Raw genomic sequence first — 70,468 nt, 5'->3', positions numbered from 1 at the left:
GTAGAAATCAAATTGATTTTCACATATGGTATTTCTAAACCGATATCACCATGTTGATCTCACTTTGATATTTATTTGCTTTCTCCATGCATTATATAGATTAACCTCTCTTGTGTAATAAATTGCTAACTATGCATATGCTTTGCTTTTTATCATATGTATGCATAAATTTAGGGGGAGCTTAGTCTATATAATGGGATAGTCAAGTTTTGTGACCTATTCCATGCTAATCAAATCCTTCATTCGGTTCACAAAGTTTGACCCTCCCTTGTGCTACTAATGTATTCCTTTTTGGGTATTTGATGTCAAAGGGAGAGAATTTGAAGGACCAAAGACAAGCATTTAGTTACAAGTAGTAATGGTCCAAGAAAGGGAGGAAAGTGAATTATGGATTAGTCTAAGTAATGGGAGAATTTCTTTAGAAAGCTAGGCTTTAATCCATAATATCACATGGGGTCATTTGCAAGGGCAAGACAAGCTTTTAAGTAAAGTTTTAATTGGTATCTGTCAATTAGTATTATATAACCTTGTCCTTTGCATTACATCTGTAACACCCCGGTGTTACGATCCTATTTAGCGCCACGATTTAGGCCTAAGTAAAAATTTTCGTAACGAGTTTCTCGGAAATTTTAATTTAAAACGTATTCGACGCGATAAGCAAATCCTGTGCGACTTAGTTTCGTGAACTCAAGTACACGCTCAAGTTAAATTGCGCCGTACGTATATAGAAGATATAGGTATATACCTGTTACGTAAAGCAAAAAGGCCAAGCACGCGAGGAGATGAGAAACCCCATAATACAACAGTCAAATAGTCTGTTGCTGAACCTTTATTTATCGGACAGCACAGGATCCCAACAACTGAAGTTTTGATTATATTCTCACAAGTAATCTATCAAATATCAACGGTAGAAAAATATACCTGGCACGTTTTCCTCAAAACTAAAATGAGCCCATACGGTTATACCTAACAAGGACCGTGTTGATTTTGGCACATACCCGTATTTTTGTAGATGCCATGGCTTTAAATGGCTGCCCTCCTGTCTGCTATAAATTACTTCTGATTTCTAAAGTTTGCTGGGTGATTGGACGCCAAGAGTTTATGTGATGTCCTTTCCGTCCTGGTTGTGGTCGTGTGAAATGAATGCGCGCACGTGGGTTTGTCTGTCCTGGCTACGCTGGCTGTCTCGTTGCGTCACCTCGCCGCACGTGGTTCTGTCCCACGTCTCGCATCTATGAAATCGACGATGAACCGCACGGCTCCTCGCTATCTCTCACGCGTCTGTTTTCTTGGCCTCCGTCCGCTCGTCTGCACCGCCTCGGCGCTGTCCCTCCGTCTTTGTTGTTTTTTTTTCCGAGCAGAGCACCCACCTAGGCGGCGTCCGCAGTCATAGCGCCTCCCACCGCACTCGGCTCTCCCTTCCGTGCGCGCGCACCTCGGCCTCGCGCTGGCCCGCGCCCTCGGCTCCACAGCTGTGCGCCACCCCACCGCGCGCCCCTCGGTCCCGGTCGCGCTGGAGCCGCGGTCCAGCTCTTGTTTCCGCCTCGGCGCTGCCTCGCGCTCTGCTGCCTCGCCGTCGCCTCCACTACGCACCGAGCCGCTCTACCCACTGGTGCTGGTCGCCCCGTGGGCGAGCGCGCCCGTGCCTCTTCGCCCTCGCTGGACCACGGCCGCCATGGATGCGCCCATCGCCGCCGTGCCGTGCCCGCTCGGTGTCTCGGCGTTCGCGCAGCCCCACCTCACCGCGCTGCCCCACTACGGCCGAGGCTGCTGGCATTTCCCCGCTCCGCCTCGTGTTCCCTCTGCTCTCCCATGCGCCTGTGCACAGCTGCCTTCTTCCGCGGTCCATGCTGGGCAAGCACCGCCCGCCATGGCCAAGCCCCTGCACGCCGAGCCACGTTTCTCCCGCTCGCCGAGCCACGCGGCTCTCCTGAGCGGTTGCCTCACCGTCGTCTGCTCCCATGCCATGTCAGCTGGTGCCAAGGAGCTGCCCTCGCCGGCCGTCGCGACCGCTACAGCGCCTCGCCAGCCATGGTCCGCGTCGCAGCAGCCGCGCTGTCCTTTCGCGCCACCCCCACCGTCGTCGGTGCCGGTCTGCCTGCTGCCTGGAGCCGACGAAACGCCCCCGTCCCGGAGCTGTCCCGTGCCGAGCCCCTGCACGCCTTGCCGGCTCGGCCGCGCGGTGCTCGATCATCGCTGCAGCCGCCCTGCCAGCACCGCCGCCAGCCAGTTCCCCTGCCTCTGCGATGCTCTGCTTTGAGAAATGGTGAGCAAGGGTATAAATCCAAGAAGATATTGTATACAGGGTCCTTTACGCAAAATACTAGACTCATGTGAATAGTATGTTAGTACCGCGGAGTAATTTAAGTAAAAGAAAGGGCCATTTCACAAAGTTGCCGTCGCTACTGTCGCCTGGGCCGCGCGCGCCTCTGCTGGGCCGCGTCCGCGCCCGCGCGCTTGGTGGGCCACTGGCCGTCCGCTGCGAGCTGGGCTGCCCGCGCCAGTGCGCGCCTGCGGGCCGAGCTAGGCCTTTCGGCCTGTTTTCTGTTTGTATGTTTTCGGTTATTTTGTTAAATCAGTGCTCTTCAAAAATTGAAAATAAAGTGTAGAAAAATCATAAAAATGTGAAACCAGTTTTGTTAGTTTCCTAAAATCATGATCTACTTGTTAGTATATTTTGTTCATATAGTTTGATAATATTTTTAGAAGCCATATAATTAATCTAAGATATTTAATATTGCAGAATATAAACTTATAGGAACTTTCGTGACAAATTGGTAATAGTATTAGATCTGAAATCTTTACAGTAGGTTTCTAGTAATATTAGCTGCTCTCCATAATTTTTGTAGCTCTGGAATAATTAATTTGCTAAATAGATAAAGATGTCCTATTCGAATAAAGATTACACTGATAGAACGGAATAAAGAGATAACTTGGATTTATATAACTAGAATAATTATTGGAAAATAACGCCTTATCCGACGTATATATGTAGCCCAAGTATGGTCGTCGTTAGCACTAGCCGTTAACTCGAGAGGAGTACGTCGTATTTTACGAGTCACGATTGTAGTTGATTAATTACATCTTGGCATTGCATCGCATGCATATCATATAGGTACGATGATGGATCAACGGGTCGATCGAAGGATGATTGAGAATCCGAAGATGGTGTAATGGAATTCTTTCCAGAAGATGATGCAATGAGCTTGTTATTCAGCTGATGGTGGATGATATGAAGATGCAGATACTAACTTTTTAATATATCTTACCCAGGCAAGCCCCGGTGCATAACCCATACTTTTCTGCAGTTTAAATTATATTTGCGCATTAAGTTTTAAGGAGTTGAATGAAACCCGCTTGCATATATATATCTTTATCCTATGAGTCTTACTAGTATGACAGGATCGTGTAGATTGCTATGCTACAGGACTTCAATAAAAGTCGAGTGATTGCCTGTCACTCGCGAGATATAGGAAATATGTTACTATATGATTATCACTTGGAATATATAAAATGGTGGAAAGGAAAATGGTGACCGGGCAGGGATATGGTTTGGGTATTGGTGGGTGTAAGAAGTTGTGTCGCCGCAGAGACGGGTCATAGCTTGGTTACACCGTTTTTCCCTGTCTGGTCGATTAAGGACCGATCGTGCATATGACTCTAGGCAGGTCACAGACTTATTATCCTGAGCACATACTTGTGTATGGGCGCTTGGAAAGCTTGTTGCTCTCTTGTCACGAATCCGGCTCTTTCCGGACCGACTGTCAGGGTTTTGTTTTGGTGGAGGAGGTCCTTGCGCCGCACTGAGTCCGGGACTCAGGGGCGGGGGCTTGGAGTCCCAGTTTGGACGGGGACCTGGATACCCGGGACAGGAGAGTGATGGGTTGGTCCTACTTGTGCCTAGGGTACAAGCGGGGTGTGTGTTTTCGGGGTACCCAGCTGGGGACATTGATTCGCGAATCGTCGGGCTATTCGGTACGGCTTGTCTATGGTTTAGCATCGTAGTAAGAACTGAAAGATGAAAGATGAAAGATGGACAAAGGAAGTCTGATTGCTTACCACCTGCTTGAAAGTAGCACAGGTGCTTACATAGAATGGTTAGTTAATGAACCAATGCGGCTATTAGTAAAAATCAAAGATAAGGACGCATGTTTAGTAATGCTTCCTGCAAATGCAATGAACCCACAAGCCAAATAGCTTTGCATATCCTTGGAGTCTTTTCTTTTCTCCTATCGGGTAAGTCTTGTTGAGTACAATTGAGTACTCAGGGTTTTATTTTCCCCTGTTGCAGGTGACAGGTGGATGCTAGAGCTGACCTTTGTGTGTGGATTCCTCCTGGTGGGCTCAGCGAGGATTTCCTTTACGCTGCGATCGTAGTTGTTAGTTATAACTCTCACCAAATACTTTTATAAATGAAAATTTCATAATCTGTTGCCGTAGTCTATATATATCAATACTTCATCATGGCATTAATAGATGTTTATTTCCGCTGTAACTCTGTTCACATGTTTCTATTCCGCTGTTCAATTAAATTGTTTATAACTCTGATAATACGATTTTATCCCGCTGTCATATTAATAAATATTATACTCTGATGTTGTATTAAAAGTGATGTAAGAAATGGTTACGAATGATGTAAGCTTTATTCTCTCATTTGTGATCCTGATGGCAAAAATGCGGAGTTTTGGGTTCTCCCCTGGGGTGTGCCCGATGGAATCGAGTAATTTAGTGTTCTCCCTCGAGTGCTTAGTGTCTAATGGAAGACAAGCACTCCTGTGAGACATTAAATTAGTCGGTTCTACCACAGGTGGTATCAGAGCATAAATGAGGAAATAAAGCTTCGAAAACCTTTTCTAAATACAAATTTGACCACCCATTGTTGCAAAAAGTTAGGGCGTTTATATGCGAAGTTATATAAGTAGCCCTATTACTATGGTTATGTATCTAGGATCGATGGCACTCTGCTGACTTAGGTAGACTTAATCAAGTTTCTGCAGGTACACTGACTCGAGCATAGTTCGATCGTATCGACTAGTTACAGGGAGAGAACGATGTGCCAAAATTCTGAGAACGATTGCCCTATATGTGGCAATAGTGAAAGGACGTATATGACGTGCATTCATGCATATCATGCCTATGCATTGTAGTACTCATATTACTTGCAGATACGCCACCCATAGGTGTCACGCGTGTCGTATTATGCACGACTGACTCGTCCTGTTCTAGAGTTAGGTCTAAACTGTGGCTTCGTGTTTCGTGTTCGCCCGTGGTTCACGCCGGTCGTGACCCACGTCTTCCCATACCTCTTTCTGCGCTCTTGTCGGACCCTTGCCCTGCAGTCGTACTAGTCAGTAATGGCATCGCACGTCGCTCGCCTCGAACTCGTGGAATTTGGTCGATCCGCCGTAGTGATATTGCGCGGGAACCCTAGTGAACCGCGCCAGGACCACTGAACGCTCCGCCTTTATAAGTAGAGCCTGGCTTAGCCATTGGTACCACCACTCGGCGCACTTTAGCTCGCTTAGCTTTTCCTTTGAGCCAGCTTTTCGCTCAGCCTTCCTTGTAACCACCGCCAAAGATGGCAGGAGCCTAGGTTAGTACCTACTGCCTGAACATTGAGGGTTTTCCCAGAATCCTGCATGCCACCCTGCAAAAGCTCGGAGTCAATGATCGCCCCGAGTATGAGGGCCGTGAGTATGAGGAGCATGGCACCGAGCGGTGTGAGGTTACTGTCTACATCGGGAAGAGTGAAGAGTTCCCCGACCTCACTGAAGCCTGGAGTGTGACCGCAACCGGGTTTCGCTTCGTCGACACCTACCAGGTTGTGGCCCGCAAAGCCTTGCGGTACCTCTGCCAGATCTATGAGGAGCCCATTGCCCGTACCCCCATGCGGTTCTTTCCTCCTTTGGACAAGAATCGGCGGGCATGGAGGGCCCACATGGAGGCTTTGCAAGGACGAGATGTGCAAGAGGACAGTCCCACCATGGTGCACTTGACCACGTACCTGCTCGCTCTAGATGAGCAGTACGACCATCAAGCCTTGGAGCTGAGGGCGTGCCTTCGGCGCGCCGAGGAAGCCGAGATCTTCAACCGGATGCTCCAGGTGCAGCTCGCCGAAGCGCATGCCAGCGCTGCAGCTGCTGAGAGCCGAGAGGCTGCCATGGAGGAAGTCCTAAAGGAGGCCGAAGACCGGCATGTTCATCAGCTACGGGTGGCCTATCTTGTCACCAGGGCCGAGCGGAGGACGCTGGCCGCTGAAAGGCAGGATGCCCCGATCTTGGAAGGGATCCCTATCCACCCGCCCGAGAGAAGAAGAACCGGTGTGGCAGTACCGCCTGCACCTCCACCTTCGGAAGTGTCAGAAGAAGAGTCCTTGGTTCCTCTCACTCAGCCGTTGCCCCGTGAGGATGTAGACTAGTTGCCTTGGGACGCTATACCCGTAGTAGTAGTGTTTTTCATTGCTGTCCCCCTGTATTGTACTCTTGCCGTTGTTGTCGTCTGTAGTTGTTGAGCTCGTTCGACCGTAGGTGAATGCTAGGCCGTGAACGTGAGCCTGAATGTCTGTACGTTGTACCGTATAAGATCGTTGGAACATGCATTTTAATTATTTCGTTGTGTTTATTGCATTCATTTACTTTAAAGTCTTGTTAGGCTTGCTCCAAGTTTTCAAGGGCGATGATAAGTGAGTTACAAGAGAAGTTGACATTCAGAGGCCAGCAGATCAGCCACGATTGGATGTTATTGGACACTGTATCGACTAATTGTGGATGTCCCAACAGAACACTTGAATCTTTTTAAAATAAATCCGTCGTTGGATTTGAATTCCTTGTCCCTTGTTGTGGAGGGAAACATTTGTTGTTGAATTTTTCCCTTGCGATACTCCCCTTACTCTGTGGTCTATGACTCCACTGCCTTCATGGCGTGTAAGTTGGTAATAGTTGCCTAGTTAAAAGCTTATGGTGCCGCGACGAAACCGAGGGCTCCCTATGGAACAGCTGCCACATGTGACGCTGCTCGGCACGCGCTGGTATCGAGGTTGTTAACCAAGTACCTTTACCAAGTTACACCGCCGTACCGTTTTGTTTTAAAAATTTTCTCCTTGGAAATGTTCAGGTGTTCAAACGGGAAATCCACAACGGGTTGATGCAGAGGTGTTCTCTCTAGTAACCAAGAGGAGATGGTTTGGAGAAAGAAAATATGACATGATCTGGGTCTACAGAAAAGACAGATGTGGTTAAGGAAGGAAAGCAAAAGAAGAGTAGTAACGGAAGGTTAGCCGTGGATAGTCGTAAAAGTTTGAGTGGACGTCTTGCCAAAGCCCTGTGCTTAGTTGACCGCTACGCATGTTGGGTCATTTCGCTGCGTGCCCTGCGAACGCCGTCGGTGTCGGGTCCATTATCGTCCCGTTTTCGCGTGGCCGCGGCACCATGCAGTGCTCGCCGTCTTTGTGCACTGTGCGTTGCTCCTTTTCCCCAGCATCCGGTCGGCTCTCGACTCTCACGCCTTGTCCCTCGTACCGGACCCCCCCTTCCTCTCCCTCTTTTCTTCTTTTGTGAACATGGTCACCCGCATGCCTATCTCGTCGAGCGGACCCCCTCTCCTCTCCTTTATTTCCCCATCCGCCGCTCGCGCAGGGAGCGCAACATGTCCAATCTTATCTCCACTCCAGTGTGTTGCTCCCCACCTCCATTCTCCACTATAAGTAACCCTTGGTCCTTGCTTTTCTCCTTCATCCCCATTTCCCCTCTCCTTTGGAGCAGAACTACGAAATCCAGTCGATGTTGTGAAGCTAGGTTCGTCTGTCTGAGGTAATGGTGTGATCGAAGAAGAAGAAAGGATCCGGTTTGTCGAAGAAATTCAAGTTCCCTTGGGTAGTTGGCCGTAGGATTCACGATGTTTTACTTCTCAGTCGACTGTTTCTAGATTTGTTGGTGCTACGCCATGTTTTGGATAATCATTATCTTGTTGTTTCTCCATTGTCCTCGTCTATCCCGACTTTGGGAGTAGGTCTTGGGTGTATCAAGTTGCTCTTAACCAGGTATCCCTAGCTCCCCGTGTGGTTTAGAATTCGAAGTCATGTAATCTTTCGTGTAATCCCCGATCTCCAAAATGTAATCGCGTGTTCCCCTTCGGGTTCTTGCTTCGAATCTCGGGGCGAGATTCTTTTTAAGGGGGGTTGGTTGTAACACCCCGGTGTTACGATCCTATTTAGCGCCACGATTTAGGCCTAAGTAAAAATTTTCGTAACGAGTTTCTCGGAAATTTTAATTTAAAACGTATTCGACGCGATAAGCAAATCCTGTGCGACTTAGTTTCGTGAACTCAAGTACACGCTCAAGTTAAATTGCGCTGTACGTATATAGAAGATATAGGTATATACCTGTTACGTAAAGCAAAAAGGCCAAGCACGCGAGGAGATGAGAAACCCCATAATACAACAGTCAAATAGTCTGTTGCTGAACCTTTATTTATCGGACAGCACAGGATCCCAACAACTGAAGTTTTGATTATATTCTCACAAGTAATCTATCAAATATCAACGGTAGAAAAATATACCTGGCACGTTTTCCTCAAAACTAAAATGAGCCCATACGGTTATACCTAACAAGGACCGTGTTGATTTTGGCACATACCCGTATTTTTGTAGATGCCATGGCTTTAAATGGCTGCCCTCCTGTCTGCTATAAATTACTTCTGATTTCTAAAGTTTGCTGGGTGATTGGACGCCAAGAGTTTATGTGATGTCCTTTCCGTCCTGGTTGTGGTCGTGTGAAATGAATGCGCGCGCGTGGGTTTGTCTGTCCTGGCTGCGCTGGCTGTCTCGTTGCGTCACCTCGCCGCACGTGGTTCTATCCCACGTCTCGCGTCTATGAAATCGATGATGAACCGCACGGCTCCTCGCTATCTCTCATGCGTCTGTTTTCCTGGCCTCCGTCCGCTCGTCTGCACCGCCTCGGCGCTGTCCCTCCGTCTTTGTTGTTTTTTTTTCGAGCAGAGCACCCACCTAGGCAGCGTCCGCAGTCACAGCACCTCCCACCGCACTCGACTCTCCCTTCCGTGCGCGCGCACCTCGGCCTCGCGCTGGCCCGCGCCCTCGGCTCCACAGCTGTGCGCCACCCCACCGCGCGCCCCTCGGTCCCGGTCACGCTGGAGCCGCGGTCCAGCTCTTGTTTCCGCCTCGGCGCTGCCTCGCGCTCTGCTGCCTCGCCGTCGCCTCCACTACGCGCCGAGCCGCTCTACCCGCTGGTGCTGGTCGCCCCGTGGGCGAGCGCGCTCGTGCCTCTTCGCCCTCGCTGGACCACGGCCGCCATGGATGCGCCCATCGCCGCCGTGCCGTGCCCGCTCGGTGTCTCGGCGTTCGCGTAGCCCCACCTCACCGCGCTGCCCCACTGCGGCCGAGGCCGCTGGCATTAACCCGCACCACCTCGTGTCCCCTCTGCTCTCCCATGTGCCTGTGCACAGCTGCCTTCTTCCGTAGTCCATGCTGGGCTAGCACCGCCCGCCATGGCCGAAGCCGGGCCGGCCGAGCCGCGACCGCCCGCGCCCGGGAGTGCTGCCGCGTTTCTCCCGCTCGCCGAGCCACGCAGCTCTCCCGAGTGGTTGCCTCACCGTCGTCTGCTCCCGCGCCATGTCAGCCGGTGCCAAGGAGCTGCCCTCGTCGGCCGTCGCGACCGCTACAGCGCCTCGCGAGCCATGGTCCGCGTCGCAGCAGCCACGCTGTCCTTTCGTGCCACCCCCGCCATCGTCGGTGCCGGTCTGCCTGCTGCCTGGAGCCGATGAAACGCCCTCATCCCAGAGCTAACCTGCGCCGAGCCCCTGCACGCCTTGCCGGCTCGGCCGCGCGGTGCTCGATCATCGCCGCAGCCGCCTTGCCAGCACCGCCGCCAGCCGGTTCCCCTGCCTCTGCGATGCTCTGCTTTGAGAAATGGTGAGCAAGGGTATAAATCCAAGAAGATATTGTATACAGGGTCCTTTACGCAAAATACTAGACTCATGTGAATAGTATGTTAGTACTGCGGAGTAATTTAAGTAAAAGAAAGGGCCATTTCACAAAGTTGTCGTCGCTACTGTCGCCTGGGCCGCGCGCGCCTCTGCTGGGCCGCGTCCGCGTCCGCGCCCGCGCGCTTGGTGGGCCACTGGCCGTCCGCTGCGAGCTGGGCCGCCCGCGCCAGTGCGCGCCTGCGGGCCGAGCTAGGCCTTTCGGCCTGTTTTCTATTTGTATGTTTTCGGTTATTTTGTTAAATCAGTGCTCTTCAAAAATTGAAAATAAAGTGTAGAAAAATCATAAAAATGTGAAACCAGTTTTGTTAGTTTCCTAAAATCACGATCTACTTGTTAGTATATTTTGTTCATATAGTTTGATAATATTTTTGGAAGCCATATAATTAATCTAAGATATTTAATATTGCAGAATATAAACTTATAGGAACTTTCGTGACAAATTGGTAATAGTATTAGATCTGAAATCTTTACAGTAGGTTCCTAGTAATATTAGCTGCTCACCATAATTTTTGTAGCTCTGGAATAATTAATTTGCTAAATAGATAAAGATGTCCTATTCGAATAAAGATTACACTGATAGAACGGAATAAAGAGATAACTTGGATTTATATAACTAGAATAATTATTGGAAAATAACGCCTTATCCGACAACGTATATATGTAGCCCAAGTATGGTCGTCGTTAGCACTAGCCGTTAACTCGAGAGGCGTACGTCGTATTTTATGAGTCACGATTGCAGTTGATTAATTGCATCTTGGCATTGCATCGCATGCATATCATATAGGTACGATGATGGATCAACGGGTCGATCGAAGGATGATTGAGAATCCGAAGATGGTGTAATGGAATTCTTTCCAGAAGATGATGCAATGAGCTTGTTATTCAGCTGATGGTGGATGATATGAAGATGCAGATACTAACTTTTTAATATATCTTATCCAGGCAAGCCCCAGTGCATAACCCCTACTTTTCTGCAGTTTAAATTATATTTGCGCATTAAGTTTTGAGGAGTTGAATGAAACCCACTTGCATATATATATCTTTATCCTATGAGTCTTACTAGTATGACAGGATCGTGTAGATTGCTATGCTACAGGACTCCGGTAAAAGTCGAGTGATTGCCTATCACTCGCGAGATATAGGAAATATGTTACTATATGATTATCACTTGGAATATATAAAATGGTGGAAAGGAAAATGGTGACCGGGCAGGTATATGGTTTGGGTATTGGTGGGTGTAAGAAGTTGTGTCACCGCGGAGACGGGTCATAGCTTGGTTACACCGTTTTTCCCTGTCTGGTCGATTAAGGACCGATCGTGCATATGACTCTAGGCAGGTCACAGACTTATTATCCCGAGCACATACTTGTGTATGGGCGCTTGGAAAGCTTGTTGCTCTCTTGTCATGGATCTGGCTCTTTCCGGACCAACTGTCAGGGTTTTGTTTTGGTGGAGGAGGTCCTTGCGCCGCACTGAGTCCGAGACTCAGGGGCGGGGGCTTGGAGTCCCAGTTTGGATGGGGACCTGGACACCCGGGACAGGAGAGTGATGGGTTGGTCCTGCTTGTGCCTGGGGTACAAGCGGGGCGTGTGTTTTTGGGGTACCCAGCTGGGGACATTGATTCGCGAATCGCCGGGCTATCCGGTATGGCTTGTCTACGGTTTAGCATCGTAGTAAGAACTAAAAGATGAAAGATGGAAGATGGACAAAGGATGTCTGATTGCTTACCACCTGCTTGAAAGTAGCACAGGTGCTTACATAGAATGGTTAGTTAATGAACCAATGCGGCTATTAGTAAAAATCAAAGATAAGGACGCATGTTTAGTAATGCTTCCTGCAAATGCAATGAACCCACAAGCCAAATAGCTTTGCATATCCTTGGAGTCTTTTCTTTTCTCCTATCGGATAAGTCTTGCTGAGTACAATTGAGTACTCAGGGTTTTATTTTCCCCTATTGCAGGTGATAGGTGGATGCTAGAGCTGACCTTTGTGTGTGGATTCCTCCTAGTAGGCTCAGCGAGGATTTCCTTTACGCTGCGATCATAGTTGTTAGTTATAACTCTCACCAAATACTTTTATAAATGAAAATTTCATAATCTGTTGCCGTAGTCTATATATATCAATACTTCACATGGCATTAATAGATGTTTATTTCCGCTGTAACTCTGTTCACATGTTTCTATTCCGCTGTTCAATTAAATTGTTTATAACTCTGATAATATAATTTTATCCCGCTGTCATATTAATAAATATTATACTCTGATGTTGTATTAAAAGTGATGTAAGAAATGGTTACGAATGATGTAAGCTTTATTCTCTCATTTGTGATCCTGATGGCAAAAATGTGGAGTTTCGGGTTCTCCCCTGGGGTGTGCCCGACGGAATCGAGTAATTTAGTGTTCTCCCTCGAGTGCTTAGTGTCTAATGGAAGACAAGCACTCCTGTGAGGCATTAAATTAGTCGGTTCTGCCACAACATCCTAGCAAGTAGGTAGTTTTTAATCTCCAAATTCTTATCATTTGCTTGCTTTGGTCGTGTTGTCATCAATCACCAAAAAGGGGGAGATTGTAAAGAAAATGGACCCTTGGCCCAGTTACTTTGGATTTTGGTGTTTGATGACCAACACAACCAAATTGGACTAATGAATTTGCAAGTGTTTATTTTGTAGTTCAATAGGGTGCAAGACGTGACTTGGATGAAGGCAACGTGGTGATCCGATGATCAACACGTTAAGAAAGACCTTAGAAGCACAAGAGAAGACCCAAGATATCAAGCAAAGTCCAAGCACGAAGATTGGAACCAAGCCGTACGCAAGATCGCGAAGAAACATGCTCACTGAGGTGACCGAACGCTCGACAAGCGACTGGACGCTAGGCAGAGGACTCGGTAGACAGGCGACCGGACACTAGACCAGACGTTGGCGGCAACCGACCGGACGCAGGACAGCAGCGTCCGATCGAGTACAGTAAGGTTCCAGAGCGGCAAATCTGCGACCGGACGTGTCCGGTGGTAGGCAACCGGACGCTGGCCAGCGTCCGATCAGTATATTGCCGGCTCAATGGTCGGGACGACCGGACGTGTCCGGTCAGGACGATTCAGCGTCCGGTCAGTAGCAGTTTCACGGGAATTTGACCCCAACGGCTACTTTCTCAGTGGGGCTTATAAATACAACCCCAACCAGCCATTTCAGTTAAGTGGAGCTGAGGAAACATATCAAGGGTGTTGATACACCATTTTAGTGATCTCCACTTGCATAGTGCTTAGTGATTCATCAGGTGATTAGCGTAGGTGCTTTGCGAAGTGCTTAGGTTGATTAGACCACCGCTTATGCGCTTGCTCTAGGTTTAGGCCTAGTGTTTAGTGAGGTTTGCATACCTCTTACCACTCGGTGCTTGTGAGCACCATTGTTGTACATTGGAGGGGATTGAAGTCTTGCGAGATCACACCAACCGCATTTGTGGTGTGGCCGCCATCGTGTACCGGAGGGAACAAGACACGCGACGTTTCGGCCGGAAGCTTGATAGTGAAGACGGCGGGGAGCATCCGAGAGAGGCTTGCCAGAAGGCACGTCGGAGACCCACTTGCGCGTGGGGAAGGCCCGAGGCTATGCACGGAGTTACCCGACCAGGAGCTTGGCCCTTGCGAGGGATTCCTTGCGAGGGGCTCCAACGAGGACTAGGGGGAAGCTTGCGTGCTTCTCGATACCTCGGTAAAAATACTAGAGTCATCGACGAGAGTTTGCATATCTCTACCTTGCTCTTTACCTTCCGCATTTACATTGATTGTATTACTTCTTTTGCGGTAGAGATAGCAACACACTAGCAAAACTGTAGTTGCACATTTAGATAGTTCATCTTTTGCATAGGTTTTGCTAGGGTTAGAAAAAGAGGCTATAGTTTAGAGTTAGAATTTTAAGTTGCCTAATTCACCCCCCTCCTATTAGGCGTCATGGTCACTTCATGCCTCAAGCAGTTGTCCAACGCTCTTCGCGACATCGGGCAGCCTGTGAGCGAGACTAGCCAGGTCCTCAACATGCTCCGCGGCCTCAGCTCCAAGTACTGCCATGTGATCTAGGCGATCACCGCAAAGCAGCCACCGCACACCATCCTCTCTACCCGCTCCTACCTCCTCCTCAAAGAACACAACGACAAGGAGCATGCGAAGGCAATTGCCCATCACGCCCTTGTGGCCTCTGGTGGATCTCGTCCTCCTGCTCCTTCCTCTGGTGATGGCGGTTCCAAATCTAGCTCGGGCGATCAACAAACCACCCCCAAGCCACCTGCCACGACCCACTGCGCCCCTCTCGTTCTGACAACCGCCACGGTCGTGGACATGGTCGCGGCAGCGGTGCTCCTCTAGGTGGCAACAACTACTTCGGCTCCACCTCCACTCGTACTCCCTCGGCCTGGATGTTGGGCCTGAACCCATGGACCGGCATGGTGCAGGCCTGGCCCATGTCGTTCCACATTCCATGAGTTGGTGTCCTCGGCTCTCGCCCCAGGCCGCCACCACATCAGGCGTACTTCGCTGGCCAGCTACCACTTCCTCCCGCCATCGCACAGCTGCCTCCTTCGATGGACCCCTAGAATCATCAGGCACTGCTCGTCGCGTTGAACGCAGCCAACGCCACGGCGACTGCTCCCTAGACGGCCGAGTGGTTCCTCGACACCACACGTCCTTGCATATGGTCTCCAATGCCGGTAACCTCTCTCATTCTACCCCCATTCCACATTTTTTCCCTATCACCGTCGGCAACGGCGCCATGTTGCCAGTTACCCATCGGGCCTCATCTACTATTCACACCACCACCTCCCCACTGCTCCTCAACAATGTTCTTGTGTCCCCCTCTTTGGTCAAGAATCTAATTTTAGTTCGCTCCTTAACTCGCAATAACAATGTCTCGGTGGACTTTGACCCTTTCGGTTTTTCTATCAAGGATCTTCCAACGCGTTCGGTGATCCTCCGTTGTAACAGCTCTGGCGAGCTCTACCCTCTGGCACCCTCGCCGCCGGAGGCCCTCGCCGCCAGCGCTCCCAGTGTCGACCTATGGCATCAACGTTTGGGGCATGCCGGTTGACGTGTGTAACACCCTCGGTGTTACATCCTAAATCATTTACTAAAACATGCCATGATCATCATGTTTATGTGTTAATGCTAAACGAAAGTTAATTCAATAGTTCATGTATATCAAGTAGGGTTTAAAACTAATTTTTATTGAATAAAAATGCTATAGAACATATATGTGGTGCTTAAATATAGTTTGAATTACAAACTTTGTAGATGACAGTGAAATATTTGCTGTCAAAAAATGATATTACTAGCTAATATTTCTACTAGCCTAGAAATTGCAAATGGAAATCAAGTTCAGCTCAAAAACTTAGAAAATTTCCAAGTTTGTCAACAGCTAGACATTGCTACGTTTAGTAAATTATTTTGAGAGATTGGGTTAAAGGGTGGTGTGGTGTTATAGCTCGATTTGGAAGTCTCATATGCCATATTGAGCATGGTGAAGATGATTTAGGTCCAGAAGCAACCGTTTAGTTTTTATAGGCGCTTTAAAATTTGTGCACGACACGGTTTTGGGTTGGTTGGCCGCGTGGCGTGGTCAACACGCTCGGGCGTTCGGTGTCGCCATGCTGCCTGTCCCACGCGCACACGTGCTGCCACGCGTGGCCGGCCACAGCTACTCAGGCCTGGCTGTGGCCTATCTGTCGATGGCTCCTGGCACGCGGAGCCGCTGCTGCTGCTTACGCAGCCGGGCGGTGCTACCGTTGGCCCCGCCGCACTGCGACTCGCCCTGCACCGTGCCGCAGACGCTGCCGGCGCCATTGCCTCACCGTCATGTCCGTGCCTCCCTCTACATCTATGTGCCACTACCGGCCCAGTGCGTTGCCGCCTCTGCCGCGCGCACATGGTCGGGCTCGCCGTTGCCTTGCCATTAATGGCACTGCGGTGCGTGGGCAACGCTGGTTGCAAAATGCGCGCACCTAGCTACTAGCGCCTGTGCATGGGCCTCCATGATTATGTCGACCGCGTCTCGCCAAGGCGAGGACGAGTCGAGCCCACCTGTCGTGCCCTGTCTCTCTCTCTCTTTCTCCCTCTGCTGCCGTCGTCGAGCCACGCCATCAATTACCCTACGAACGATCACCTCCATTCAATTCATCGTATCCACGGCTTCACCATCATGTCCTCTCACTGCCTGACCCTACCCAGCCCTAAAGCACGTACGGCCAAGCTCTAATTTTAGAGTTTCCCCATCGTCGTGCTGATAAGGTCACGTCCAGCCGTGGATGTGGGCAACTCACCTACCGTCCCTTCCGAACCAATTCACTTGCACCATTAGCTTCGTCTTGCCTCCATCTCCACCTTGCGCACGTTTGCCGAACCGCTACCGCCTCCCCATCATTGCTAACGTGACCGTGCTGCCGCGGTACGCCGCCGCACGGCTCAGCCACATGTGGCTAGCCCTCCTCTGCCATCCTCCACCCCAACCATCACCTTGACCTAGTCCAGGGTAGCCTTTTGATGCTCACGAGCTAACCAATTAGACCTGTAGCTACCCTAGCCCACTAGAACAGTGGCGTCGCCATCGCGGATGGCTGCGCACCGCTATAGCCTTCCCTAGCCGGTCGTGTCACCCCACATCGTCGCTTAGCATAGCCACTCGGGTTAGAGATAGTGATTGACCCATTAGGTGGGCCCACGTAGGTCCCAGGTGGCCGACGTAGGCGCTCAGTGCCGTCGCTCGCCGCGCCGCCGTGCACTGGGTCACGGAGGATGCGTGCGGGTGAATTAGGGAAAGGCCAGGGGGTTAAGTGAGAAGTTCTGAGAGAGGAGAAAATAGCGTTAGGACTTAGTTGTAATTCGAGAGAATTTCGAGGCCTCTTTTGCAAAGTCGTCGCGCGCGGGATGCCCCGGTGCGGGCAATCTCTGCGTGGGCCGACCTCGCGTGGGCCGCGCCTGCAGGCCGCTACGCGCGCGCTATGTCTCGTGGGCCGTGCGGGATAATTTGTTTTTCTTTTTCATAAGGAATTAGAAATAGTTTTCTAATTTAATTTTTGAGTTGATCGTTGGTAAATCATATAAAATCATGTATGTGTCCAAAAATTATAAAACAAATTTTGTTAGGTTCCTAAAATTGTGCTCTATCTGTTAGTGTATTTAGTTCATATATGTACATATTGATACCAGGAGCTATTAAATTATTTGAGAGTGCTCAATATTATTAAGTTAATTATTGTAGGATTTTTTGTGATAAATTGGTGATAGCTTTAGTCCTAAAAATTTTATAGCAGCTTCATGGTATTATTATGTGCTCACTATAATTTTTGTAGCTTTAAAATAGACTAAACATTAGGATAGTTAAATGCTCTTTGTTTCGATATACATTAAATTTTTAGTAGAAATAAAGATATATCCTTCATTGGTAAAGCTAGATGTTTGTTAGTTGAACCCAACATTTTGCTTGGTAAAGATGATAGTTCGCTTAGTATCTTAGTCATTAGAGCTAGCTTAATAGCTTAGTATGTGTATTCTTAGTTTAGGAGTTGCTATTGCTTAAATGTTAAGTGTTGCATCATCATCACATGTATGTAGAGAATGAGTTGGTGGAGATCGTGACCACCAGCGATCATGAGTTCGAGGAGATCGTTGAGGAGTACGGGGAGGAGATTCTCATGCAGGAGGAGGTCCCGGAGCCGCCACTGACTGACTCAGTTGACACCGCGTCTGTCCAAAGCAAGCCCCGGTGCATAACCCCTTATTTTTTATAATCATTGTTTATATATGTTATGTGCATTTACGTTACAGAAATTTTATGGAAACCACCTGCATAAATATATCTGTCCTAGAAATCCTACTAGTACAGATTCGAGTAGCTATTATGTTTAGGTTTTCGGTAGCATGAGTAACCCACCGTTACTCACAATAGGTGATTATTATAAATACTCTCATGATAAAAAGAGTGAAAGGAAAATGGAGACAGAGCAGTGATATGGTATGGGTATTGGTGGGTGTAATAGATTGTGTCCCGCGGTCAACGGGGCTTAGCTTGGTTACACTGTTTTCTCTGTTCATGCCGATTAAGGACCATCCGTTGCTGTGGATGGTAGTCAGGTCACAGACTTATTATCCTGAGCACTTACTTGCTTATGGGAGCGGGAAGGCTAGTTACGCTCTTGTCGTGGGTTTCGGCTCTTTCCGGACAGACTGATTGGAGGCGGAAAAAAGGTGATGGTCTAAGCACCATACTGAGACTGGGTCTCAAGTGTGGGGGCTTGAAGTCTAAGTTTGGATGGGGACCTAGACCCCTTGACAGGAGTGAAATGGGTTGGTCTTGTTTGTGCCTGGGGTACAAACGGGACGTGTGTTTTGGGGTACCCAACTGGGATACATTGGTTCAGGAATGGCCGTTTCCGTGAGATGGTACAATTTGGCTATGGTCTAGCACGGTAGTAAGAACTAAAAGATGAAAGATGGTGAAATGGTTCTGATTGCTCGACCCTTGCTTGAAAGTAGAACAGGTGTTTACTTAGAATGGTTAGCTAATGAAGTAATCATGACTGCTAATAAAACTTGACTGTAAGGAAGAACTATTAGTAATGTTTTTCGCAAATCCTCGCTATGTTCTTAAACCCAATGCGCCGCACCCCATGATCACTCGAGCCCAAGCTGGTGTCTATAAACCCAACCCTCGCTATGTTCTTAACACTACTGCTCCCGCGATATCACCCATACCGACCTCTGCTCACGCCGCACTGAACGACCCAAATTGGTGCGACGTCATGGCGCCCGAATTCGACACACTGCAGCGCAATCGAACTTGGCGTCTCGTCGATCGACCGTCGGGCACCAACGTCGTTTTGGGTAAATGGGTGTTCAAGCATAAGCTCAATCCCGATGGCACATTGGAGCGATACAAGGCTCGATGGGTGGTGCGCGGTTTCACCCAGCATGTCGGGGTGGACTTCGACGAGACCTTCACTCCGGTCGTGAAGCCAACGACCGTACGCATGGTGCTCACCATTGCAGCTTCTCGGCGCTGGGCGACCAAACAGTTGGATGTCTCCAACGCCTTCCTCCACGGCAACCTCAAGGAACGCGTCATGTGCCAACAGCCCACAGGATTCGTCAACGCAGATCACCCCGACGCCGTCTGCCTCCTCGACAAGTCCTTGTACGGACTGCGGCAAGCACCTCGCGTGTGGTTCACCCGCTTCGCCGACTACGTCATCAAGCTTGGCTTCCGGGCCACACGCTCCGACTCGTCGCTCTTCGTTCTCCGTCGCGGCCACGACATCGCCTACCTACTGCTGTACGTGGACGACATCGTGCTCACCGGCTCCAGCCCCGGTCTATTGCAGCACGTCATCGATCGTCTGCGCACCGAGTTCGCCATCAAGGACATGGGCGAGCTGCGCTTCTTCCTCGGCATTGATGTCAAGCACACCGCCGATGGCTTCTTCCTCTCCCAAGAGTGCTATGCCGAGGACATTCTGGACCGTGCTGGAATGACGTCGTGCAAGCCCAGTCTCCAGTCCGATCGACTCCAAAGGCAAGTTGTCCACCGACGGCGCCTGCCATCAACGACGCATCGACCTACCGAAGCTTGGCGGGTGTGCTCATGTACCTCACCAGTGACACGCCCGGATCTTGCATTCGCTGTGCAATAGGCGTGCCTTGCACATGCATGATCTGCATGCGCCTCACATGGCCATGCTCAAGCGCATACTCCGCTACGTTCGCGGCACGACGTCGCACGGCCTGCATCTCCGCGCCTCCCCCGAGCTCGACGTCACGGCGTACTCCGACGCCGATTGGGCCAGGATGCCCGGATACGCAGCGCTCCGACATCAGGCTTCTGCGTCTTCCTCGGCGCGTCCCTGGTCTCCTGGTTCGTCGAAACGATAGCCCACCAGTCTCCCGTTCCAGCGCAGAGGCAGAGTACAGGGCTGTGGCGAACACGGCGGCCGAGTGCATTTGGTCTGCGCCAAGCTCCTCGGCGAACTCCGCTGCCACCTCTCGAAGGCTACAGTCGCGTACTACGTGACAACGTCTCGGCAGGTGTACATGTCCTCCAACCCCGTCCACCACAAGCGAACCAAACATATTGAGCTCGACATACACTTCGTTCGTGAACGCGTCCAGCTCGGCGACCTCCACGTCCTCCACGTTCCGACCTGGCGAACAGTACTCGGACATCATGACGAAGGGATTGCCGACGACGACGTTTGAAGCTTTTCGGTCCGGTCTTTGTGTTGCTCCTACCACACGTCAGACTGCGGGGGGTGTTGAGGATAGATAGTATACGGTGTAGAGTTTGACCATGACTGTAAACTGCCAGAGGCAGTGAGCGTGGTCACCACGCGCACGACATGCGCCGGCTGTAGAACGGGACGGTTTGCACAAGTCGCAACCTCCCTGATGTACTATATATACACACTGAGATCAATACAACAAGATGTTGGCTCCTATTCTTACTTTCTACACAATGGTTGGATCACGTCAGGTGTTACTGATTTCTACACCACATTACTGTAGAACAGACGATCACTTGCATGGCGTCTTCTTTTTCCTCCTCTCTTTCCACCACGGCTGCCTGAGGTCCGGCTTTCTGAGCAGGACTCTCGTTTTTCATACGGCGGCCTCTGCCCCTTCCAGATGGCTTTGCCCCAGGGGTTGCCTTTTTGGCTCCCCTGCCTCTCCCACTACTAGAGGGTTTGCGGCCACGCCTACCATTTGACTCTTCTATATCACCACTTTCATCCTCCTCCTCCTCCTCCTCCTCCTCCTCCTGAGATTCAGATTCAGAAACATCCTTAGTTTTCTTGCGCTTGTTGTCACGTGAATTGGTGCTGGCAGACGGCTTCTTGGTTACTTGCACCTCCACCTTCTCTACTGCAGTGGTGAATTCAAAACCATCAATAAGATATTTGAATCAGCAAAATGTAAAGTCAAATTATAGCTGTGAAGCAAATTTGAATGGCAAGCCAACTCAATTTTGGTTGTCTACTCAGAAAAGATGCTTTAGAAGATAGTACAACATAAACCAACGCATTTTCATTGTTTTCTACAATTGGTGGTTCAGATCCCTAGTGTTTATTCTGCATCCAAAATCTGAGAACGCACAACACAGTTCAACAAAAGTAAATAACCAGCAAGACTGCATGTTCGTTTTTGTAGTAATTTTGGATCATGTGTTAGGTCTTCAACTCTTCATGATGAAAGGATTGACCCAGCACAGTACAAATATACTTATGATAGATGCAGGGTGAATGTTCAGAATTATGACGACTCGGACGACAGCGGTGAGAATACAACCGTACTATATGCAGATGCTACATAATCTGTGCTATGTATCTGTTGATGTGAATTGGACGGGAAAATGGCTTGACCTCCGTTATCCTTAAGAAGGAATGAACAACATGTTTTGCCATGCCAACTTGAAAGAAAAACGAGTACAATGTTTTGCCATGCCAACTTGAAAAAAGAGAAAATTCTCAATTTGACACTGAACTTCCTTTCTTGATCCTTAAATTTTAATATTAATCTATTTAATAGTAAGTTTACCTTTTGTGCCTTTTTCGACACTTTCGTTAATTAGTTGGCTTTGCAAACGCCGTTCAGTGGATTATAAAATGACTGTTTTGCCTTTATTTAATGTTTTTTTTTCTCAATTCTTTCTTTTCCTCCGTTGTACCTGCCAGGTACATTGGTACTTTGTTTTCTGGCACGCTCGGCAGGACTGCGGTCATTGGCGGGCAAGCGTCTCAGTGTGTTCGACAACACCGTCATCCGAGGCCGAGACGCCAAGGACACTCAGCCCCAGCGCGCGCCCCATGGGCATCAACGGCCAGACAGACCAGTAGCCATCGCCGTCACCAGCATCGGCGTAGCACAACAAGGCCAGCACTGGCAGAAGGACGTCCACTGCCAGTGCCGCCGCCACCATGAACAAGGAGAACAACTGCTGCTCCACGCCAGCGTCCAAGGCGAAGAAGAAGCGCGCCATCGTCCAACTGAGTCCTGCAGCTCCCACTCCCGCTCCCGTCATGGAGGACAAGCTGCTTGTCCTGGTTCAAACTGCGGTGGCAATGCAAAGCACGCAACATGCATCCTCCTCCAGACCTCCACCATCTCACGCCCCGGGGTGGCCCTTTCATCGTCGATTTCGTTCGTCAGCCACGCCCTCCGGCATCATCCGCATCGAGGTGCCCCATCAAGCACAGGCAGTGGGTGGACGCGAGTGGCTGCACGCACAGACCGCGCTGTCCTGCTGCTTCTTCTCGTCCCGGTCGCCGTTGCCCGACACGCCGCCTGCTCTTGCTGGCACCAGGTGCGGCAATCAACGTTTGTAAATCGGCAAGGACAGCAGGTTCCTTTTGTACTGTGGCAGTGACTACTGACTACGTTTCTGTTTCCAGATGATGCAGCAAACTTTGTTGTTACTTCTTACGATAATGCTCCCACGCGGCGCGCCACAATGCGCCTTGCCGTTTCCGCCTATGCTGCTCGCTCCCGCTTGCGACGCATGTTTCCCCGTGACAGTTGCTCCATCCCGTCGCTCGCCCTGCTCGTCGCGTGCCCGATCTTTGCGGATTCGACCCCCGGGTCGCGTAGCCTGCCCGTCGCGGCCATCCCGCGCGCTGCCTCTGCTCTCCCCATCTCTCGCTCTCTATCTCGTGTCCGTTGATAGCAGAGCGCCTCCTCGGCCTCTTTCCCAACCCCCAACGCCACTAGGATGCCTCGTCGCCGCCGCCCCTGCTGATGGCCGCTAGGCACACGTACCGGGGCGCCTCGGGTCGTCCCCGGCCGATCCTAGGGCACCCACAAGCGCGGCCAGATGCTGGTGGTGGTCGCTCGCCGCTGGCTCCCACCCCGATGGCTGGAATCGACCGGCCCAGGCCTCCCCTTCCTTATGTTGCAAAAGCATGTTTCAAACGTTTCAGAGATATGTTGCAATTGTTTGATGTGGATGTTGCAAAAGTAGATCGGGGATGTTTGCACATATTCCATATGTTGCAAAGTGTTTTAGAGGCATGTTGCAAGTATTTGTTCAAAATGTTTCATCTGTTCCAGGCGTATGTTGCAAGCGTTATGATCTGAATGTTGCATATGTTTCACACATATGTTGCAAGTATGTTCCAAATGTTTCAGTTGTTTCAGTCTTATATTAGAGTAAATGTTTAGTTGCAAGTGCTTAATCTGGATGTTGCATATATTTCACACATAAGTTACATGTGTATGTTTCAAATGTTTCGTCTCCTTCAGACGTATGTTGCATTTAAGTGTTTTCATGTCGCAAGTGTTTCATGTTTCGGAGATACGTTCAGAGAGATATGGGGGCATGGCCAGGGCGCCAAGGGATGGGATGCGATGAGCCGGAGGAGGAGGGTTGCAGAAGGGGCACGCTGGGGGCGGGAGATGGGGCGCGTGGCGCACCAGGGGTTGCGGAGGGGGCGGGCTAGGGGCCGGCACGCACTGCGCTTGTGGACGGGCATGTTGTGTGAAGGCTGGGGCGAGTCGCTCGTATCGAACGGGCTCTTGTGGATCGTATCGTACGGGTGGGGAGCTGCGTCCAGACGCGTTGCTAGGGCCGGACGTCCTCACGCTAGTGCCTCCCTACTTCTTTTTTTTTAACAACAAAAAATGGTATCTTATTTTATGAATTTGATCTGACATGTTTGGTATGGTCGATACTGAACCTGGCTTGTTGTGTTTGCAAACGAAGTTTGCTCCACGGTGGGGTTGGTGCTTTGTATCTATGTTTTTAAAGCTAGAGCTCTCTTAGACAGACTTATAAGTAGACTCAAAGAGTAAACGAACATTTATTTGAACAAGGCTATTCGTTCTAAGATTCAGATCGCCACCCAGCTGCGAAATGAATCGGAAATGAACAGCAGCACAGCAGAGTACACTGGTACACAAGCGAACCGAATTAGGGAACCCTGACCTTACTGTCCTGCAATAGAAAATGATTTCGTCTTAAGCGAATAAAGTAGGTGCAGAACAACCACGTCAAATAGGCCCATTTAGCCCCAGGGGCTACCACAAAAGCTAGGGCCATTAGAGCAGAATATAAAGCCTGCCTTATTTTTGAAAAAAAAAAGAATATAAAGCCTGCCTCGTCATATCCATAGTAACGAGATAGTTGTAAATGATGGCTACATGATTCAAACAGGATAAATTACTAACCCAGCCGAAGGGTTCATAATAACCTAAAACCGAAGCAGGGATAGATAAATAGAGGCACTAGTACCAAAATAGAATCGTCCATGGCTGGATGACATCAGGTGTTAGAGGGCCCCTTCAACTGATTACACCAACAAGCAGAACGGCAGAACACAGTCAGGGACTACCAATTTGTGGTCTTACTCTTTTTCCTCCACTCTCTGCACGGCACCAGGGCCACCTGAGCTTCCATCTTCCTGAGGAATCTCACTATTCTTAGGAGGGCACAAGGCCGTTCCAGATGACATTGGTTCAGGAGTGGTTTCCTTGCGCTTGATGCCATGTGATTTGGCGCTGGCAAACGCCTTCTCAGTTACTGGCACCTTCACCTTCTCCTTTACTGCTGTGGTGAAATCAAAATCATCCATAAGAAATGGGAAACGACAAAAGTGTAAAGTCAATGATAGCTGTGAACCAAGTTTAAAATGGAACCCAGCTCAGTTTTGGTTGTATACTCAGAAAAGATGCACTAGAAGATAAAAATAAAAGATAAAACCAACGTACTATTCTTATTGCATAATTCGTTCTTAGAAACATAGACTTACTAGTATTATGTTCAACTTGAACTTGAAATCAAATATACATGAAATCTAGAAATAACAAAAAATTCAGATCAAAATTTCAATCATTGGTTAGTAGTAGGGCCTACAAAAATCATGTGTTATGTATGACACTCTTTGAAAGGGCACATGCACATATATAATGAACCCTTTTTTTATCTAGACGAAGGCCACAGAGGTTGGGAGTGGAGTCAATTAAGGTGCTCCGCTTCAATGTTGATGTGCTTTGTCAAATCTCTATAGCTTACTTGCCTTAAAAAGCACTATTCTTCTTAGCCTCAGAGAGCACCCTTTGTACAAGGTTGTCTTCAATTCTTTCGTGTGAAGGAACAAAACTCACTCGACGAAGCATAACCACGATAACCTGATGCCTTTACCCCCCCCCCCCCCCCCCCCCCCCACCCCCCCCCCCCCCCCCCCCGACCCCACCCACCCCAACACACACAATCAAGTATATTTTTATCAACTATTGAACTACGCTTTTGTAAAAGTTTACTTATGTGAGATTTAATCAAAGGAAATAAGAGATACATATTAGCTTTCACCTCAACTTCCTTACCTGTTGGAAGGCACGAAAATCCCAGAGGCAGGTTTATAGTACTCTCCCGGCGATTGAGGGGTTCATAAACCTTTAACTACAAGAAGCATCATATGGCAATTGTTAACATTTTTTGTATTTAAAAAAATAAGCGCTAAAATTTACATTTTAATACTGCACATAACTTAAAATAAACCTTCAGAACAATCTTAGACGATCCAATTTTCCTCTCCAGAAATTTCCAGCCAAGAGAAAGCAAATAATCCTCCAACTGGGAGCAAATTTTGAACACATAAGAATAGACATATTTTTCACGTATCTAATAAAACTAGATGCATTCTCAGTTTTTCACCTTTGGCATAGTCTGAGAGCATATCCCGTTAAATGAAACAATCACATCCCCATGCCTAATCCCAATAATTTTTGCGGTGGAGTTGAATTCTACCTAAAAGTGTCAAATGAGTTACAATACCAACAATGCATATAAACTAAACAAAATGACATTTGCGACGGATAAAAATTCCTCATAAGCAATTAAATTATAGAAGAAGCATGAAACTTGCATGGTATATTTTCTCGTGTCGACAGATCAGAGACACGCACCTGGTCAGAGGCGCTCTGATGTAATGCTCTTGATCAAAGGCTCAATTGTGTTGTTCCTGAATATACATTATTTACTAAAACTAAGCATATTTGGTACTGGGAAGTACGTAGCAAACTAGCAATCCCATGGCCCTCCCAAACCATCAGCCACCTGCTCTGCAACGCCAGCATAAATTAGCTCTCAGTTGCATTCACTTATTTGCCATCCCGTTTCAGTAGCAAGAACCACACTTCATCAGGCCTTATATATTCAAAGTACCTTATTACCGCATATGGAGATAAAAAAAAAAACAATACAAGTCAGGACACCTATATTTGCACGTGGCCAAGCCGAAACAGGAACTGAGCATACAAATATTCAATCTAAAATGCAGCAAAAGCAACGCATATTCACACAGGCCTTGCATCAATAGAATAATAACAGTGGGGATTTGCAGAATGGCTCCTGGCTTTGAACTGCCTTTGAAATCAAATTGATCGTTGTTGTTGTGGTAGCCCCTTCTGTGCTGGCAACTACCAGATCGTAGGCATTGGCGGTGGCGAAAAATAGTATGTTCCTAGAAGCCACAAATTTGTGTATATACAAACTCATCTTGACCCAAAGAATGGTAAACGAGAACATGTGTCTCCATGAGCACATTCGCCAAGCTCCGAATGACCACACCCTATCCCTACCTATTGTATACAAGTACAGGGCACCGGCATCCATCGTTGTCGCCGGCATCGGCGCAGCACAAGAAGCCTGGCACCGGCAAGAGGACGTCCACTGCCGGTGCTACTGCCACCGTGAACAAGGAGAACCACTGCTGCTCCACGCCGGCGTCCAAGGAGAAGAAGCACGCCATCATCCAAGCGAGTCCTGCAGGTCCCTCTCCCACTCCCGTCATGGAGGACAAGCTACTTGTCCGTCCTGGTTCAAACTGGCAAATCGACGATGGCAATGCAAAGCACCGATCATCCTGCTCCACCACCATCTCATGCCTGCCCTGGGGTTGGCACCTCTGCCATCATATCCCTTTCCACGTCGATTTCCATCGGCCACGCCTATCACCGACTAGGTCCCATGCATCCAACGTGTGCGAAGACGAGTCGAGAACTAGGCATGCGCGCTAGGAAACCCAACTCGAGTATTACTGTTACTGGACCGGAGTCAGTCAATTAGTTCTTTTATCAGGCTCGTGCGGCCCAGCATGTACTTTTATTTGCTCTTCAAACCAAGTGGCTTATATGCTTGTAACACAGAACAGGAAACCTACCTTGGAATTGAACCTATGACCGAACCGACAGCTCGGCGGCAGCTGTGGCGAGCTCGACTTCTCACCTGTCCCAAAATAGAATCACCTACCTTATCGTGGGATCATTGGAGTGGGAGTGTCACACCTAGTGCCCAATGGTGGATCCAGGACAAAAAAAAAAATGATCTATGACCAGTGGTGGATCTAGAAAAATAGATTAGGAGGGGCTTATCCCTTATCTTTCAGTGCTACCCCTTTCTTCCAAGCTTCAATAGGTGCAAATTCGTAGGAGGGGCTCCATGGTCCGAGCAGGCGGTAGCGGGGCTCGAGCCCATCCCGCCGCGGTGCTGGATCTGCCCCTGTCCATGGTGAACTTTGGACTGCTAGTTTTTTCATGAAGCTATTGTATAGAATATAAAAGATAATAAATAGCATGAAAAAATAACGATATACTTATATATATATATACTTATATATATATATATATATATATATATATATATATATATATATATATATATATATATATATCACAATCTCTAGCTGCAACTTCTATTGTTTCTTCAGGTGCAGCAGCAGTACCTGTGCCTGTAGCTGCAACTTCAATTGTTTCTTCAGGTGCTGCAGTATTTGTACCCGTACTTGGACCAGAAACGTTGCTAAAGTATCTCTTTAATCCTACAACTATCAATTAAAGAATTCAGTAAATCAATTGCTCAACTATAAGCCAATCAAATTCGCAATAGATTGAATCAATTTAACTTTGCCTTTTCTTTTTTGAGTCTTTTACTTGTATGTCATTAAAAAAGATGGTCTAATTGTCTATGTCCCTAAAAAGTTCGATCTATCGTCAGTGTCCAAGCTCGAAAAACTTTTCTCTCTCACGCCATTCTGTCTATTTGCAGCACTAACGGTGTGAAATGTGGGTGGCAAAGGACTTGAATGCCCCTGGAACTTTTGTTTCTCATGTGCCACTGCCTGCTGGGTGGCAACCTGATGGCTTTTGGCGCTAACAAGGTTGGCCTTGGCGCCAACTTGCCCTGCTCTATATATAGCCACCCCCTCCCTTCCATTCCCACTCACCTCTCTGTCCACTCAATCCCTGGACCTCCATCCTATCCTAGCTGCAAAGCCTCACCATTTCCAGCAATAGCAATAACCGCGCGGAGAGAGAATTCCATTCCATCCCAAACAAGTTTTCACCAATGCAATGCATGTTAAGTAGTGATGAGCCCCCCAAGCCAAGTTTGGAACAATCCGGCCGTCATCTATCTTATATTTTTTTATATACAGTATGATATATCGATGATATATATACATCTATATTGCTATCTAGCTCTCTCATCTCATCTCACCATCCATCGGCGTTCCAGAGCTAGCTGATCGATCCGATCCAGCATACAGACGACACAAGCAAAGCAGTTAGCCATCTGCTATCACACTAGCTAGCCTGATCCTTCCTTCTTGCAGCTGATCGATAACAATAAGAGAATCCATGGCCACCGCCGGCAGCAAGCATGCAGCAGCAGCTGATCAGGAGTTCGACCCGAGGTACGAGTGGCAGGAGAACGCCACCAGCTTCATCCTCCGCATCCACCTCTCAGGTACTGCACGCTAATGCTAATGGCCGCCCTGCCCCTCCTGGATGCACAGTTCCTTAGCTGCATGCACACCCATTGCATGACTCCTGTGTTTAATTTCTTGCCTGTAAAAAGGCTTCAGGAAACAAGATTTCAGGGTGCAAGTCGACGGCGCCGGCCGCCTCACCGTCCGCGGCCAGCGCTCCGACGCCGCCGCCAACCCCAGGCACTCCCGCTTCAGCAAGGTCTTCCAGCTGCCCTCGACCTCCAACCTCGACGACATTGCCGGACGCTTCGAAGCCGGAGTCCTCACGCTCACCGTGCCCAAGCGCCTGCCTGCGTCGCAGCAGCAGCAGGTCCAAGATCTGGCAGCGGCCAAGCAGCAGGCAAAGGCGCCACCGGCCGGGGACGCCAAGCTGACGCCGACGCAGGACCAGCGCAAGGGAAAGGAAGACGAGGACGCCAAGAAGCCCAAGGACGACGCCATTCCCAAGCCCAAGGCCAAGGACGAGGATGCTACCACCAAGAAGCCCGCTGCCGAGCAGCAGGTGGTGGACGCCAAGAGCGGCAAACCGGAGCCAGAGCAGCAGCACAAGGCGGCGGCGCCACCACCACCGGCCGTGAGGAAGGAGGAAGGCAAGCCCAAACCCGGCGCCGCTGCAGCTGCACCGGCACCGGCAGCGGCAACCGACACAGCGTCAACACGGCCTCCACCTCTAATTCCAACGGCGAAGGGGCAACTGAGGTCATTTGCCACAGCAGACTCCACTCGTCAGGACAGCCAAACGGCGCAAATCAAACAGAAGGTGGACAGAATGGCGTGAGAGAGAAAAGTTTTTCAAGCTTGGACACTGACGATAGATCGAACTTTTTAGAGACATATACGATTAGACCATCTTTTTTAATGAGATACAAGTAAAAGACTCTTCTTTTTTCCCCTTTGTGTTGCTGCCGCACCAGAATTTTGCATCGCTGAACCTGAACGCCTGAACTTGACAGCAGCAGCAGCAGAGCAACGCAGCAGCGACCGTCGGCCAGCAGTGCGGTACGGGCGTGCGGCGATGCCCACGGATGGAGTAGGCGTACCATCGGATGGAGATTAGAGAAACTGAAACGACACGGCGACGCCCACGGGCGGAACTAGACGCACGCAGAGCCTTTTCGCATTCTACATGGGCTTCATGCGGATGGACCGATGGAGCATACAGCCCAATGAACAGGCCCAAGCACAGTATGCTCTTCGGTCGCCGCCGGCCATGGCTGAGGACCGAGGGAGTGGGGTGGGTGGTGTTCTCGCCGGCGGGGAGGTCTGGCGGCCGCCAGTCCTCGCCAGATTGGTGGATCCGCCCCTGCTAGTACCAGAGCCTCGATCCTGGTGTTCCATTCATACTAAAGCTCAGTTCGGCCAAATCCTCACCCTTCTGAGTGAGAGTACCAAGGCGATCTTCGACCTAAAGGATTTCATGCGGGGCATGAGGGCGTCGAAGGAGGAGTTCGGCTCCTGGAAGCGTTGCGTCGATGGCAAGGTCTCCAATCTCGAGCATGTGGTGTTGCATCTCGGCCATCAAGTTGAACAACTCGTCGCCGAGTTCCCTAAGCGTCGTGTTCCTACGAGTTCTGACGGCCTCAAGCACCCTGAGCCAGATTCGGATGGACCAATAACGATTCCAGTAAACCGCCATACCGGCCACCCTCTCTGAAAACAGGAGCCATACCGGCACTCTTTCTTGGGTCGGAGGGAATAATGGAGTATAAACCAACATGCTGCGTCAGTCTCACGAACAAAATCACTAATCAAGATAACTAGCCTACCTCAGGGACACCGAATAAAGAGACGATCTGGAGGACGAATATGCATGTATTGGGAAAAATGATCAGAACAAAACAAACATTGATCAACGGTTAACATTTCAGTCAAGGTCAGTCTTTTAACAAGTTGGCATTCACAGCGCACACGGATGCATTCACTGTTGCATGACGAGGCAGGCAACCAAAAAAAAAATTCCAAGTGGCCCTGGTCCGTCTATATTTTCTTTTGGACTATTCTTTTGTCTAAGTGTTTTTTAGGAACGGAGGGTGGTGTGCGGCGACTGTGCGAGTAGCTGTTGTAGTCGGCCCAAAGCCTTGGCTGAGGATGTGCAAATCACTCCGCCGACCGAAAACAACTTTCGTATCTCGTGGGCCTAGCTCGCGCCGACCGAAACAGCTTGAGGTTGGTGGCCTTGCCAACTTGACTCACTGGACCACGCCAGGCAACCCCAGGCCACCAAAAATAGACGCCTGGGATTGGCTGCCAGGGCAGATAGCTTCCGAGGGTCCAACCCAAACAGGCATAGTTGCATACAGCAGTCAGTGTCCTCATCAAGGGCCATGTGATTGAACAGGAGAAATCACTCCATCAAGGGTTCATTAATAGCCTAAAACCGAAGAGAATATCATCAATGAGGAACACAGATGTACAGGTTAGGCATTTCTAGACTTACAATGAGATGGCACACTCCACTCGGAAACAAGGGGAAAAAACTACTGTCTTTGAATAGCCAAAATGAATCCTCAATGGTTGGATCACATCAGGTGTTAGAGATCACTTGAACTGATTTCAACACCACATTACTGTAGAACAGACGATCACTTGCGTGGTCCTCCTCTTTTTCCTCCTCTCTTTCCACCACGGCTGCCTGAGGTTCCGGCTTTCTGAGCAGGACTCTCAGTTTTCTTAGGGCGGCCTCTGCCCCTTCCAGATGGCTTTGCCTCAGGGGTTGCCTTTTTGGCTCCCCTGCCTCTCCCTCTAGAGGGTTTGCGGCCACGCCTACCCTTTGGCTCTTCTATATCACCATTTTCATCATCTCCACTTTCATCATCATCATCATCCTCATCCTCTTCAGATTCAGAAACATCCTTAGTTTTCTTGCGCTTGTTGGCACGTGAATTGGTGCTGGCAGACGCCTTCTTGGTTACTTGCACCTCCACCTTCTCTACTGCAGTGGTGAATTCAAAACCATCAATAAGATATGAGAATCAGCAAAATGTAAAGTCAATTATAGTTGTGAAGCAAATTTGAATGGCAAGCCAACTCAATTTTGGTTGTCAACTCAAAAGATGCTTTAGAAGATAGTATAACATAAACCAACGTATTTTCATTGTTTTCTACAAATGATGGTTCAAATCCCTAGTGTTTATTCTGCAGAACGCACAACACAGTTCAACAAAAATAAATAACCAGCAAGACTGCATGTTCATTTTTGTAGTAATTTAGGATCATGGGGCCTCATGATGAATGGGTTGACCCAGCCCAGCACAAATGTACTCAGAATAGATGCAGGGTGAATGTTCAGCTAAGGCCTAATAAAGTGATTTCATTTGCATGCAGGAAAAAGCATGGAAGATTTAAGTGTCTGCTTCCAGAATCAAATCGTGCCATTCCGAAACAAAAACATAAGGGAATACAAACCTTCAGCTGAGGTATCGCCATCATAAATTTCCAGCTGAGCAACAAAAGAAAAATGTATTAAAATATGATGATTAAAACATGTCCACCAAACAACGGAAGAATGAAAAGGCTAACAGCACATTGATATTTCAAGGCAATAAAACAGGTGGTAGATGTTAAACATGTAAATATAAATCCAAGTCATTGAGAGAGCGTTTGGATAAGTTCTTTGTTCAATTGCGACCTAGTTATATCCCCTTAATCCCTTATTTATCATTCCATCAGTTGCCTTTGTCTGCATGTATCACTAAACATTATTATTCAATTGCAGAGCAGAAAATAAATCTACAAGATTAGATTTATCCAATGGAAGACCCGTTCCTTTTGCTTATCTCATATGATATAAAGCATTCGACTGAATGTTTAACCTAATATTAATTAATTAATCGAAGCATCCATGCACCAAAGTGTCATTAAATTACCTGATCAAGTCGATCACCAACATTTGCTCTGTCCACAACAATCAGAGACAGTCCAAATCCACAGCCGACACTGGAGTGTTCTCAAGTTAATAGACCAACCTTAAAAGGGATGGAATGCAAACAGACATGTATTGGTTTAATGTAATTACCTTGTAACATGCATGCCCTCAAGAATGTCAACCTTTTTGGGATTTGCTGATGATCTATATTACAAATATATGGTACAGCAATGGCCAGTGAGACAGTCTATTAAGTACTGTATAATGAACATATTCTAATATTTTTATATATACATACTTCTGACCGTTAGGCCCATAACCAAGCTCTCCATTCTGGGCAAGACCCCAGCTTATGCATGAATCATCAGCACCAACAACGTGGTGCATGTTACCAGAAGCCATGCAGCGAATATTCCAACCACTGAAGTAAATAAATTGACAGTATAAGCAGAAAACCAAGCATAATAATGCTACATCATGAAGTTAACTATGACAAATAACTAAAAAACAAAAGCATATTACAAGAACAATAACAATAAAGTATGGTAGATTATGGTATTCTGCATTATTGTGACAAGTGTGTGGGGAACCTTAAATCCATCACAGGTTTCGGGTACATCCAATCATCGCCTGTATTCTTCATCTTTCCCCACATATACAACTGTCCACCACCTAGAAATCAAACCGACCAGAAATTAATACAATGATGTCAATTATGGGTTTTGCAATACAATCAGGAGGTTCTTAGCAGCTCAAAACTATAATAATTCTTTTCAGTCAATGAATTGCAGCAGTATGTGAAATAAAAATTATTTAATTATAGACCAGGTTACTTCAAGGGTAATGCCAGATGCCTCATGGTGAAATTGACGCCTAAAAACCAGACCAAAGCAAAAACATCGTAACTGAACAAACAAATATATATGCCTCATTGCCTTGCATAGTTCGAAGGGCTATTCACCCTATGTAGTGATAAAGCATAAAGTCATTTGACTAGTATTTTGTCACCAGATTCAATAGGTTGGCAATAAATAGCTTAGCTGGCAAACAATCTGATAAGAATTCACTTCTAAAGAAATACAAGAGGGTTAACTTGCAGCTGCTGTAATGTGTATGTTTTGAAGCTGCTTAAGAAGAGCAAGCATAAAACAATGGTAAGATACTTTTTAGTAAGGCTCTATCTCCCTATTTTCTCAATTAGTTTTTTTTATTTAATACAACATCAATAACAACAAAGCTTTTTAGTCTAAAGCAGGTTCAGGTAGATTAGAACTGAAGCCCAACATGAGACAGCACCAAAAAGGGAAAGGAAAGAAAAACCAGCTACATATATACATACATTTGGGAATCTAAAGACTATTTGCCATCCAGGTACGTGGATAGCTGGCTAAAACGCCTTTTTTTGTTATCTAGAAAGCAACAACATCTAAATGGGCTGCAACACGGTTTAGAAGCAGCAGAGCAAACAAAACCTAACTCTTCAACCACATCTAGATCTCTTCGTCTGTAGCATCCAGTGTCAATTATCAAAGTAACTGTACAAGAAGAGGCTTACAGGTAATATGCAAAAAAAATGCTTGCATGCTTTGCCTTAATGAAGTAATGTGACGTCTAATGTGGGAGCAGCAGCATCAAGATGAGCACTTACATGAATGTTGGGTAAAAATTCGGGTTTAAGCAAATGCATGCACGGTCTAAAGTACAGGGAAGATACCAACAGATGATACAAGGAAAATGTTAAGTTTACTAGCACTTATCCTTTATGATAGTTCATCCATGCAAACAAGCAAGATACCACAGAAACCTATTACCCCCAGTCTAAATAGCATAAGCTTAAATTAAATGACTATAAGAATGGTCTGTGCACCAGAGATAGTTGTAACATACCAGCAGTGCATGCAGAACTCGCAGAACCAGCTGAGACAATAGCATTAGGAGGCAGAACATTATGCTTCTGGAAGACTTCTACAATGCGAGGTTGCCATTCATCCTTCTGTTCTCTATGCCCCAACCTAAGTAACAAGCAAGTCATTATATGAACCTCCTTGGGTTTGGATTATCACATGGTTACAGTTGGATGCATGCCAATAATATCATACCTTCCATATCCACCAAAACCCCAGCTGTCAAAAAAAAAAAAAAAAAAACACCAGTAAGGGAAAATAGAAGACATTAAATCTGAAAAAAAAAACAAGTCCTGCACATATGCGGTCTTCATACAGCAAACATAGAGCGCACTCACACCTATTATTAACTATTAGTTTTGAAATTGTGTAAAACAAATGGTGAATTAAACACATACGTGTAAACAAAGCCACTGGAATCAACTGCAACTGCAACATACAAGTAAAGAAACAGGGTTGACATCAGTGTTAATCATGATGGCTAAAAAGAAGGTAGGGATGAAGAAAAACCTGTATGGTTAGTTCCACATGCAACTTTGACAACAGTTTTCCCAGAAAATGCAGCTATTGCTCTTGGGCGGGGCTGGGGATCATAGGTCAGCTTGACAGACGATTCTTTAGCATTGTACTGAAATAGCATAAATCAAATCATATTGAATTGATAGAAAATAAGAGAAAAGCCAGCATGTGTTTTAAGAGTAGCAACCAACCTCATTATCAGTTCCATGCCCAAGTTGACCATATTGGGGAAGGCCTGCTGTACTGAATAGCAAAGAAGAATAAAATACTGCATCAAAAAAACTGACAAGCAACACCCACTAACACAGCCAAAGAAGATATTAATCAAAAGAGGTTGAAGATTTCTATTTTTTAATCTCCAGCAAAGACATACAGTATAGAAGAGCCTTCCACAGATGACAACCAGACGGTAAAATCAGCCCCACAGACAGCGTTGGTTGCTTCCACAACAATACAGGGCACTGGCGATGACTCAATCTCTGCATCAATTGAAGAACCACGGTAAAATAGCAACATGTAAGATCAAAGAGGGGGGGAAATGTCCACAAGATTCTCAAGACTAATTATCAATCCTGGACAATGATAATACCATTATGCTGAAGAATATAACAAAGTTAAGTTTATCAATTGTCCCACAGATCCTGTTTGTGCTTTTGCTTGCCCCCTTCTCTGTTTAACTGTAATCTGTACACTTTATTTTAATCTATCTGCAGTAGGAGACCCTGGCTCCTCCTGATTCCTCAAAAAAAAAAACAGACCCTGGGGGCAAAAGGAACGTATGAAATGCCATTTCCAACAAGTACTCAAAGATAACTTCAAGTTCACATGAGATGCTACATCGAAGTACTAATGGTTTCATCAAGCAGAATAGGAAAAAAAGAAATTTGAATAAAATATCTACATGTTTGCAGAGTGTATCATGATTGTTTAAACTTGAAAAACATAACGATATGTTAGCAACAAAATGGTGTGTGTTGGCACCTCTGTGACTATTCACAGGCAATAAGAAGTGAAAGATACCAACCATTCCTTAAGGAACCCGTCCCTAACTGTCCATGCTTGTTATGGCCGAAAGAGAATGATTTCCCATCATCAGTTACAACCACTGTATGGTTTCTTCCAACACTTGCTTTGATGATTTTGTATCTGGAGGATTAACAAGTGTCTGTTAATATCTTTGAACACATAAAGAATGTTTAACGGCTTCATAACACTCATATTAGTCATACTACCTAATTAGCTCACGAGTTTACCAATGCTATAGACAGTTATTAACAATAAAGCTGCAGGTAAAGAGCTTGCTGTTGTAGGCAAATAGACTATCTTACTTTGATAGTTGAGAAACAACAGTCGGCAGGTTACGCAAAAGAGTATCCCCATGTCCTAGCTGTCCCTTCTGCTAGAAGGTATTAGTGTTAAGCAATAAATAGAACAAGTGCAACTGACTATTCAGATTTATACCTCATTGCGACCCCATGTATAACATTTGCCTTCAGCATCTAAAGCAACACAGTGGCAAGCAGCTGGGAAAAATGTTAAAACAAGTCACTAGCAAAGACTGAAAAGTATATTGAACAACTGTTGAGTTGAAATTCGGATAACTGAAACCAAATATACAACATGGTAAAGCATATAACCTTCAATATACGATTAAGATAGTACCTCAATTTATTCACCAATCAAATTAAGCAAGAGGTGACTTTCAGACAAAGGAACAGTAAATTGGTGGGCTTCCATCTCAAGCAATCTCCATACCACGCCGTTACAATTACAACCCCCAGCCCCCTCACTCACATGCCGCAATAAGTGAGGACTTTGTCCGAGTGTGCAAGCCATATCAGCCTCTCACGTCGGCACGTCACTGCCGAGCTCTCATCTGCATGCCGCCAACGAGCACTCCTGACCTCCTGCCGCCTCTGCTCCACCCTTCCACGTGCACAGAGGGAGAATAGTAAAGAGTGGCAGGTTGGCTGCAGAGGAGGCAAAACGACAAGAGGTAACGGCACTGGGCTCCAACATTTAGGGCTCCCATCACTTCCCTTCGTTTCTTCTTGTCCAAGTCGACCGACACATTTGTATTTGTTCACTCACCCCTCCCCCTCACCCCGCAGGCGCCTTTTTTGGGGGACCAAGTAACCCAGCCCAGCTCAGTCCATTTGTATCTATTTAACGCCACCGCTCCACAAAAAACATGCAGCTATTTCGATTACAGCTTTTGATGAAATTACATGATAAAAGGTAGAGGTAAGGGAGAAGTTTCAATACTGTAGTCCCTCTGCATATTTTTTCAAACTAATCTTCTCAACATTGGTGCGACTAACAGACCAAGGCTGTACTGGAAAGTTATACCAATAATGGTACTGCAGTAACCTATTTTGCCCCCATTTTCTATACTGACTTGCTAAAATCAGACAGGCCAACATTTCAGCGTGAACTCATCGAATGACCCACTCCCTGAACGAATCTAAACTCCAGAGAAGGACCACAGTCCACAGACCAACTCGACCTGCTTTCGTGTGATTGCATCTATGATCGTAAACTAATCTAAACATTTATAATCGTCAACTAGTTCCAGCACCTCCCGTCCCGCCAAAAAATTGGCGCGCACATCATCTCAAACGCAGGCAAGGACGACGGGACTCACTGCATCCAGGGGCGACGAAGCGGATATCAACGCCCACGAGCGGCCGCAACCGCGTCGGCGACACCAGGTTGCCCTGCGCCCCGCCCACCACCTTCCTGCCCATGGCGTCGAAGCTCGTCCCGCCGCAGTACAGCAGCTCCCAGCCGGAGCCGGCGCCCTTCGCCTCCGTCTTCTCGTCGCCCTCGGCGGCGGCCGCGGCCGCGGCGTCCTTCTCGGGCTCGGCGCTGGCCGACATTATCGCCGGCGGCGGCGGTGGCGGAGGATTTCGATCGGGAACCCTAGATTTGGTAAGAGGAAGCGGGGAGAGGAAGCAAAGCGAGGGATTTGAAACAAGCGACACTCCAGATTGAACTTTTTTCGCGAGCAGGTGGGCGCAGCGTGGATATATAGTACTGCACTGGGTTCGGCTAGTGGAGCCGGCTATTAAAAGTGGACCCGAGAGATATTTCAACGGTGCCAATCTACCAGAATGACTTGTGGGGCTGTCCTAGTAGGTGGCCCAGTTGTCAACGATTGGTTCTGTTCTCCTGCGGGCTGCCGCTACCGTTAATTCTTTCACATGGCCATGAGCCATGGTGGTACTACTTTTTTGCCTTTCTCGGGGTCTATCCCAGTTTGTTCCCTTGTGTAGACCGGCTATGGATCACATCTTCTCGAGAGCCGGCTGCCTGGTCAGCCTGATTTTTCGGTTTGTTTTTTAAGCAGTATTTTTTTATCATAATATTTTTATATGAACAGTATTTTTCAGCATGGACAGTAAATAATTCAATTAATTTTTAGAGCGTGAATGGTTGCTTTGGTGATGGGGAGCTGGGCTGATGAGATATATGCTCAAATCATGCATCATGTTGTGTTTGGTTGTCTTTGTTGTTGATTCGGTATAAAACGAGGTTATGTTTGGTTGTTTGCATGCATCAAAGTTTTGAAATTGGGATTTTGAAGTTAGGTTGGGATGGGAATAGTTTGACTTAGATTTGACCTAGCGACTATATGCTACACATATTGCAGAAAAAATTTAAAAAGTTCGTATTTTTTTTTTGGGTTACAGAAAAATCCGGAATGTTACGGGGACTCCGAGTCTCCGTCTCATGGGTCACGTTGATGAGTCGAGAGGACGGGATATTGCTATGCAGCGACAGGTGCCAAGCCGCGCAACATTCAATATCATCGCAGTGACACGGTAAAACGGGGCCTCAGTCCTCAGAAGGTGATTGATGCATGTCCGCGTGATAGGCACGCCCTGTTTAAGAAAAAAGAACCTCTCCAAATATATAGCATGAATAATGAAAATGATAGGCTAAATTCGTACATATTCCCCATGGTTTCTCTTAGCAACAAGTTTCCAGCATCTTAAAGCTGTGTTTGTTTGGCAAGGAATGGTGACCAAGAACCATTCCTACCAGAAATGTTTTTTTTAATTACACAGTACAACGCAGACGTTCACAACATATACGTACATTCATCCCTATGAACACACGTACGTAAAACTCTACCTCTATGAGCACCTTTGATGGACTAAGCCGACAGATCTTGAAAATCACGAAGTCACCACATGTGCCTCGCTGTCGATGGGGATCTCGCCTACCACTGAATGCATAGCGCCATTAAATTCTAGAATAATGCTAGTGTAATTTGTATAGCCAATGCAATCCTTACCAAGAACTATTCCTGGGCTGGAATGGCCATAAACGAATGAGCCCTAAAGAGACATCAAGCCCTGATATGACGCATTGTTCATGCAAAATCAAGAGTTAATTTACTTAAATACTCAGGCTTTGTTTAGTTCCTTCCGCAAAAGTTTACACCATATTTTGTAGGTGGAAATTTTTTTAAAAACCTGGGAACGGTAACATCTCCAAAAGATTGGTGGAAGGTGCTCGATCTGGCCAGCCATAAATCACGGGTTATTTCCGTGCACACCACATGCTTACATGGGTGCGGTCCGTTGCCCAAATTAGTTCAGGAGGGTGGGGGTTACTCCGTGCTACCTCAACGACACGATCCTAGCTTATATAGTGGCGTCTATATATCTTCGCTCTGGCTGGTGGGCAAGACTGGTGTTAGTCGGCCTAGTTTGCGGTGGCAGTGTTCATCGTTTGACGGTGATACGTCGACGATGTTCATGTGGGGGAAAATTTATACATATAGCCGCGGTCTCGGATATGACCACGTACATGTGTGCAGGGTTCAGCTCACTAGCTTCTTTTGTGCTTTGCTTTTCTCCCCCTGCAGCTAAGGTACGGCTTCAGGCCGATTAGACGAGGGGCGTGCGGTGGTTGCCTCGTTGACTAGACTGAGAGACTGAGGGTGCTGTGAGGGATGATGAGTGATGACTTGCGATGATGATGAGTGGATGCGAGAATGAGATTGTGGTTTGGGACTAGAGAAGATTTATTATTACTTTTGATGCTACTTTTGCATGCGCTAAGGATGCAAACCACAATCAAACTATTAGGATCACCAGATCCCTTTATTTTCTACTTTCCACTAAAGCTCATCGGTGCTGACCATGGCCTGCACACATCTGGCAGTGTGCAGATTTCTTGACTTACAGTGATGTTAAGATTGGTAGTTGATTTCGTTCTATACTCAAGGATGCCTTTGGATGGGAGATCGCCAAGATTCGCTTCCACGACAAAATAACGGTGTTTTGTTTGTTGTTAGTTGTAACCAAAATATTGTAATATATTTATTTGTGCACTCTGATGTTGTATAACTCTATAATCATCTGTAATATGGACGCCCGTGATAACTGAGGTATACTGGGATTATCACAGAGGGGCAAAAGGATCAGGATTTCTATTTTGGAAATCTCGGTCTGCTACAGCCCCCCCCCCCCCCCCCCCCCACTCTCGTTGCCGTTGGACCCACGCATCTACACGCGGCACTATCGTATTTGAGCATAAAATTTTGGCTTGCCTAACAAACTCCATTTTCATTTTTATTACCATTATGTAGCTACCTAAAACAACTCATTTTATCGTTTAACCATGAATAAAATTTTACCTCGAACTGCTTCTTCAAACTATTTTAATCGGTCCATATTATCATATTTTTTTCAAAATAATGCTTAGCACGTGTTTCATTAAAAAAAAGCGAGGTCCAGTTTACCACCATTTGTAACTCATATATGCTACTCCGTGTATTATTTTTATATGTGGCATTTATAAATATCATAACAATACTGGTCAATTTGTAGTTTAGAATCTGCATGGTTGATAGCAAAACTTTATGGCATCAAATCTTAGATATGTCACTATTTCTTATATGCATGTTTAGTACATCTAAACATACGAGTCTATGAAAGAACTTCTATTATGCAATTTTTGATAATCCAAACGCTAACAATTTATACCAATGTCTAACTCCAACAAACATAGGCCCTGGCCCTGTTTGGAAAAGCTAATAATTAACTTCTTTGGATCTAAATGGATTAAGCTAATATCAAGCTAATTGTTAGCTAATACCTAGCTAAAACTATCTCACTAGTTGGATAAAATCAGCTAATAGTTAGCTAGCTAATGTCATCTGTTTTTAGAAGCTAGCTAATATTAGTTATGAGCTATTAACTAGCTAACTATTACCTCCCATGTTTCTCTTATAACAGCATCTTCAAGAGATTAGCCAAATCATTTTTGTAAAGCTAAATATAGTTAGTATTAGGGGAAAAAATCTTCTCCAAGAAACTAAGTAAATGACTTTCCAAGTAGCCATGTATTCCATACCTTTCGCTCTCTATTGTTAGATAGCCTCTATCACACGCCATCCATCCTGTTCCCGTGTGCTACATTTACTATCATTAAGCCGACGAGCTTTGGCTGCCAACCAGGGTGGCCACGTCGCCCGAAACTCCCCTGTCCGTCCGATTCTCCGATCGATGGCCCGTGTTGGCTCCGTCGCTCGCTACAGCCCGCGCCCGCCCGCTACGAAGCCCTCGACGGCTCTCACCGGCCCCGACGCCCTCCTCCTCCCCGCTCTCTATCGCTCTCTCTCTCCCTCCCTCGCTCCCCGCTCGCAACGCGGCTCAGGCGACGGCATAGGATGGCCTCGGCGGTGGCCCGCCCTCCGTACGGCGGTGGTCTCCCTCCTCCTTCTCCTCCTCCTCCTCCTCCTCCACCACCACCGCCACCACGCCACTTTCTCCTCGCGATGCAATGCGGCGGCTCACGCGGCCTAGGGTTTCGCCCCTCTGTCGCCAGTCGTCTCCACGTCCGTGTCACTAGCCAGCGGACACCCTGACGCGTCGGAGGCCTCTAGCGGTGGAGGAACCTCCGTGCTGGCCATGCATGATGATGAGAAGGTCACGTCAGCAACCTCGGCAGTGGATCTAGAGCGGCCCCTCGCGGGGCCCCTCCCGGTGGCCGATCTGAGGCTAGACCACGGCGTCGACCTCGCGCAGCCAAAGGAAGCGGTGGATCTGCACTGAGCAGCTAGATCCAACATGAGCCCTCCCCGTCTCCACCGCGCGCTTGCTGCGATCGGTCCACGCCGGCGGCGCCAATCCTCCTCCTCCTCCTCCTCCTTTGCCCTCCCTCCCCTTACTCTCCCTCTCTCCCCTTCCCTCCCGAGGCGGCGGTGAGCATGAGGGAACGCCCCCCTGGCCGCCGCGTCGATGTGGGTGGGGCCCGGTCGCGTCCTTCCTCTCCCCCATCCTCCGCACGACCTCCTCAATGCCTCCTCTAGTCGGGGAGCGTGAGCTCCTTTGCTCGGCGAAACCCTAAGTACGGCCCAAACCCTAAACTGTAGTGTGCGCTCTCTCCCCTCCTCCCTCCCCTTCCCTAAACTCCCTCTCCTCTATGTGACTCTCGGTGTAAGCTACTAGAACTACAATTCAGATTTTCTTGTATAGCAAATGAGACCTCATATTTATTTGCATGACTTTTTTTTGCCCTCAAGTCCTACAAGAAAACCACAGCATACCCACCAAAGTTGTACAAAGCATGAACCTTCTTGTCAAACATAAAAGAAAAGAGCAATCTATATACGTGTCAGAATCGAACAATAATTCGATTAGTTCACTGATATGCATATTCTTTGTTTATGCCTTTTAGGTCATATAAATAATCAGTACAATACCTGCTTCTGGATGTTGGTGAAGTCTACAAAAAGTGAACAAGAGCTTCAGCTAGCTTTGAAGGTAGTACAAATTTTCTTGAGTTGGTGACCTTTCTATCACAATGGTATAAATGTTTTAGTTCAAGTTTTGTTTTTCTACGGAACATTTGCAAAGGACAAGAATGAGCTGCTTGCTCAACAATTCCAAATAAACTATGATGATGAACCGGCTATGTTCCGCAAAGGATGTAGTGTTTACCGAGAAAAGGTGATGCTGCAAATGTTATCAGTCATGCAAGACAACATCTTTCTTATAATGTATTGCGTATAGCTGTAGGTAGAAACACTTGTGAAGATTGATGACTATGGGGAACCCATAAAAAGACCAAGATTGCAAGTTGCAGCTACGCATGTTGATATCATAGGGCCTGAGTTTTGGGAAAACCATCAACACATTCTTCGAGAAGGTCGGTGTCGGTGTTTCACACAAGCACCGGCAAGTAAATTTATAGTGATGCGTATTAGGCCCAGATAGTGTGCTAAAGGACACAAGATTTATACTGGTTCGGGCCGAATGTCCCTACGTCCAGTCTGTTGCTGCTCGTGTTATTAGCACCGAAAAACGGTTCGTAGTAGGGGGTACAAACGGTCGAGAGAGGGACTAGTCCTAAGTCTCTGATGGAAGGGTCGAAAGGATGCCAAGAGCTTGGTAGTAGCTTGACTGTGTGTGATGTATGTTGTGTTGTCAAGAGTCGGTCCCTTTGTTGGAGGAAGCACATCCCCTTTTATAGATGAAGGGGATAGCTTTACAAGTGAGAGGGCAAGGGTGCGTACGCTACCTAGCCGTGTTGTTCACGTCTACCAAGCCTTGTTGTCTATTCCGGCGGGTGTGAGAGGATGATAAGCGCCAACAATACTATCGATGTCACTGTCGAATGTCAGGATGGCTACAGAGTTCTACCCCGCGCAGGGTATGGACTCTGGTATAGTGGTTTTGACTTATGAGCCTTGCCTAGCCTTGCTCCGCACGCCTTCTGGTTCCTATGAGTCCTTGTCGGAGGGACGCGGGGTCGGCGTCCGAGGTAGTGCTGTGGGCAAGGCCTTTTGATCGGAGAGGGCGTCCGAAGGCTGAAGCGAGTGCTCTGATCTGGTGGACCCAAGGGGTCGCGAAGCGGGCGCCGCGCCCTTGGGACCATAACATGGTGACAGCACATCCATCACCTATGGAGGTCACGAGTCCTTTCCTGGAGCGTAGTGGTTGTCGTATGTCTACGTTGGGTTCCATGTCCGAGGGCCGAAAGGAGGTGCCTATAACTCTGTAGTGCGAAGAACATGCACCTGCAACACTATTCAGGCTCTGCTATGCCTAGAAGGGTCTAAAGCACCCATCCCATTGTTCCCTGGCAGTACTTTTCCTACCAGGGTGCAAGGTATGGTCCTTGAAGCCACGGTTGACCCGAACGTCTTTGTCGAGCTCTGTACCTATCATCATGAGGGGGTGGAAAGAGGTTGACAGGCGAGATGAAGCTGGTCCTTAGATATCGGACGAGGCGAAGTATATCCCTAAGCCCTCGAGCGAGGATGAAACTGGCCCTTATCCCTCGAGAGAGACCGAGCCTAGCCCTCGGGGGTCGGGCGAGGCGGAATCTATCCCTAAGCCCTCGGGCGAGGCGGAGCTGGCCCTTTTCCCTCGGGAGAGACCGAGCCTAGCCCTCAGGGTTCGGGCGAGGCAGAGTTGGCCTAAGAGCATCGGACGAGGCGGAGCCTAGCCCTTAGCCCTCGGGCGAGGCGGAGCTGGCCCGAGGGTGTCGGGCGAGGTGGAACCAAACTCCCATCATTTGGGCAAGGAAAGCAGCGGCGTCCATGTCTGTCTAGGAGTTTTTTAATGTTCGATGGTTATTGGTTCCACCTCCTAGAGTACCCCGGTGTTAGGTCCTCGACAGTAGCCCCTGAACCCCTAGGTGATTCGGACAGAATCATTCGGGGGTGTCTTTGATTTCGTTGGAGTTAATTTGCCAGAGGGTGCGCGTAAGCGCACCCGATGGGTGTAGCCCCCGAGCCCCTAGGTGTTTTGAGTAGAGTCGCCTGGGGGGTAGTATCGGACCCTTCGTGGGTAAGGCTAAAAGACTTGGTTTTTCATCGATGGGATATTTCAGTCAGTGCCGGCCTGGCTGGGACCTGACTGTGGATCGCGGCCCTGGTGACGCTTGCGTCCTTGAGTCTTAGTAGTTTGTGGGCCTATCCCTCGTTGGGATGGGCCTTTGGCTTCGGGACCCTAAGTGGGCCAGAGGAAAAAAGCTCTACGACTCATGTCCCCTTGATGGAGAAAGAGTCCCGGTCCGCCGGGGGAAGGCAAACCATTCGGTGTGATTTTTCGGGAAGGTATAGGGATCGTGTGCGCGTATCCCATGAGGGTGACACGGCGGTGCGCATGGTAGGCTCAGAGATCGAGGTGGATGGTTGCCCTTCTCGCATCCGTCGCCCCTATAAGACCATGGGGTTCACCCCTAGGGTTCCGCATTTTGCCTCCTCGCCTTCATGTCCTTAGCCTCCACCGTCAATCGCCTGTGTCTCTCGCACCCCATACTGCCTCCGCTGTCAAACTCGCTGCTGCCTTCTTCCCTGTGCTGCTCCTACCGTCGCAATGGACCCGGGGTACAAATCCAATATCTCCCGTCAGCGCTTAGAGGGCCTCATCCGCCGAGGCCTCCTTCGCTCATTGATCGCCGCCATGGAGTGGTGGCTTCCCGGTGAAGAGGGGGAACTAGAGCCACCCGAAGGGTATGTCATTTCTTTCACCCACTTCCATGAGCGAGGATTTGCCACGCCCGCCCACCAGTTCCTTCGGGGACTGATGGACTACTATTAGGTGGAGCTTCAACACCTTTCCCTCAACAAGATTTAGCACATTGCGGCGTTTGTCACCTTATGCAAGGGGTTCTTGGGGATAGATCCCACTTTGACCTATGGCGATACCTCTTTGACGTTAATCTCATGAAGAGGCGGGTCGGGAAGCAAGATCTGCACGCGCGGTGGGGTGTGCCAGCATCCACCTCCACAGCACCCGGGCGGGGGCGTATCTGTTGATGCGTCTGACCACCTCCAATAAGGGGTGGCATTCACAATGGTTCTACGTTAAGAACGCCGCCGTCGCTCCCTTGCCAGCCTTTACTGGGTGCTACATCTTGGAGGCCCCGGAGTCATGGGGATGGGGCGTTAAGGCCAAGGAAAAGAAGAATCTCAATGGCCTTCTTGCTGCCCTCCGAACCCTAAAGGAGAGGGGTGTGAAGGGGCCGGGGATTATTGGTGCCTACCACATGAGGAGGGTTGTGCCGTTGATGGTGCGCGCGCTTCCCCTGTATCAGATGGTGCCTAAAGCGTCATTTGAAGGGACAACGCTTGGCAATAACGCGCTCCCTCCTTCCGAGGTGGCACAGCATATTAAGGAGGCGATGGATCCCATGAAGGACTCTGTTGGCGCCGTCCTCGACTTTGTGTACCCGGTGCCAGGACATCCCCCAATGCGGCCGGAGCCAGGATTTGTTGATTTTGTAAGTTTTCTTTTCCCTTCCTCCTCCTTTCACTTGAAGTTTTCGATCCTCTGACGCTAACCGTGGGATTAGGGTGACTTGGTGAATGAGGACTCGCCGTCCCTGTAGGGACCCCTTCCATTCCACGTGGAGGGAAGTGAGCCCGCGAGGACAGTAGAGCCGGGCCTACCTCTGGGTCCGACGGGAGCCGGAGGATCCACCGTCACCCGTAGGGTGCCGGCGGTGGATCGGTGGATGGGAGGGGATGGATCCAAGGCCGTTCCTAAGGTACTGTCGGAGGGGGTGGCTCCGATGCCGTGGCCCATGAGCTAATGGAGGGGGACGGCTCTGGCGCTGTGCCCCATGAGCCGATGGAGAGGAGTGGCTCTGGTGTCGTGCCCCCGGAGGTAAGAGAGATGAGCCCCCCTACGTCGGAGCAGGGGGCAGGCTTGAAACGGTCCTGCCCACATGAATTGGAGCAGGGGTCCGAGGGTTCATCCCCGAAACGTACCCATCGACTGAAAGCTTCAGAGTACGTCGCCGATTCCCCTCGTTCTCCTCCTTTATTTTTTCGTTCCAACCTTATGCTCTTTTTTCGTTTTGCAGATTCTTGCGACGAGGCCGCCCTTTGGGACCAGCGCCTAGAAAGAGCCTTGCCCTTTAGGAGAGACAGATCATGCTGCCCGGTGTCACCCCTGTTCTGGGCAGGAGTGACGCTGCTGTTGCGGCCTCGTTGGCTGGTCCAGTGGCGTCCGCGATGGCGCCCATGCCCTTGGTGGTCGTCGAGCAGGCAGCCACGACCGTGACAAGCCGGGAGTAGCCGGATGCGGCCACGGTGGCGTCCGAGGGGGTGGCACATTCCGTGCCCTCGGCGGCCCATGTTACGGTCCTAGACGTGGGCTAGGCGGAGTCGGATGCCGCCGTGGTGGTGTCTGATGGAGTGGCGCAGTTCGCGCCGCCAGGGGCCCAGCCGAAGGTGGCCGTGACTACGACAAGCCTAGTGGGGTCAGATATTGTCGTGGTGGCATCCGAGGGGGTGGTGCAATCCGCGCCACCAGCAGTCCAGGCCGTGGCGCCCGGGGCAGGCCGGATGGAGGAGGACATGGTCGGAGGGTCTTCGGTCGTCATGACGGTGGTGGGGAGGACCCGAAGGGAGCCACCTTTGGCCCTTTTGTTGGGAGGCAACCGCTCTCCCACAAGGGGAGAGCTGCCGCTCTAGTGGATGGCCATCGAGGACCCATCATTGGCTCTGTTCTCGCTTGATGATGCTGCGGAGAGCCTAGAGCGGGAGAACCTAGACATCGGGTTCTCGGCTGCGCTGAATGCCTTGAATGAGGCCACTGGTGCCTTGTGCGAAATCCTCGCTCCTTCTAGCCGGGTATCCGCTTGATCTTCTTGCTTGTTTTCTTCTTTCTTCACATATTTTTTCGTGTCTTCTGATTCTAGTCTTTTTTTTCAGAACATTGTTGCTCGTAGCCGAGACAAGTCCTGGTTCCTTCGTGAGCAAAAGGGAGTGGAGTGGGACCATCTTACCGAGGAGGCCAGGCTTGCGAGGAGATGTAGGCAGCAGCAACTCGCTGCCGCACTAGCAGTAGGAGGACGAGGCGCGTCGAGATGCAGAGGAGGCTCATGGAATGTTTGAGGATCTATCGGCGAGGGTGAAGCTAGACGAGGAGGAAACCGCCAGGCTTCAAAAGGAGCGGGACGAGCTACTACCAGAAGGACGCCGCAGCTAGTGAGTGGTGCCGACGAGCTCCTGGCGGAGCTGGAGACGGAGCGAGATCTCTAAGCTTAAGGCTGAGGAGAGGTCCGTGGCGTTGTAGCAGAGGGCAGACCGGGCCATCCGAGAGCACGAATGAGGTGCGTGGGGTGGCCAACTCCCTCCGGGTGGATCTTGGGGATGCGGTGGTCGAACGTCCTGAAGGTTGGATGTTGAGAATGTTGTTACCAAGGTTGGAGAGAAGGAGCTTGCCGAGGTCGTGTGAGGGATCTCCGGGTCGAAAGCAACGAGCACGACCTTCTACAAACTGTCATCGGGTGTGGTTTACCGATGCCCTAGAGGTGGCACAGCCAGAAGGATCCAGCTCGCTTGCAGCTCATGCTACAGGAATCACGGCGTGGTAGGCCAACTTGAGGAGGACGCCTTCCATGCCGGGATCACCCAAGCCTTTTGCTGTCGCCCATTCCCATTACAATCAAGAGATCAACCTGAAGGTAATGAGTCATGGTTTTGCGCCCTATTTATGATGGACGATGAGCTGGACAAGATGGAAAAGGCAGTGGCTCCCTCGCGCGGAACCTGGCGGGACTAGCTAAAACAAGAGGTTCTCCCTTCACGGAAGTAGTTAGCTTGATAAACACTTATTGTAATATGTGAACAAGTGTCAGTATTTTTGTGTCCTGGAAACGGGTTTTATAATTTTCGTTTTGTTTGTTTAATCTTACCTTCTTCTCTTTTTGTGATGAAAAGATTTCGACAATCGACCCTTTCATTTGTTAAGACCATAGGGCCCAAAGTTTTGTGGAGGAAAATTTTTAGTGTGCTGGTGAGCAAAATTACCGTAGCTATCAGGGCGTGGGCTCACGCGGGTGACCCGGGTTCGATCCCCGGCAACGATGCCATCTTACCAGTCTGTTCCCCCGAATCTTGCCGCCAGTCTTGATGCAAGGAGGAGATCTAATGTAATGTTTTTCGAAAAAAGAAAGGAGGTACCCATACCTTTATCAGCCCCCGAGTGAGATTCGTCCCCTTGCGGTGCTGGGGTCGGATGTTTTGGAGACCGGAGCGAGGAGGCGATCTTATGTTTGTATTTACTCGTCCTCTTACCTAGGACTTTGATTGATCGCTGCATGACCATGTGCTATGAGCTTGTTAATAGGGATGTTCGGATGGAATCTGATCCTGTTTGCTTCATGGCGGGGTCGACGAAGCCTCAGGGGCGTTCTGTTACTCCTTTGCCCGCCTTCCAACAGATTCCCCCTCATGGGGTTTTTTATGGGCGTCGGCTAGAGGCTGGATTGAACAAGAAGGTAGAGATGACCCTATTCGCCTTAATGTGGGTCAGCAAAGGCTGTTGAGGCTCATCTGTGTTTTCTCCCCTGGCTCTTGTTGACGCGAGGCGGCCCCGGACCCTTTGCTGGTCAGCCTTGAACCTCGGTCTCTCGATCTTGGATCGAGCGGCTCGAACCCCTGAGCCCTTTAGGGTCTTGTTAGGGGTTGGCGTGTTTTCGTGTGCTACCCCATCCTTGGTTTCTGTGACCAGAGGGGCCGAGTCGACGACACTTGCCTTGATGGCTCAAGTGTCACGCTCAATGAGCTCGCTAACGGGTATGTTCGTGTGGAATCCGGATCCATCATTCGCTGACAGGGTCGGCAGAGCCCTCATGTGGCATTCCATTACTTCTTAACCTGCCTCCTGGCAGATGCCGAGCCGTTTGCTGGGCTCAGGTGGCCCGTTGGCCTCTGCTGTCGAAGATTCTGTGGGTCTGGCTCGAGGTTAGAATTGAACGAGAAAGGTCGAAATGTCCCTATCCGTTTTTAAACGGGGTCGGGCAGGCCAGGGGCTCATTTCGGTTTTCCTCCCCTGGCTCTATTTGACACGAGGCGGCCTGAGCCTTCGTGGGCCGACCTTCGAACCTCGGTCAGGCGTCACTCATATTGAAGAAGCGGCTACCGCTTCGTGACGCGACCGAAGCGTTGGGATGCAACAATTTGCATATGCAATGTTTGGACGTATGAATTTAACATATAGTTTAATCGAAATGAAAGCGGGGGTCGATAACGTTACCTTGGTGGTATAAGCCATGGGAAGTTCCTACCAGACATGTCTGAGCCAGGTTCGGGTCCGACGTTTTCGACGAGCCCGGTGTAACCTGCATAAGTATCGCTACTTTTGTTTTTGTGATTGATTTTAAGCGATCTGCCAGCTTTCCCCTGAAGGGGGCTCTACGGTGGACCCCTCCAAACTCCTTCAGGAAGAAGGAGGGAGCTAAGGCTAGTATATGAGGAACTATGAACATGTGATTATGCTGGTGAACAAAAACACTGTAGTCGTAGGGTCTGTTGGTTTGCCCAGTTGTTTTCATGTTTTGTTCCCATACGTCATGCTTCTGGGTTTTTTAACAAAGGAGGGGTCAGGCTAAGAGGGTGTTTTAACAAACAGGCACCCTTGGTAGCCCCGAGCGATGTTCGTGCCTCTACCATTGTGGGGTCGGAAGCTCGTAAAGAATTCAACACTCAAAGTAAGTAAACAGGGTGCTTATCTTTCAATTGGTCGTTTATTGGTGGTTTTGCCTAGGCCGCCCATCAACTCAGGAGGCCTGCTGGCTCCCCTTGGAGGGAGGTTCGTCATTGGGTCGTTCCATGGTCCTGCCTGGGGAAGCGGAGAGTCGCCTACAGGTGAGCGTGCCCGTTCTCACTTCTGGGCATTAGTGGTGGGCCATGCCCGAGTGATGTTCTAGCTTACCAGGCGGCGGCCCATCGACCAGAGCGCGTCTCGTCATTTTCCGGCGCATTCCCTCGGATTTCTATCAGCATTGATTTCGCATTTGCATTGAATAGGGGAATGCAGAATGTTTTTTGTCCGAACCTTTCACCTTTCCTTAGCTGCTAAGCCCCCTCTTTAAATAGGGGGGGGAAGTTCTCACCCCACCTCCCCGCCAGCCTCTGAGCCACCACCTCTTTTTCTTTCTTCTCACCGATGCCCTGGGGTTGGCACCTCTGCCATCATATCCCTTTCCACGTCGATTTCCATCGGCCACGCCTATCACCGACTAGGTCCCATGCATCCAACGTGTGCGAAGACGAGTCGAGAACTAGGCATGCGCGCTAGGAAACCCAACTCGAGTATTACTGTTACTGGACCGGAGTCAGTCAATTAGTTCTTTTATCAGGCTCGTGCGGCCCAGCATGTACTTTTATTTGCTCTTCAAACCAAGTGGCTTATATGCTTGTAACACAGAACAGGAAACCTACCTTGGAATTGAACCTATGACCGAACCGACAGCTCGGCGGCAGCTGTGGCGAGCTCGACTTCTCACCTGTCCCAAAATAGAATCACCTACCTTATCGTGGGATCATTGGAGTGGGAGTGTCACACCTAGTGCCCAATGGTGGATCCAGGACAAAAAAAAAATGATCTATGACCAGTGGTGGATCTAGAAAAATAGATTAGGAGGGGCTTATCCCTTATCTTTCAGTGCTACCCCTTTCTTCCAAGCTTCAATAGGTGCAAATTCGTAGGAGGGGCTCCATGGTCCGAGCAGGCGGTAGCGGGGCTCGAGCCCATCCCGCCGCGGTGCTGGATCTGCCCCTGTCCATGGTGAACTTTGGACTGCTAGTTTTTTCATGAAGCTATTGTATAGAATATAAAAGATAATAAATAGCATGAAAAAATAACGATATACTTATATATATATATACTTATATATATATATATATATATATAATATATATATAATATAATAATATATATATATATCACAATCTCTAGCTGCAACTTCTATTGTTTCTTCAGGTGCAGCAGCAGTACCTGTGCCTGTAGCTGCAACTTCAATTGTTTCTTCAGGTGCTGCAGTATTTGTACCCGTACTTGGACCAGAAACGTTGCTAAAGTATCTCTTTAATCCTACAACTATCAATTAAAGAATTCAGTAAATCAATTGCTCAACTATAAGCCAATCAAATTCGCAATAGATTGAATCAATTTAACTTTGCCTTTTTTTTTTGAGTCTTTTACTTGTATGTCATTAAAAAAGATGGTCTAATTGTCTATGTCCCTAAAAAGTTCGATCTATCGTCAGTGTCCAAGCTCGAAAAACTTTTCTCTCTCACGCCATTCTGTCTATTTGCAGCACTAACGGTGTGAAATGTGGGTGGCAAAGGACTTGAATGCCCCTGGAACTTTTGTTTCTCATGTGCCACTGCCTGCTGGGTGGCAACCTGATGGCTTTTGGCGCTAACAAGGTTGGCCTTGGCGCCAACTTGCCCTGCTCTATATATAGCCACCCCCTCCCTTCCATTCCCACTCACCTCTCTGTCCACTCAATCCCTGGACCTCCATCCTATCCTAGCTGCAAAGCCTCACCATTTCCAGCAATAGCAATACCGCGCGGAGAGAGAATTCCATTCCATCCCAAACAAGTTTTCACCAATGCAATGCATGTTAAGTAGTGATGAGCCCCCCAAGCCAAGTTTGGAACAATCCGGCCGTCATCTATCTTATATTTTTTTATATACAGTATGATATATCGATGATATATATACATCTATATTGCTATCTAGCTCTCTCCATCTCATCTCACCATCCATCGGCGTTCCAGAGCTAGCTGATCGATCCGATCCAGCATACAGACGACACAAGCAAAGCAGTTAGCCATCTGCTATCACACTAGCTAGGCCTGATCCTTCCTTCTTGCAGCTGATCGATAACAATAAGAGAATCCATGGCCACCGCCGGCAGCAAGCAATGCAGCAGCAGCTGATCAGGAGTTCGACCCGAGGTACGAGTGGCAGGAGAAACGCCACCAGCTTCATCCTCCGCATCCACCTCTCAGGTACTGCACGCTAATGCTAATGGCCGCCCTGCCCCTCCTGGTGCACAGTTCCTTAGCTGCATGCACACCCATTGCATGACTCCTGTGTTTAATTTCTTGCCTGTAAAAAGGCTTCAGGAAACAAGATTTCAGGGTGCAGTCGACGGCGCCGGCCGCCTCACCGTCCGCGGCCAGCGCTCCGACGCCGCCGCCAACCCCAGGCACTCCCGCTTCAGCAAGGTCTTCCAGCTGCCCTCGACCTCCAACCTCGACGACATTGCCGGACGCTTCGAAGCCGGAGTCCTCACGCTCACCGTGCCCAAGCGCCTGCCTGCGTCGCAGCAGCAGCAGGTCCAAGATCTGGCAGCGGCCAAGCAGCAGGCAAAGGCGCCAACCGGCCGGGGACGCCAAGCTGACGCCGACGCAGGACCAGCGCAAGGGAAAGGAAGACGAGGACGCCAAGAAGCCCAAGGACGACGCCATTCCCAAGCCCAAGGCCAAGGACGAGGATGCTTACCACCAAGAAGCCCGCTGCCGAGCAGCAGGTGGTGGACGCCAAGAGCGGCAAACCGGAGCCAGAGCAGCAAGCACAAGGCGGCGGCGCCACCACCACCGGCCGTGAGGAAGGAGGAAGGCAAGCCCAAACCCGGCGCCGCTGCAGCTGCACCGGCACCGGCAGCGGCAACCGACACAGCGTCAACACGGCCTCCACCTCTAATTCCAACGGCGAAGGGGCAACTGAGGTCATTTGCCACAGCAGACTCCACTCGTCAGGACAGCCAAACGGCGCAAATCAAACAGAAGGTGGACAGAATGGCGTGAGAGAGAAAAGTTTTTCAAGCTTGGACACTGACGATAGATCGAACTTTTTAGAGACATATACGATTAGACCATCTTTTTTAATGAGATACAAGTAAAAGACTCTTCTTTTTTCCCCTTTGTGTTGCTGCCGCACCAGAATTTTGCATCGCTGAACCTGAACGCCTGAACTTGACAGCAGCAGCAGCAGAGCAACGCAGCAGCGACCGTCGGCCAGCAGTGCGGTACGGGCGTGCGGCGATGCCCACGGATGGAGTAGGCGTACCATCGGATGGAGATTAGAGAAACTGAAACGACACGGCGACGCCCACGGGCGGAACTAGACGCACGCAGAGCCTTTTCGCATTCTACATGGGCTTCATGCGGATGGACCGATGGAGCATACAGCCCAATGAACAGGCCCAAGCACAGTATGCTCTTCGGTCGCCGCCGGCCATGGCTGAGGACCGAGGGAGTGGGGTGGGTGGTGTTCTCGCCGGCGGGGAGGTCTGGCGGCCGCCAGTCCTCGCCAGATTGGTGGATCCGCCCCTGCTAGTACCAGAGCCTCGATCCTGGTGTTCCATTCATACTAAAGCTCAGTTCGGCCAAATCCATCACCCTTCTGAGTGAGAGTAACCAAGGCGATCTTCGACCTAAAGGATTTCATGCGGGGCATGAGGGCGTCGAAGGAGGAGTTCGGCTCCTGGAAGCGTTGCGTCGATGGCAAGGTCTCCAATCTCGAGCATGTGGTGTTGCATCTCGGCCATCAAGTTGAACAACTCGTCGCCGAGTTCCCTAAGCGTCGTGTTCCTACGAGTTCTGACGGCCTCAAGCACCCTGAGCCAGATTCGGATGGACCAATAACGATTCCAGTAAACCGCCATACCGGCCACCCTCTCTGAAAACAGGAGCCATACCGGCACTCTTTCTTGGGTCGGAGGGAATAATGGAGTATAAACCAACATGCTGCGTCAGTCTCACGAACAAAATCACTAATCAAGATAACTAGCCTACCTCAGGGACACCGAATAAAGAGACGATCTGGAGGACGAATATGCATGTATTGGGAAAAATGATCAGAACAAAACAAACATTGATCAACGGTTAACATTTCAGTCAAGGTCAGTCTTTTGACAAGTTGGCATTCACAGCGCACACGGATGCATTCACTGTTGCATGACGAGGCAGGCAACCAAAAAAAAAATTCCAAGTGGCCCTGGTCCGTCTATATTTTCATTTGGACTATTCTTTTGTCTAAGTGTTTTTTAGGAACGGAGGGTGGTGTGCGGCGACTGTGCGAGTAGCTGTTGTAGTCGGCCCAAAGCCTTGGCTGAGGATGTGCAAATCACTCCGCCGACCGAAAACAACTTTTCGTATCTCGTGGGCCTAGCTCGCGCCGACCGAAACAGCTTGAGGTCGGTGGCCTTGCCAACTTGACTCACTGGACCACGCCAGGCAACCCCATCCAACCCCAGGCCACCAAAAATAGACGCCTGGGATTGGCTGCCAGGGCAGATAGCTTCCGAGGGTCCAACCCAAACAGGCATAGTTGCATACAGCAGTCAGTGTCCTCATCAAGGGCCATGTGATTGAACAGGAGAAATCACTCCATCAAGGGTTCATTAATAGCCTAAAACCGAAGAGAATATCATCAATGAGGAACACAGATGTACAGGTTAGGCATTTCTAGACTTACAATGAGATGGCACACTCCACTCGGAAACAAGGGGAAAAAACTAATGTCTTTGAATAGCCACAATAGGTGAGAAATGGGCAGGGCAATAGGCATTGCTACCAAAATGAATCCTCAATGGTTGGATCACATCAGGTGTTAGAGATCACTTGAACTGATTTCAACACCACATTACTGTAGAACAGACGATCACTTGCGTGGTCCTCCTCTTTTTCCTCCTCTCTTTCCACCACGGCTGCCTGAGGTTCCGGCTTTCTGAGCAGGACTCTCAGTTTTCTTAGGGCGGCCTCTGCCCCTTCCAGATGGCTTTGCCTCAGGGGTTGCCTTTTTGGCTCCCCTGCCTCTCCCTCTAGAGGGTTTGCGGCCACGCCTACCCTTTGGCTCTTCTATATCACCATTTTCATCATCTCCACTTTCATCATCATCATCATCCTCATCCTCTTCAGATTCAGAAACATCCTTAGTTTTCTTGCGCTTGTTGGCACGTGAATTGGTGCTGGCAGACGCCTTCTTGGTTACTTGCACCTCCACCTTCTCTACTGCAGTGGTGAATTCAAAACCATCAATAAGATATGAGAATCAGCAAAATGTAAAGTCAATTATAGTTGTGAAGCAAATTTGAATGGCAAGCCAACTCAATTTTGGTTGTCAACTCAAAAGATGCTTTAGAAGATAGTATAACATAAACCAACGTATTTTCATTGTTTTCTACAAATGATGGTTCAAATCCCTAGTGTTTATTCTGCAGAACGCACAACACAGTTCAACAAAAGTAAATAACCAGCAAGACTGCATGTTCATTTTTGTAGTAATTTAGGATCATGGGGCCTCATGATGAATGGGTTGACCCAGCCCAGCACAAATGTACTCAGAATACATGCAGGGTGAATGTTCAGCTAAGGCCTAATAAAGTGATTTCATTTGCATGCAGGAAAAAGCATGGAAGATTTAAGTGTCTGCTTCCAGAATCAAATCGTGCCATTCCGAAACAAAAACATAAGGGAATACAAACCTTCAGCTGAGGTATCGCCATCATAAATTTCCAGCTGAGCAACAAAAGAAAAATGTATTAAAATATGATGATTAAAACATGTCCACCAAACAACGGAAAGAATGAAAAGGCTAACAGCACATTGATATTTCAAGGCAATAAAACAGGTGGTAGATGTTAAACATGTAAATATAAATCCAAGTCAATTGAGAGAACGTTTGGATAAGTTCTTTGTTCAATTGCGACCTAGTTATATCCCCTTAATCCCTTATTTATCATTCCATCAGTTGCCTTTGTCTGCATGTATCACTAAACATTATTATTCAATTGCAGAGCAGAAAATAAATCTACAAGATTAGATTTATCCAATGGAAGACCCGTTCCTTTTGCTTATCTCATATGATATAAAGCATTCGACTGAATGTTTAACCTAATATTAATTAATTAATCGAAGCATCCATGCACCAAAGTGTCATTAAATTACCTGATCAAGTCGATCACCAACATTTGCTCTGTCCACAACAATCAGAGACAGTCCAAATCCACAGCCGACACTGGAGTGTTCTCAAGTTAATAGACCAACCTTAAAAGGGATGGAATGCAAACAGACATGTATTGGTTTAATGTAATTACCTTGTAACATGCATGCCCTCAAGAATGTCAACCTTTTTGGGATTTGCTGATGATCTATATTACAAATATATGGTACAGCAATGGCCAGTGAGACAGTCTATTAAGTACTGTATAATGAACATATTCTAATATTTTTATATATACATACTTCTGACCGTTAGGCCCATAACCAAGCTCTCCATTCTGGGCAAGACCCCAGCTTATGCATGAATCATCAGCACCAACAACGTGGTGCATGTTACCAGAAGCCATGCAGCGAATATTCCAACCACTGAAGTAAATAAATTGACAGTATAAGCAGAAAACCAAGCATAATAATGCTACATCATGAAGTTAACTATGACAAATAACTAAAAAACAAAAGCATATTACAAGAACAATAACAATAAAGTATGGTAGATTATGGTATTCTGCATTATTGTGACAAGTGTGTGGGGAACCTTAAATCCATCACAGGTTTCGGGTACATCCAATCATCGCCTGTATTCTTCATCTTTCCCCACATATACAACTGTCCACCACCTAGAAATCAAACCGACCAGAAATTAATACAATGATGTCAATTATGGGTTTTGCAATACAATCAGGAGGTTCTTAGCAGCTCAAAACTATAATAATTCTTTTCAGTCAATGAATTGCAGCAGTATGTGAAATAAAAATTATTTAATTATAGACCAGGTTACTTCAAGGGTAATGCCAGATGCCTCATGGTGAAATTGACGCCTAAAAACCAGACCAAAGCAAAAACATCGTAACTGAACAAACAAATATATATGCCTCATTGCCTTGCATAGTTCGAAAGGGCTATTCACCCTATGTAGTGATAAAGCATAAAGTCATTTGACTAGTATTTTGTCACCAGATTCAATAGGTTGGCAATAAATAGCTTAGCTGGCAAACAATCTGATAAGAATTCACTTCTAAAGAAATACAAGAGGGTTAACTTGCAGCTGCTGTAATGTGTATGTTTTGAAGCTGCTTAAGAAGAGCAAGCATAAAACAATGGTAAGATACTTTTTAGTAAGGCTCTATCTCCCTATTTTCTCAATTAGTTTTTTTTATTTAATACAACATCAATAACAACAAAGCTTTTTAGTCTAAAGCAGGTTCAGGTAGATTAGAACTGAAGCCCAACATGAGACAGCACCAAAAAGGGAAAGGAAAGAAAAACCAGCTACATATATACATACATTTGGGAATCTAAAGACTATTTGCCATCCAGGTACGTGGATAGCTGGCTAAAACGCCTTTTTTTGTTATCTAGAAAGCAACAACATCTAAATGGGCTGCAACACGGTTTAGAAGCAGCAGAGCAAACAAAACCTAACTCTTCAACCACATCTAGATCTCTTCGTCTGTAGCATCCAGTGTCAATTATCAAAGTAACTGTACAAGAAGAGGCTTACAGGTAATATGCAAAAAAAATGCTTGCATGCTTTGCCTTAATGAAGTAATGTGACGTCTAATGTGGGAGCAGCAGCATCAAGATGAGCACTTACATGAATGTTGGGTAAAAATTCGGGTTTAAGCAAATGCATGCACGGTCTAAAGTACAGGGAAGATACCAACAGATGATACAAGGAAAATGTTAAGTTTACTAGCACTTATCCTTTATGATAGTTCATCCATGCAAACAAGCAAGATACCACAGAAACCTATTACCCCCAGTCTAAATAGCATAAGCTTAAATTAAATGACTATAAGAATGGTCTGTGCACCAGAGATAGTTGTAACATACCAGCAGTGCATGCAGAACTCGCAGAACCAGCTGAGACAATAGCATTAGGAGGCAGAACATTATGCTTCTGGAAGACTTCTACAATGCGAGGTTGCCATTCATCCTTCTGTTCTCTATGCCCCAACCTAAGTAACAAGCAAGTCATTATATGAACCTCCTTGGGTTTGGATTATCACATGGTTACAGTTGGATGCATGCCAATAATATCATACCTTCCATATCCACCAAAACCCCAGCTGTCAAAAAAAAAAAAAAAAACACCAGTAAGGGAAAATAGAAGACATTAAATCTGAAAAAAAAAACAAGTCCTGCACATATGCGGTCTTCATACAGCAAACATAGAGCGCACTCACACCTATTATTAACTATTAGTTTTGAAATTGTGTAAAACAAATGGTGAATTAAACACATACGTGTAAACAAAGCCACTGGAATCAACTGCAACTGCAACATACAAGTAAAGAAACAGGGTTGACATCAGTGTTAATCATGATGGCTAAAAAGAAGGTAGGGATGAAGAAAAACCTGTATGGTTAGTTCCACATGCAACTTTGACAACAGTTTTCCCAGAAAATGCAGCTATTGCTCTTGGGCGGGGCTGGGGATCATAGGTCAGCTTGACAGACGATTCTTTAGCATTGTACTGAAATAGCATAAATCAAATCATATTGAATTGATAGAAAATAAGAGAAAAGCCAGCATGTGTTTTAAGAGTAGCAACCAACCTCATTATCAGTTCCATGCCCAAGTTGACCATATTGGGGAAGGCCTGCTGTACTGAATAGCAAAGAAGAATAAAATACTGCATCAAAAAAACTGACAAGCAACACCCACTAACACAGCCAAAGAAGATATTAATCAAAAGAGGTTGAAGATTTCTATTTTTTAATCTCCAGCAAAGACATACAGTATAGAAGAGCCTTCCACAGATGACAACCAGACGGTAAAATCAGCCCCACAGACAGCGTTGGTTGCTTCCACAACAATACAGGGCACTGGCGATGACTCAATCTCTGCATCAATTGAAGAACCACGGTAAAATAGCAACATGTAAGATCAAAGAGGGGGGGAAATGTCCACAAGATTCTCAAGACTAATTATCAATCCTGGACAATGATAATACCATTATGCTGAAGAATATAACAAAGTTAAGTTTATCAATTGTCCCACAGATCCTGTTTGTGCTTTTGCTTGCCCCTTCTCTGTTTAACTGTAATCTGTACACTTTATTTTAATCTATCTGCAGTAGGAGACCCTGGCTCCTCCTGATTCCTCAAAAAAAAAACAGACCCTGGGGGCAAAAGGAACGTATGAAATGCCATTTCCAACAAGTACTCAAAGATAACTTCAAGTTCACATGAGATGCTACATCGAAGTACTAATGGTTTCATCAAGCAGAATAGGAAAAAAAGAAATTTGAATAAAATATCTACATGTTTGCAGAGTGTATCATGATTGTTTAAACTTGAAAAACATAACGATATGTTAGCAACAAAATGGTGTGTGTTGGCACCTCTGTGACTATTCACAGGCAATAAGAAGTGAAAGATACCAACCATTCCTTAAGGAACCCGTCCCTAACTGTCCATGCTTGTTATGGCCGAAAGAGAATGATTTCCCATCATCAGTTACAACCACTGTATGGTTTCTTCCAACACTTGCTTTGATGATTTTGTATCTGGAGGATTAACAAGTGTCTGTTAATATCTTTGAACACATAAAGAATGTTTAACGGCTTCATAACACTCATATTAGTCATACTACCTAATTAGCTCACGAGTTTACCAATGCTATAGACAGTTATTAACAATAAAGCTGCAGGTAAAGAGCTTGCTGTTGTAGGCAAATAGACTATCTTACTTTGATAGTTGAGAAACAACAGTCGGCAGGTTACGCAAAAGAGTATCCCCATGTCCTAGCTGTCCCTTCTGCTAGAAGGTATTAGTGTTAAGCAATAAATAGAACAAGTGCAACTGACTATTCAGATTTATACCTCATTGCGACCCCATGTATAACATTTGCCTTCAGCATCTAAAGCAACACAGTGGCAAGCAGCTGGGAAAAATGTTAAAACAAGTCACTAGCAAAGACTGAAAAGTATATTGAACAACTGTTGAGTTGAAATTCGGATAACTGAAACCAAATATACAACATGGTAAAGCATATAACCTTCAATATACGATTAAGATAGTACCTCAATTTATTCACCAATCAAATTAAGCAAGAGGTGACTTTCAGACAAAGGAACAGTAAATTGGTGGGCTTCCATCTCAAGCAATCTCCATACCACGCCGTTACAATTACAACCCCCAGCCCCCTCACTCACATGCCGCAATAAGTGAGGACTTTGTCCGAGTGTGCAAGCCATATCAGCCTCTCACGTCGGCACGTCACTGCCGAGCTCTCATCTGCATGCCGCCAACGAGCACTCCTGACCTCCTGCCGCCTCTGCTCCACCCTTCCACGTGCACAGAGGGAGAATAGTAAAGAGTGGCAGGTTGGCTGCAGAGGAGGCAAAACGACAAGAGGTAACGGCACTGGGCTCCAACATTTAGGGCTCCCATCACTTCCCTTCGTTTCTTCTTGTCCAAGTCGACCGACACATTTGTATTTGTTCACTCACCCCTCCCCCTCACCCCGCAGGCGCCTTTTTTGGGGGACCAAGTAACCCAGCCCAGCTCAGTCCATTTGTATCTATTTAACGCCACCGCTCCACAAAAAACATGCAGCTATTTCGATTACAGCTTTTGATGAAATTACATGATAAAAGGTAGAGGTAAGGGAGAAGTTTCAATACTGTAGTCCCTCTGCATATTTTTTCAAACTAATCTTCTCAACATTGGTGCGACTAACAGACCAAGGCTGTACTGGAAAGTTATACCAATAATGGTACTGCAGTAACCTATTTTGCCCCCATTTTCTATACTGACTTGCTAAAATCAGACAGGCCAACATTTCAGCGTGAACTCATCGAATGACCCACTCCCTGAACGAATCTAAACTCCAGAGAAGGACCACAGTCCACAGACCAACTCGACCTGCTTTCGTGTGATTGCATCTATGATCGTAAACTAATCTAAACATTTATAATCGTCAACTAGTTCCAGCACCTCCCGTCCCGCCAAAAAATTGGCGCGCACATCATCTCAAACGCAGGCAAGGACGACGGGACTCACTGCATCCAGGGGCGACGAAGCGGATATCAACGCCCACGAGCGGCCGCAACCGCGTCGGCGACACCAGGTTGCCCTGCGCCCCGCCCACCACCTTCCTGCCCATGGCGTCGAAGCTCGTCCCGCCGCAGTACAGCAGCTCCCAGCCGGAGCCGGCGCCCTTCGCCTCCGTCTTCTCGTCGCCCTCGGCGGCGGCCGCGGCCGCGGCGTCCTTCTCGGGCTCGGCGCTGGCCGACATTATCGCCGGCGGCGGCGGTGGGGCGGAGGATTTCGATCGGGAACCCTAGATTTGGTAAGAGGAAGCGGGGAGAGGAAGCAAAGCGAGGGATTTGAAACAAGCGACACTCCAGATTGAACTTTTTTCGCGAGCAGGTGGGCGCAGCGTGGATATATAGTACTGCACTGGGTTCGGCTAGTGGAGCCGGCTATTAAAAGTGGACCCGAGAGATATTTCAACGGTGCCAATCTACCAGAATGACTTGTGGGGCTGTCCTAGTAGGTGGCCCAGTTGTCAACGATTGGTTCTGTTCTCCTGCGGGCTGCCGCTACCGTTAATTCTTTCACATGGCCATGAGCCATGGTGGTACTACTTTTTTGCCTTTCTCGGGGTCTATCCCAGTTTGTTCCCTTGTGTAGACCGGCTATGGATCACATCTTCTCGAGAGCCGGCTGCCTGGTCAGCCTGATTTGTTCGGTTTGTTTTTTAAGCAGTATTTTTTATCATAATATTTTTATATGAACAGTATTTTTCAGCATGGACAGTAAATAATTCAATTAATTTTTAGAGCGTGAATGGTTGCTTTGGTGATGGGGAGCTGGGCTGATGAGATATATGCTCAAATCATGCATCATGTTGTGTTTGGTTGTCTTTGTTGTTGATTCGGTATAAAACGAGGTTATGTTTGGTTGTTTGCATGCATCAAAGTTTTGAAATTGGGATTTTGAAGTTAGGTTGGGATGGGAATAGTTTGACTTAGATTTGACCTAGCGACTATATGCTACATATATTGCAGAAAAAAATTTAAAAAGTTCGTATTTTTTTTTTGGGTTACAGAAAAATCCGGAATGTTACGGGGACTCCGAGTCTCCGTCTCATGGGTCACGTTGATGAGTCGAGAGGACGGGATATTGCTATGCAGCGACAGGTGCCAAGCCGCGCAACATTCAATATCATCGCAGTGACACGGTAAAACGGGGCCTCAGTCCTCAGAAGGTGATTGATGCATGTCCGCGTGATAGGCACGCCCTGTTTAAGAAAAAAGAACCTCTCCAAATATATAGCATGAATAATGAAAATGATAGGCTAAATTCGTACATATTCCCCATGGTTTCTCTTAGCAACAAGTTTCCAGCATCTTAAGGCTGTGTTTGTTTGGCAAGGAATGGTGACCAAGAACCTATTCCTACCAGAAATGTTTTTTTTAATTACACAGTACAACGCAGACGTTCACAACATATACGTACATTCATCCCTATGAACACACGTACGTAAAACTCTACCTCTATGAGCACCTTTGATGGACTAAGCCGACAGATCTTGAAAATCACGAAGTCACCACATGTGCCTCGCTGTCGATGGAGATCTCGCCTACCACTGAATGCATAGCGCCATTAAATTCTAGAATAATGCTAGTGTAATTTGTATAGCCAATGCAATCCTTACCAAGAACTATTCCTGGGCTGGAATGGCCATAAACGAATGAGCCCTAAAGAGACATCAAGCCCTGATATGACGCATTGTTCATGCAAAATCAAGAGTTAATTTACTTAAATACTCAGGCTTTGTTTAGTTCCTTCCGCAAAAGTTTACACCATATTTTGTAGGTGGAAATTTTTTAAAAACCTGGGAACGGTAACATCTCCAAAAGATTGGTGGAAGGTGCTCGATCTGGCCAGCCATAAATCACGGGTTATTTCCGTGCACACCACATGCTTACATGGGTGCGGTCCGTTGCCCAAATTAGTTCAGGAGGGTGGGGGTTACTCCGTGCTACCTCAACGACACGATCCTAGCTTATATAGTGGCGTCTATATATCTTCGCTCTGGCTGGTGGGCAAGACTGGTGTTAGTCGGCCTAGTTTGCGGTGGCAGTGTTCATCGTTTGACGGTGATACGTCGACGATGTTCATGTGGGGGAAAATTTATACATATAGCCGCGGTCTCGGATATGACCACGTACATGTGTGCAGGGTTCAGCTCACTAGCTTCTTTTGTGCTTTGCTTTTCTCCCCCTGCAGCTAAGGTACGGCTTCAGGCCGATTAGACGAGGGGCGTGCGGTGGTTGCCTCAGTTGACTAGACTGAGAGACTGAGGGTGCTGTGAGGGATGATGAGTGATGACTTGCTGATGATGATGAGTGGATGCGAGAATGAGATTGTGGTTTGGGACTAGAGAAGATTTATTATTACTTTTGATGCTACTTTTGCATGCGCTAAGGATGCAAACCACAATCAAACTATTAGGATCAGCCAGATCCCTTTATTTTCTACTTTCCACTAAAGCTCATCGGTGCTGATCATGGCCTGCACACATCTGGCAGTGTGCAGATTTCTTGACTTACAGTGATGTTAAGATTGGTAGTTGATTTCGTTCTATACTCAAGGATGCCTTTGGATGGGAGATCGCCAAGATTCGCTTCCACGACAAAATAACGGTGTTTTGTTTGTTGTTAGTTGTAACCAAAATATTGTAATATATTTATTTGTGCACTCTGATGTTGTATAACTCTATAATCATCTGTAATATGGACGCCCGTGATAACTGAGGTATACTGGGATTATCACAGAGGGGCAAAAGGATCAGGATTTCTATTTTGGAAATCTCGGTCTGCTACAGCCCCCCCCCCCCCCCCCCCCCCCACTCTCGTTGCCGTTGGACCCACGCATCTACACGCGGCACTATCGTATTTGAGCATAAAATTTTGGCTTGCCTAACAAACTCCATTTTCATTTTTATTACCATTATGTAGCTACCTAAAACAACTCATTTTATCGTTTAACCATGAATAAAATTTTACCTCGAACTGCTTCTTCAAACTATTTTAATCGGTCCATATTATCATATTTTTTTCAAAATAAGTGCTTAGCACGTGTTTCATTAAAAAAAAGCGAGGTCCAGTTTACCACCATTTGTAACTCATATATGCTACTCCGTGTATTATTTTTATATGTGGCATTTATAAATATCATAACAATACTGGTCAATTTGTAGTTTAGAATCTGCATGGTTGATAGCAAAACTTTATGGCATCAAATCTCAGATATGTCACTATTTCTTATATGCATGTTTAGTACATCTAAACATACGAGTCTATGAAAGAACTTCTATTATGCAATTTTTGATAATCCAAACGCTAACAATTTATACCAATGTCTAACTCCAACAAACATAGGCCCTGGCCCTGTTTGGAAAAGCTAATAATTAACTTCTTTGGATCTAAATGGATTAAGCTAATATCAAGCTAATTGTTAGCTAATACCTAGCTAAAACTATCTCACTAGTTGGATAAAATCAGCTAATAGTTAGCTAGCTAATGTCATCTGTTTTTAGAAGCTAGCTAATATTAGTTATGAGCTATTAACTAGCTAACTATTACCTCCCATGTTTCTCTTATAACAGCATCTTCAAGAGATTAGCCAAATCATTTTTGTAAAGCTAAATATAGTTAGTATTAGGGGAAAAAATCTTCTCCAAGAAACTAAGTAAATGACTTTCCAAGTAGCCATGTATTCCATACCTTTCGCTCTCTATTGTTAGATAGCCTCTATCACACGCCATCCATCCTGTTCCCGTGTGCTACATTTACTATCATTAAGCCGGCGAGCTTTGGCCTGCCAACCAGGGTGGCCACGTCGCCCGAAACTCCCCTGTCCGTCCGATTCTCCGATCGATGGCCCGTGTTGGCTCCGTCGCTCGCTACAGCCCGCGCCCGCCCGCTACGAAGCCCTCGACGGCTCTCACCGGCCCCGACGCCCTCCTCCTCCCCGCTCTCTCTCGCTCTCTCTCTCCCTCCCTCGCTCCCCGCTCGCAACGCGGCTCAGGCGACTGGCATCGGATGGCCTCGGCGGTGGCCCGCCCTTCGTACGGCGGTGGTCTCCCTCCTCCTTCTCCTCCTCCTCCTCCTCCACCACCACCACCGCCACCACGCCACTTCCTCCTCACGATGCAACGCGGCGGCTCCGCGTGGCCTAGGGTTTCGCCCCTCTGTCGCCGGTCGTCTCCACGGCCGTCGTCCAGCCAGCGGACACCCTGACGCGTCGGAGGCCTCTGGCGGTGGAGGAACCTCCGTGCTGGCCGTGCATGACGACGAGAAGGTCACGTCAGCAACCTTGGCGGTGGATCTGGAGCGGCCCCTCGCGGGGCCCCTCCCGGCGGCCGATCTGAGGCTAGACCACGGCGTCGACCTCGCGCAGCCAAAGGAGGCGGTGGATCTGCACCGAGCAGCCAGATCCAACATGAGCCCTCCCCGTCTCCACCGCTCGCTTGCTGCGATCGGTCCACGCCGGTGGCGCCAATCCTCCTCCTCCTCCTCCTTTGCCCTCCCTCCCCTTACTCTCCCTCTCTCCCCTTCCCTCCCGAGGCGGCGGTGAGCACGAGGGAACGCCCCCCTGGCCGCCGTGTCGACGTGGGTGGGGCCCGGTCGCATCCTTCCTCTCCCCCATCCTCCGCACGGCCTCCTCAATGGCTCCTCCAGTCGGGGAGCGTGAGCTCCTTTGCTCGGCGAAACCCTAAGTACGGCCCAAACCCTAAACTGCAGTGTGCGCTCTCTCCCCTCCTCCCTCCCCTTCCCTAAACTCCCTCTCCTCTATGTGACTCTCGGTGTAAGCTACTAGAACTACAATTCAGATTTTCTTGTATAGCAAATGAGACCTCATATTTATTTGCGCGACTTTTTTTGCCCTCAAGTCCTACAAGAAAACCACAGCATACCCACCAAAGTTGTACAAAGCATGAACCTTCTTGTCAAACATAAAAAGAAAAGAGCAATCTATATACGTGTCAGAATCAAACAATAATTCGATTAGTTCACTGATATGCATATTCTTTGTTTATGCCTTTCAGGTCATATAAATAATCAGTACAATACCTGCTTCTGGATGTTGGTGAAGTCTGCAAAAAGTGAACAAGAGCTTCAGCTAGCTTTGAAGGTAGTACAAATTTTCTTGAGTTGGTGACCTTTCTATCACAATGGTATAAATGTTTTAGTTCAAGTTTTGTTTTTCTACGGAACATTTGCAAAGGACAAGAATGAGCTGCTTGCTCAACAATTCCAAATAAACTATGATGATGAACCGGCTATGTTCCGCAAAGGATGTAGTGTTTACCGAGAAAAGGTGATGCTGCAAATGTTATCAGTCATGCAAGACAACATCTTTCTTATAATGTATTACGTATAGCTGTAGGTAGAAACAATTGTGAAGATTGATGACTATGGGGAACCCATAAAAAGACCAAGATTGCAAGTTGTAGCTGCGCATGTTGATATCATAGGGCCTGAGTTTTGGGAAAACCATCAACACATGCTTCGAGAAGGTCGGTGTCGGTGTTTCGCACAAGCACCGGCAAGTAAATTTATAGTGATGCGCATTAGGCCCAGGATGGTGCGCTAAAGGACACAAGATTTATACTGGTTCGGGCCGAATGTCCCTACGTCCAATCTGTTGCTGCTCGTGTTATTAGCACCAAAAAATGGTTCGTAGTAGGGGGTACAAATGGTCGAGAGAGGGACTAGGTCCTAAGTCTCTGATGGAAGGGTCGAAAGGATGCCAAGAGCTTGGTAGCAGCTTGACTGTGTGTGATGTATGTTGTGTTGTCAAGAGTCGGTCCCTTTGTTGGAGGAAGCACATCCCCTTTTATAGATGAAGGGGATAGCTTTACAAGTGAGAGGGCAAGGGTGCGTACGCTACCTAGCCTTGTTGTTCACGTCTACCAAGCCTTGTTGTCCATTCCAGCGGGTGTGAGAGGATGATAAGCGCCAACAATACTGTCGATGTCACTGTAGAATGTCAGGATGGCTACAGAGTTCTACCCCGCGTAGGGTATGGACTCTGGTATAGTGGTTTTGACTTATGAGCCTTGCCTAGCCTTGTTCCGCACGCCTTCTGGTTCCTATGAGTCCCTGTCAGGAGGGACGCGGGGTTGGCGTCCGAGGTAGTGCTGTGGGCAAGGCCTTCTGATCGGAGAGGGCGTCCGGAGGCTGAAGCGAGTGCTCCGATCTGGTGGACCCGAGGGGTCGCGAAGCGGGCGCCGCGCCCTTGGGACCATAACATGGTGACAGCACATCCGTCACCTGTGGAGGTCGTGAGTCCTTTCCTGGAGCGTAGTGGTTGTCGTATGTCTACGTTGGGTTCCATGTCCGAGGGTCGAAGGATGGTGCCTACAACTCTGTAGTGCGAAGAACATGCACCTGCAACACTATTCAGGCTCTGCTACTGCCTAGAAGGGTCTAAAGCACCCATCCCATCGTTCCCTGGCAGTACTTTTCCTACCAGGGGTGCAAGGTATGGTCCTTGAAGCCACGGTTGACCCGAATGTCTTGTCCAGCTCTGTACCTATCATCATGAGGGGGTGGAAAGAGGTTGACAGGCGAGATGAAGCCGGTCCTTAGATATCGAACGAGGCGAAGTATATCCTTAAGCCCTCGGGCGAGACGAAACTGGCCCTTATCCCTCGAGAGAGACCGAGCCTAGCCCTCGGGGGTCGGGCGAGGCGGAATCTATCCCTAAGCCCTCGGGCGAGGCGGAGCTGGCCCTTTTCCCTCGGGAGAGACCGAGCCTAGCCCTCGGGGTTCGGGTGAGGCGGAGTTAGCCCAAGAGCGTCGGACGAGGCGGAGCCTTGCCCTTAGCCCTCGGGCGAGGCGGAGCTAGCCCGAGGGCGTCGGGCGAGGTGGAACCAAACTCCCATCATTTGGGCAAGGAAAGCAGCGGCGTCCATGTCTGTCTAGGAGTTTTTTAATGTTCGATGGTTATTGGTTCCACCTCCTGGAGTACCCCGGTGTTAGGTCCCCGACAGTAGCCCCTGAGCCCCTAGGTGATTCAGACAGAATCGTTCGGGGGTGTCTTCGATTTTGTTGGAGTTAATTTGCCAGAGGGTGCGCGCGAGCGCACCCGATGGGTGTAGTCCCCGAGCCCTCGGGTGTTTTGAGTAGAGTCGCCTGGGGGGTAGTATCGGACCCTTCGCGGGTAAGGCTAAAAGACTTGGTTTTTCATCGACGGGATATTTCAGTCAGTGCCGGCCTGGCTGGGACCTGACTATGGATCGCGGCCCTGGTGACGCTCGCGTCCTTGAGTCTCAGTAGTTTGTGGGCCTATCCCTCGTTGGGATGGGCCTTTGCCTTCGGGACCCTAAGTGGGCCAGAGGAAAAAAGCTCTACGACCTGTGTCCCCTTGATGGAGAAAGAGTCCCGGTCCGCCGGGGGAAGGCAAACCATTCGGTGCGATTTTTCGGGAAGGGATAGGGATCGTGTGCGCGTATCCCGTGAGGTGACACGGCAGTGCGCATGGCAAGCTTAGAGATCGAGGTGGACAGTTGCCCTTCTCGCATCCGTCGCCCCTATAAGACCATGGGGTTCACCCCTAGGGTTCCGCATTTTGCCTCCTCGCCTTCGCGTCCTTAGCCTCCGCCGTCAATCGCCTGTGTCTCTCACACCCGTACTGCCTCCGTCGTCAAACTCGCTGCTGCCTTCTTCCCTGTGCTACTCCTACCATCGCAATGGACCTGGGGTACAAATCCAATATCTCCCGTCAGCGCTTAGAGGGCCTCGTCTGCCGAGGCCTCCTTCGCTCGTTGATCGCCGCCGTGGAGTGGTGGCTGCCCGGTGAAGAGGGGGAACCGGAGCCACCCGAAGGGTATGTCGTTTCTTTCACCCACTTCCACGAGTGAGGATTTGCCACGCCCGCCCACCAGTTCCTTCGGGGACTGATGGACTACTATTAGGTGGAGCTTCAACACCTTTCCCCCAACGAGATTTAGCACATTGCGGCGTTTGTCACCCTGTGCGAGGGGTTCTTGGGGATAGATCCCCACTTTGACCTGTGGCGGTACCTCTTCAACGTCAATCTCGTGAAGAGGCGGGTCGAGAAGCAAGATTTGCACGCGCAGTGGGGTGTGCCAGCATCCACCTCCGCAGCACCCGGGCGGGGGCATATCCGTTGATGCGTCTGACCACCTCCAACAAGGGGTGGCATTCACAATGGTTCTACGTTAAGAACGCCGCCGCTGCTCCCTTGCCAGCCTTTACTGGGCGCTACATCTTGGAGGCCCCGGAGTCATGGGGATGGGGCGTTAAGGCCAAGGAAAAGAAGAATCTCAATGGCCTTCTTGCTGCCCTTCGAACCCTAAAGGAGAGGGGTGTGAAGGGGCCGGGGATTATTGGTGCCTACCACACGAGGAGGGTTGCGCCATTGATGGTGCGCGCGCTTCCCCTGTATCAGATGGTGCCTGAAGCATCATTTGAAGGGACACCGCTTGGCAACGACGCGCTTCCTCCTTCCGAGGTGGCACAGCATATTAAGGAGGCGATGGATCCCACGAAGGACTCTGTTGGCGCCGTCCTCGACTTTGTGTACCTGGTGCCGGGACATCCCCCGATGCGGCCG

The 70,468-nt window shown here is 48.3% G+C and overlaps 4 protein-coding genes and 1 pseudogene across 4 annotated transcripts; 2 read left to right on the top strand and 3 right to left on the bottom strand.

The window, feature by feature from the left end:
• Nucleotides 1-24,371: 24,371 nt before the first annotated feature.
• On the bottom strand, nt 24,372-26,777 carry LOC136492480 (uncharacterized). Its single transcript, XM_066488483.1, has 5 exons — nt 26,625-26,777; nt 25,682-25,774; nt 25,526-25,600; nt 25,351-25,426; nt 24,372-24,571 (listed from the first exon to the last, which is right to left on the bottom strand). Exons 1-5 carry the CDS (start codon nt 26,775-26,777, stop codon nt 24,372-24,374), a joined length of 597 nt encoding a protein of 198 aa, XP_066344580.1.
• Nucleotides 26,778-28,267: 1,490 nt separating this feature from the next.
• On the top strand, nt 28,268-29,634 carry LOC136494908 (inactive protein RESTRICTED TEV MOVEMENT 2-like). Its single transcript, XM_066491081.1, has 2 exons — nt 28,268-28,771; nt 28,883-29,634. Exons 1-2 carry the CDS (start codon nt 28,663-28,665, stop codon nt 29,569-29,571), a joined length of 798 nt encoding a protein of 265 aa, XP_066347178.1. The 5' UTR covers nt 28,268-28,662; the 3' UTR covers nt 29,572-29,634.
• A 1,468-nt stretch (nt 29,635-31,102) lies between these two features.
• On the bottom strand, nt 31,103-38,064 carry LOC136493992 (uncharacterized). Its single transcript, XM_066490124.1, has 16 exons — nt 37,726-38,064; nt 36,543-36,604; nt 36,410-36,477; nt 36,106-36,227; nt 35,455-35,560; nt 35,273-35,324; nt 35,073-35,190; nt 34,961-34,991; nt 34,758-34,781; nt 34,546-34,670; nt 33,249-33,330; nt 32,957-33,079; nt 32,809-32,862; nt 32,660-32,729; nt 32,199-32,232; nt 31,103-31,725 (listed from the first exon to the last, which is right to left on the bottom strand). Exons 1-16 carry the CDS (start codon nt 37,958-37,960, stop codon nt 31,376-31,378), a joined length of 1,656 nt encoding a protein of 551 aa, XP_066346221.1. The 5' UTR covers nt 37,961-38,064; the 3' UTR covers nt 31,103-31,375.
• A 9,468-nt stretch (nt 38,065-47,532) lies between these two features.
• LOC136492479 (uncharacterized) lies at nt 47,533-53,729 on the top strand (annotated as a pseudogene).
• A 1,357-nt stretch (nt 53,730-55,086) lies between these two features.
• Nucleotides 55,087-62,202, bottom strand: LOC136493991 (uncharacterized). The gene is made up of 16 exons (XM_066490123.1): nt 61,874-62,202; nt 60,691-60,752; nt 60,558-60,625; nt 60,254-60,375; nt 59,605-59,710; nt 59,423-59,474; nt 59,223-59,340; nt 59,111-59,141; nt 58,910-58,933; nt 58,698-58,822; nt 57,400-57,481; nt 57,108-57,230; nt 56,960-57,013; nt 56,811-56,880; nt 56,348-56,381; nt 55,087-55,874 (listed from the first exon to the last, which is right to left on the bottom strand). Exons 1-16 carry the CDS (start codon nt 62,106-62,108, stop codon nt 55,525-55,527), a joined length of 1,656 nt encoding a protein of 551 aa, XP_066346220.1. The 5' UTR covers nt 62,109-62,202; the 3' UTR covers nt 55,087-55,524.
• Nucleotides 62,203-70,468: the final 8,266 nt, after the last annotated feature.

Source organism: Miscanthus floridulus, chromosome 11 (genome assembly GCF_019320115.1).
Source record: "Miscanthus floridulus cultivar M001 chromosome 11, ASM1932011v1, whole genome shotgun sequence".
NCBI lineage: Eukaryota > Viridiplantae > Streptophyta > Magnoliopsida > Poales > Poaceae > Miscanthus > Miscanthus floridulus.
The sequence above is the reverse complement of the archived record's forward strand: the minus strand, read 5'-3'. Positions and strand labels throughout refer to the sequence as shown.

Coding starts and splice junctions, on each gene's coding strand:
- LOC136494908 (XM_066491081.1), top strand. CDS start 28,663: ATGGCCACCGCCGGCAGCAAGCATGCAGCAGCAGCTGATCAGGAGTTC. Junction 28,772..28,882: donor CCTCCGCATCCACCTCTCAG/GTACTGCACGCT, acceptor GCCTGTAAAAAG/GCTTCAGGAAACAAGATTTC.
- LOC136493991 (XM_066490123.1), bottom strand. CDS start 62,108: ATGTCGGCCAGCGCCGAGCCCGAGAAGGACGCCGCGGCCGCGGCCGCC. Junction 58,934..59,110: donor TCCAGTGGCTTTGTTTACAC/GTATGTGTTTAA, acceptor TTTTTTTGACAG/CTGGGGTTTTGGTGGATATG. Junction 58,823..58,909: donor GGTTTTGGTGGATATGGAAG/GTATGATATTAT, acceptor CTTGTTACTTAG/GTTGGGGCATAGAGAACAGA.
- LOC136493992 (XM_066490124.1), bottom strand. CDS start 37,960: ATGTCGGCCAGCGCCGAGCCCGAGAAGGACGCCGCGGCCGCGGCCGCC. Junction 35,561..36,105: donor GACGGGTTCCTTAAGGAATG/GTTGGTATCTTT, acceptor CAATTGATGCAG/AGATTGAGTCATCGCCAGTG. Junction 34,671..34,757: donor GGTTTTGGTGGATATGGAAG/GTATGATATTAT, acceptor CTTGTTACTTAG/GTTGGGGCATAGAGAACAGA.
- LOC136492480 (XM_066488483.1), bottom strand. CDS start 26,777: ATGGCGTGCTTCTTCTCCTTGGACGCCGGCGTGGAGCAGCAGTGGTTC. Junction 25,427..25,525: donor CGTCTAAGATTGTTCTGAAG/GTTTATTTTAAG, acceptor TGCTTCTTGTAG/TTAAAGGTTTATGAACCCCT. Junction 24,572..25,350: donor ATTTTCGTGCCTTCCAACAG/GTAAGGAAGTTG, acceptor TCACCACAGCAG/TAAAGGAGAAGGTGAAGGTG.